This window comes from Scleropages formosus, chromosome 6, assembly GCF_900964775.1.
Source record: "Scleropages formosus chromosome 6, fSclFor1.1, whole genome shotgun sequence".
NCBI lineage: Eukaryota > Metazoa > Chordata > Actinopteri > Osteoglossiformes > Osteoglossidae > Scleropages > Scleropages formosus.
In genome coordinates, this window is record NC_041811.1 from 37,421,828 (window position 1) to 37,493,916 (window position 72,089).

The following is a 72,089-nucleotide window of genomic DNA, read 5'->3' on the forward strand; positions in this document are numbered from 1 at the left end:
ACCACCGTAAAATGGAGAAGCAATGAAAAGTGAGGTTGAAGCTTCATGCTGGAGCACCACTGGAAAAGCTCAGGAAAACATCCACTGGCTTTGCACAAACTGTCTCCCTCAAACTCAGGAAATATGTTTCAGCGGCACAGCAGGACTCCTCCACCGAGCGCTGACTCTACCCCACCTGTGAGAATCCAGTCAGACTGTCATGGAGGTCTTTATGAAAGGGGGCTGATGCTGTGAACCTTTGCAAAATCTTGCCACCAGAACTCCTCTGATCTGCTTAATGAGCTCCCTGACCACCTTAGTCTGTCCCAGTGTATATGTGTGTATTCCCTGATCGGAACCCTAGTCTGCGTATCACCTATCACCGTAAATCAGTTCCGCGCCCGTGTTCACCCTGCACTTGTTCCCACGCGATTGCATGACTGAAGATTCTGCAGAAACGTGGACCCAGCTGCCTCCAAATCTGCCAACACTGCCATCGCTGCCCTGGGAACATTTCTGGGGATTCATGACTTACACCTGCACCTCCTCCGAATCAACTGTGGAGAGCTTTCAAATTCTTAAAGGAGGAACTACACTCCACAGAGGTGCTCAAACACAACCATCTCCCACAGTCACAAACTTGAAGCGATCCACGTATGTGGTGTAATACAACACCTCACCTGATCAGTGCAAAGGCTCCCTCCTCCTCCACACTGATTTTAATGTTTTTTTTTTGTACCAGCCAGATTCCCTTACCAGTAATTCATTCTAAATGGCTTTTATGATTTCCCTGCAAAGCCTTGGAGTGGTCACTAGCGCTCTAGAACGTACAAATCCTGTCTCCTCTACATGGAACCGCAGAAACTCATGCAATCTGGCAGAGGAAGCTTGATCCTGTAAGAATAGAAAAGACACTTCTGTGAAATCCTTTTCCTGTATTACAGAACAGCGGATTACTTGTATGTTGCTTGTCCATAAATGCTGAATTGTGGGGCCCCAGCAATTTACATTTATTCATTTAGCTGATGCTTTTCTCCAAAGCAACTTACAATTATTTACCCGTTTATATAACTGGGTAAATTTACTGGAGCAATTTTAGGGTAAGTGCCTTGCTCGAGGGTACTACAGCCAGAGGTGGGGATCAAACCTGTAACCTTTGGATCTCAAAGGCAGCAACTCTAACCACTTTCTCTGTAGTCTACCTCACAGTTATTCTTGCTGATTAAACTTTTGTGAGGGGTTCAGTTGTTTGATACTTTTATTGATCTGGGTGCAGCAGGAAATTTTATCAACATTTCTTCAGCTCGGTTCTGTAGAGTACCAGTTGAAAAGTATGTTCACCCTTTAAAGAGTACCACATATAATGAACAAGTAGTAGTGTCTGGGGTTATTGGACAGGTCACCACTCCTATAACCCTGCATATTAGGTTGTTTCATTCCAAATCGGAATAAATGCTGGTCACTCAACTCGAACAATCCCATAGCCTAAAATCCAATGAAAGTACTACCATTCTGCTACCTGACTGGTTTTCTAAGGGTTGCCAGTTGATTTCCTTTAAAGGCTTATCCTGGGCTATTGAACATTGAAAAAGTTTTCAATGCCGTTTTTCACCATTACAGCATTCATGAAGACACTGTGTCAGACAGACCTCAGTTCAAACCTCAGGTTAGATCAAGAAGTTGGGAAGATAGTTCAACTCAACCTCCTCCTGTTATCTGATGAGCCCAACAACAGTGGTACTGTCTAAGAGCTTCTGCACATGACATGATTTGGTGTTGTATCTGAACTGTAAGTTGTATACAGTGAACAGGAAAGGAACCAAGACTTTGCTGAGTGACCCTCATGCTGCTTACAGCCATTTCTGTCACACAGCCCTCTGTGGTCTCATCTGGTCCAGTTAGAAAATCTAACACATTATGGATGTATGAGCCTACATTGATCAAATTTTCTCTTTCAGCAGCCCAAGCTGCCTGGTGTTGATCACTCTGAAGGCAGAAGAACGCAAAGCTCTAGTTTGAAAAGTTTGTAATATGTGGGGATTGATTCTGTCTCCACTTCAGTGTTGTCCTTTTAGACAGTCCAGACCAAATGTTGAAGGTGTGCTAAGACCAACCTTTCAAGGGTCTTTATGATATGAAAACATGAAAACGCACAGCTACTGAACCAGACTGCACCTATGGCATGACAGCATAAACTGAAGCTCCTGTTGAGAAAACTAAGTGTCAGGTACATCAAAGCTCTACACAAAATCAACCCGTTCACCTACCGTCTGCAATTCCCTCCCCTTAACGTATTTGGCCCATGTTTCATGCGTCTCTACTAAAACCTTTCCATTCTTCAGTTCTATAGGACTCCTCAACTGCCCTACTCTCTCCTGTCAACATTGATGGTTTGCCATTATATACCGTTCGCACCCCCACTCACCATTTCTGACAGCGGTACACTTCTACCTTGTCAGCTGGGAGGGGTACAGCCCCAAGGAGCAATCGTAAGTGCCAGTTTTGATGTGCTCCACCCATATCTCATTTCTGATCTACACGATGACCATTCAGATCACCCAGCGCAGCTCCCCAGCGGTTGGCCGCCTTTCCATTGAGGACTCACTGCAGGCGCCACTCGTAGAGGGCCTGGTGATGTCAGGAACTCTGGTAAGCAAATCCCAGCATCACAGCAGGACTGCTCCTCCAGTGAGTTCTGACTCCACCATATTGACTGGAATCCCATCAGGCCAATATGGAGGTCGACAGAAAAAGGGGCTCATGCCGTCTGTCTTCGTGCATTTCTGCACATTGTGCTCGACGTCTTGTTTGTGTATCACATGAATGCAACCCACACAGGAGTTGGTGGATCCAGGTGCAGGTGTTTATTTTCACAAAGCAAAGGGCAAATACTGGAGAAAACAAACTGTGGCAGGAGAAAGCATGACTATATTGAGGAAAAGTGAGAAATGTTCTTTCAGACACTTTCTCTTGGGTTCAGGCTGCAAGACGCCGCAAGTGTCATGTTCAGGTCAGGTCCTCGTTATCTTCTTTCTTCATTGTGGACCTGGGTTTGCAGAAAAGGGTCGGCTACATGAATGAATGTAAATAAACTGTGAACTTGTGTCTCCCATCATTCCATGTTGTTGTATGATATTACCTACTAGAGCAAAGTTAATGAAGATAAATCAGGTAAATGCCTTTTATTAGAGGTTGTAGAAAATAAAGCTGTTCCTGAAAATAAAATTAATGATATAGCTTAGTGCCTACATTTACATTTATTCATTTAGTAGATGCTTTTCTCCAAAGTGACATCATCTCAGAGGTGATTATGCACCCATGCAAGGAGCAGGTCCTCTCATGTCTCTTCATACTCAAAGTTCAGCTGAACTGCTCTAAGCAAACGGGGCTCTACCCGTGTAAGCACTTTATAAACATTTAAGATAAACTTAAAGAAAATGCATTGAGCAGAATTTTAGCTGATTCATTACTTCTGTCAAAGGTGAAAGGACAGTCCTGTGTCTAGACCTTAAAAAATCATCCTTGCTAATACAACAGCCTCGGTACCTCCAGCCCTATGTACTGTATGTCACAGTATATTCCCGGGTAGAAATAAAAATCAAAAGCAGTAACTGGCAGCTGAAAGTCAGAACTTGTATGTTGCATGTGTGTTATTTTTTGTGAATGGTTAATTCCAGGCATGATCCAATCACAATATTTTGAGTACGGGCCTAAATAACTTCCAAAGGAATGCATGTTCAGTGTTTTCCCCGCTTGTAGAAAATGTTTCTCTTTCATTTTATATGTTTGTTCAGCCAGGTGACTAACCCCAGCGCACACCACAGTAAAGAGGGCCTTTCGCTGAGGGTTTGCATGGTGTGCAGAAAACTCTGGCCACCTTGCCTCCAGCTGCTGCAAATACCAGTAGCTGCCATGCCATGGAAGTGCTGTGGTTAGGACCACACACCTATGCGTCTGGGATCCGGGGGAGTCGCCTTGCCAGAATCGCAGACCACCCAGGGAACTGGGCAGATGGAATGCGGGTCCCAAACCAGTCCCTGGGCTGCAAGAGTGTGTGAGAGATTTGCGGTGTTCTACTTGAATTGCCCTAAATCTCCTTGAAAGCTATTCTGTTGCCCTTTGACATTTCTGTCACCAATCGGAGGGAAAAATCACAGGACATTTATTCATTCAACTGATGCTTTTCTCCAGAGTGACTCACACTGTTAAGTTACATGTAATTATTATAGAGCCGGGCAGTTTTAGGGTAAGTACCTTGCTCAAGGGTACTACAGTTTGGGGTGGGATTTCAACCTGTGGGTCCAAAGGCAGCAGCTCAACACTGCACTACCAGCCACCGTTTTCATTTACAATAAATGAGCAAATTATTCTCCACTGTTTAGTAAGTGGTGGGTCTGGGGTTCGAGTCCTGTTTGTGGTGCCTTGCGACGGACTGGCGCCCCGTCTTGGGTGTGTGTCCTCTCCCCCTCTGGCCTTGCACCCTGTGTCTCCAGTTCGCCTTGACCCAACTCGGGACAAGCAGTTGTAGACATTGTGTGTGTGTGTGTGTGTGTGTGTGTGTGTGTGTGTGTGTGTGTGTGTGTGTGTGCGCGCGCGCGTGCGCGCGCGTTTAGTAAACCTGATCTCTTGTACTCTAGTAGTGGTGTAAATGAAAAAAAGCTTTACATAAATGAAATGATCTGAGTTTGAAGCTCCATCTTCAGCACTGTGTTCGACGGCGCTGTACAGTGTGCTTAACTCTGCTTTCTGCTTCACTCTGACTGGACCTACATTGACAGCAGTGATCTGCATATGATAATATTCCATTCCTTTTTGGCTAAATGTGCCACAGTACATTTACATTTATTTATTTAGCAGACGCTTTTCCCCAAAGCGACATACATCTCAGCAAAAGTACATTTTGTGCATTACATTAGGAGAAAGAGACACAGCTGCAGATTGTGATTCTTAAGTAGACTTAGTTTGTTTCTTTCCACTTTATTCACCAATGTTCATCGATTGAGTAGGTGCACAAAACTCAGGACAGATGAATCCTGATCACCTTCCTACAGTTGCCATTTACCAACATTATAATTACTTGTTACACACTGGCTTACAAACTGTTACTTTCTAGAATGCCCACGAGGGGTGGGCAACCACTGGCCCGTGGACCCCCAGAGGTTTTTTTCTCCCTCAAACGTCAGTTGGGAGTTTTTGTTCCTTTCCCCAGTGGCCAGTAGGTATACTTGTAGCTCTATAATAAGTTCTTCATTATGGTAGCCATTAGTTGACTGTCTTCTTTGTTTGTATCAATTTTTCTTACTGTATGCCTGTGTTAAAGCGTTCTGTGTCACTGGGTGAGAACAGCGCTCTATGAAAAATAAAAATAATCATAATAATTTTTTTTTACAGTACACAAACATTCACATCCAATACAGGAGTAGCTGTGTAAAGGTTTATCTGGGTATGACCACGAAGTTAAGGTCCATGAACGTTTACACCATACATGAGCTGGAGAGATCTTGGGCAAAATGGGTCTGGAAAAGGTGAGTTTTCAGACCCTTCTTGAATGTGGACAGAGTTTCAGCAGTTCTGAGTGAGAGGGGGAGGTCATTCCACCACAACGGAGCCAGAACTGAGAACCTCCCCACTTTACTTTTTGTGCGTGGGACCACCAATCGAGCAGAACGAGCGAAGGGGTCTGGCTGAGGTGTAGCAGTTGATCAAGTCTTGTAAATATCTGGGATCAGTTCTAGTGATGCATCTGTAGACAATAACCAAGGTCTTGAATCTGATCCGGGCAGCTATAGGAAGCCAGCGCAGAGAAACGAGTAGAGGAGATACGTGGGAACGCTTCGGCAAGTCAAACACAACTTGTACCGCGGTATTCAGTATCAGCTGCAGAGGTTTGATAGCAGTAGCAGAAAGGCCACATAGTGGAGAGTTGCCAGATAAGAGAGACTCGCAGTTTCCAGACAGGATGTCACCATGGCCTGGACAAGTAGTTGGGCAGAGTCAGACTCAGTATCTGCAAGTTTATTATAGGCAACAGCGTTGAATAAGTAACGGTACATTAACAATAAGTTTGTGCAGCTTTTAGTCAAAGACTGGCTGCCAATCACTACAGTACCTAAACCTCTGGGACTGGAGTTGAAATGCTGTGCAGGTTTCCATCAAAAGGCTATTGAACGATACTCCTGGTAGAGAGGTGTATAGAAACATGGGTGCAGGACAGGGAATGAAGAATAGCTCCGCTACCTTTTGTTTGATACGCTGATCAAAAATATCAAAATATTTCTCATACTTCTATATTATTCCACATATTTTATTTAAAGAAGAGAATAAACAGCTTAAATCACACATTCCCCTGAATGTTAATTCCAAATCAGTCAATTCCCCCTTCGGAAAATTGCATTTGCTTGCACTAGTTGTCCATAATGAACCCATTAAACATGGCCATGCTTGCCATGACAGGAGTCCCACATTTCATGTGATGGCTTCAGCAGAAGAAACCAAACAAGAATGTCTCGAGTACCTTTACTCTCCACACAGCGTGAGGCGCTCTTCAGCGCGACGCTCGGTAAAGAGCATCAACCAGGAGATGGCAGCAGCTCTCAAAGAGCCGAACGGAGGCACCCCAGAGATGTGTGTGTCCACAGAATGACGAGCTCACGCTCCCCCAGTGCGTACCTCCGGCTGCCTCACACCCTACTGCATGGTGTGTGTACTGTGTGTAATGTGACTCTTGGGTAATGGCCCAATAAAATTAAAACTGGTCACACGGATCTTAATGTTCAAGCAAGTATAACACCACTGAATATTGCTGCTAATATCTTGTATCTGTAATGTCTGAAACATTATTTTTACTCTCTGTGTAAATATGCAGCACGCGTGTGTTTATGTGCATCCGCAGCTGTGTATGAACATGGGTGTTCCCAAAGAATATTATTCATGTACATATATAAGAGTAAATGTCAAAAGAAGAAATAAACCAATAAAACTACTAGGTTCTCAAATTGCAGGAAAAACCCCCAATGTAAAAATGATCAGGGAAATATTTTACAACACAGACCTATGAGACCACATATGAACAATATATTCATAACTGCACAACTTGTTTAATAATTTGTTAAATTGTTTGCTTGTCAGCTTTGCCTTTTTACTGAGAACTGAGAAAGAGCAGAGGCGCACTGCATTGTGGGAACTGCGTACCCACGCCCTCCACGGTCTCATTTGCATCCCCACGTGTTTGTTTCCGTCTTCTGATCTGTGACACTGACATACTTTTCTGACCATTGATTTATTTAAATGTTTTTTTTAAATTTTGATTAATTTCTTTTAATTTCGATGTGTCCTCTATCCTTCATCTTCCCCACACGAGTTCAATACAGTCGTTAGGTTTTTTTTTCCTTTATGAAATAATCATTTTAATTTTTTCTTTTGTACTGGATTCTGACGCAGTGGATAGTGCTGTTGCTGCCTCGCAGCACCTGGGCTTTTGGCGTGTAGGCTGCACTTTGGTTCAGTCTGTGTAGTTTAAATGTTTTCCCTGTGGCTGTGTGGGTTCCCCCCCCCCCAGTGCTCTGGTTCCCTCCCAAAATCCAAAGACATGAAGGTGGATTGTTGGCTCTAAGTTGCCTGTACTGTGGGTGGCTACCGTAGGATGGGTTGGTGTCCCATCCAGGGTGCTCCTCAATGAGCCTTGTGCACAGTGATTTTTTTGGGATGTACTCTGAACCATAGTGACAGACAGAAACTTGCTGAAAATGGATGGATATTCATGTTGTCCATGCATGGAAATTAAACTTCTCTGAAGCTTGTATCCAACAGACCCAGAAAGATTAATATTAGTTGTTTTAATAAGCTATCACTTCTGCCCTAAAAGAAGAATTTTACATAAAATAAAGAAGTAAAAACTAAGACTTACATCTATTCCAAATATGGAATGGGGGGATTCTCAGACTGAATGGTGAAGTTCTTAACCTAAGGGGGTGTAACCATGTGTAATTATAAAAAAGCACCGAACACCTACACTGTTTATAAGATATGCTACATATTGTAAATGTGTTTTTTTATTTTTTGGGAATGAATCGCAGAAAAATTAAAAGCACATTTTTGAAAAAAAAAATGCAGACATTAAATGTTTGGGGTATTTAGGTGACTCATTTTTCTTATAGTGGGCATCATTTAGGATATTTTATTTTTCGGGGGGGGGTGAACTTTATTCAAACTGGAAACTGTCCCTGGAAGAACAAAATATAATGGAACGAGTAGTATCGTTATCCGGTTACACTGAGATCAGCCTCTAAATAAGAGGAGAGTAAATGTAACGCGTCTCTTCCCCTCTAGTGGCACCAAGTTCCGCATGATGTAAACGTTAAAAGTGCAGTCAAACCCAAGGAGAACAAAGAGAGAGAAATGAATGTCACAATGTTTATTCTGTTGTCAAAGTGGAGCCGTATACATCATCATGTCAGAGTTGCCAATGTTTCTTTGATGAAATGAGAATTTAAACATCATTTGTAGACTATTATTAACTTTTTTTTTCGTGGATATGTGGAGTGCGCACTCGCACTCTGGACATGTGCACGTATTTTTATTCCGAAATTCTTTTGCTTTGGTTCTCTTAATAATTGCGCTTCACTACGAACTAAAATGGACATCTTTCAGCATGAAAGCTTCTCATTTGTACGTGAAACAGTGTGAATCAGTACGCGAGTGAAACGAATATACAAATGATTTTTTTACTCTGTGTCTGTATGTGCGGTAAATGAGGATTAAGCATATTCTGTATGTATCTTTCAGAGAAAAACAATAGTTTTAATTAATTTCTCGATTTGTTTCTCGCGGTATAGATTCGTTTCTTAACGTTAATCCCTTAATAAAGAAATAAATTCATTCATTCATTCATTCATTCATTCATCCTGAACTCATGACGCCTCTTGACCACTAGAGGTCGCGCCTGCATTTACTGTAATTAATGTTCACTTTAATGTAAAAATTGGAGAAGGAAAATCATTTGCATGCATTCATTTCGAAGACTTTTCTAAAAAGTGACTGATCACAGAGAACAACACAAAAATGTTATTACACCAACGCAGGTGAGCGTTGCACGCAGACACGTGATACTAGAGTACAATTTGGCACATAGTACCACGGTATAAAGCAGCGTACATACGGGTAGCTGCAAAAAACAGCAGCAGTCAGTCACGTTACCTTCATAAATACTCATACTGTCTGTGTAAGTGAAAAAAGACAAGTTCTCGTGGGGCTACAGCAGCAATGTTCTGCTAATGATATTATTATGTTGTACACAATACTGACGATGGGGTTTGATTTACATGGAAAAGAACAGGTAAAAATGTGTAGGTAACCGTCAGGGTGTGTAGGTGCACAGAGCTCCAAAGTACACTAGAGTAACTTGGAATTAAGCAAGGAAACGTCTCTGTTATTTATGTGGCGAATTAAATTATATCCGTGAGGAAGTTTACGTGTCGCGCGAATGAGCCCGTGAGGCGTGACCCTCAGGTAGAATCAAGTAAAAGTAAAAGTAAAAGACTGGCTTTTTTTCACCCCTGTTTACCTTATTAATAGTATTAATAATAGGGACAGTACATTTCCTAGGAATTTTCCATCCGAATATTACTTTTTGAAAGGCCCACATGAAGAGTTTCCCTGCCTGCGCACTGACCCTCGATTTATTACAGGTGAAACCGTGTAAACATGATTTATATTATTCTCCGGAACAACATTAATTAAGAATAATTTCCACAAGAGAAATTATTGGAAAGTGTGAATCGCAGCGAGTGAGTGGGGTCGGTCGCCCTTTTCTTTCTTTCTGTGCAGGATCTCTTCTCCACGTGGGGCCGTTGGGATTGTGCTTCCTCACCTGCTCGTCCATTTACATTTATAATAAATAATAGCGTGTACAGTGTTTATATTATTCGCACACCGAGTTGCTGAAGGCGGGGAACGAACCTGCGGAACGAGACGAGGCGCGCGCTCGACAACTTGCACGCGCGCTGCACATTTTGGTCGCAAACATTTTTCCTCGCGAATAAATGTTAACAAACGCACCGTATAATAATATTCGGGAAAGTGAACGTATGTTGGGTACAGCGAAGTAAAGTGCGGTGAAATAAACACTGAAGCGCCGCAGTAGTTTGTGTGTGTGTGTGTGTGTGTGTGTGTGAGTGTGAGAGTGTGTGTGTGTGTGTCTGTTGTGCAGAAATAATATTATACTGTACGAGCAAAGTATTTCAGCGACTCCGTGCTTTCCTTTTATTCACCGTGTTTCACCACATGATTACCGGGGAATATAAGCAAATACTCTATCTATAAGCACTGCACTGCGAAGGTAAACAGCAGTGAATCGGTACACTACTTTACACAGCAAGCAGGCAAATACTGTACGTAGAGAAAAACACAGTGATATGTCTGATAGAATTAAGAAATAGTGTATGAACAGTAAGTGCGCGCAGAGTGGACTGACAGAGGAACCGAAGTGCGGTGTCGGGTGTCTATTCGACATCATCAATTTGCCCATGATAAAAAGAGCTATTTAAATAAAATATGTATACGTTGTGTTTTATGTAGATCTCGAATGGACAGATTACCGCGGAAAAACACGACATGATTTTAAAGTTTATTTTGTGACAACAAAATATGATGATATGCTGATGTTTCTGGTGTTTTCTAGTCTTGTCAAAAAATGACTGACCTTGGCTCAGTCAACACATAGTGCATTTTTCAGCCTTTCATGAAATATTTTTTAAAGGCATATCGTAAATGATTCTTTAAAAATGTGTCAAATATACACGACGTTACACTTGATTTTGCTCTAGCCTATAATTTTTATGTAACGATTTAGTCCTATTTCAAGCTAAAACGATTTCGGTTTACGAAAAATATATAGACCAGTAGGTATTAACGCTGCCACATAAATACAATGAATGAATGAATGAATGAATGGTAACTCATATTATTTCCAAAATAAAAATATGAAGCAAGAGCCTTGTACCGGGTGTAACGGATAGCAGACAATAAAAGGTAAAATGCAGTTCCATGGCAATGGAAATGCATTTACTCACACACGTGTTGTGAAAACAAGAAAAAAAAAATGTATTGGAATTCGATATTTTGTATAATACGATTTATGGGTTTGATTTCTCTGTGCTCTTTCAAACTGAACAGATCATGTAACCAGGCGGTTTCCTTCTCCTCACTGTTTTAAGACCCGACCTCCTGATCCACTTGTCCCCAGCGGATCCCTTCCGCCCTAATGGAAAAACTCCTGATGTTCATGTAAAGCACACTTAAGGTTTCTCTCACATGTCCGTCTGCTGGACGAACACATGTAAACGTGGAAGCCGCCAAATCCGTGGCAGCGACGCCCACGGACCGCGCGTGTTCGCTACTCGCGCTACTTCGACTCTCCAGCAGGTGTCGCAACTGCGCAGAACGCGGTTCACTATGATGAACCGTTTAAAGGAGACAAGGAAACGCAGCATTTTCTTCTCAGTAGTAACATAACAAAGTAATAACATTTGAATTAACCTGAATAGTCAGTTAAGCGTAAAATAATTTAAAGCGGTGTCAATTTTTCATTAAAATGTTTATTACACATTTAAAAGAGTACAGTTGAGAAAAGCGTAAGCGCTAATTAATGTTATAAGCATGTTATAATGTTATAATGTTACTTGGACTCATTGATGCCACAGACAAGCGGTCCGGTCGAGATGTGGAAACGCTCCCGAAATATGAAAGGTGGTAATCTGTGTGTAAAAAATTAACACTCACAGTGTTGGTACGTGTGTAAGTAGTGAAGGGTGAACATGAATTAACTTAACTGGGTTAGATTTTAGAGAAAAAAATAAGCGAGTTGATTTTTTTCCCCCTATTTAATTTCGTCTCATGATACATTCTGGAAGGTGATGAATATGGACAAACTGCTCATATTTAGCTTCTGTGTACACTTTCCTTGCGTTTAGGTAATTTTACCAAAAAAGGATTGAAGGACTTTTAAATGCCAGATATTCTCCGTTTTGACTTTTCACCGAGAACAAAACAACGAGGAAAAAAACAATTTTTAGCTCACATCACAGTGCGCCACACACAAGTGTAGCATTTGTTCCCACAACAATTATTATTCAATTGCACGTTAAAAAGTGTATTCTCAAAAACGGAGTTAGCTAATATCAAATGTATCTTTTTCAATCGTTTTTCTCTCTCTCTCTCTCTCGGGTTCTGTGCTCGTTACTCGGGCTCCTTATTTCTGTACTGTGAACATGTGTGGCTGGATGTGCTGCCACGGGGACACCGAACAACTGGGACATAAAAGCGCGCGAAGGTCCATCTGCCGTCGGTCACACAGCCGTTCGCTTCACGTCCTGTTCCATGTCAAACATGTATCATAATATGTATGAACCCCTCTCCTTAATCACGTGCCCCAGTGCAGGGTGGTGACGGTGCGGAGCCTATCCTGTCTAGGGTGCTGGGCTAAGTAGGGCACACCCTAAAGAGGATACACACACACACACACACACACACACACACACACACACACACACACACACACACACTAAGGCTACGTGCGGGCACTAGTTCACCCGAAACACATGTCTTTGGACTGTGGTACAAAACAAAAAGAGTAAGAAAGCTGTCCGCACGCTGGAACTCGAGTCGAGTGCTGGACGAACCTACGTCCGAGAGCGCAGCGACGTGCGTTCTCTTATGAACGGAACCACTCGTGTCTTATTTATGACACTACATACATGTAGCCTGGCCAGTTGGGAAGGTGAGGTTCACACCCGCGTGTGAGAAGAATCGGCCAAACAACCGAGGTACTGAGCAGCTGCACTTGGTCTCAGAAGATGTGAACATTTAAATGGAAAAGGTGAGTTTAAACTGTGACATTCACTCTTAAGTGATTTGAAAAAAAAAAAAACAGCAGTTGTGTAAACGGTTGAAAAGACTGTGGGCTACAACGTGTAAGTTGGTCATGAAGTAAATACACACACACATATACACAAATTGTAAAAGCTACATTTCAAAAGTGGAGATGCTTTTCCGTTTGACAAGTAGAATAAATATTAAGTAAACTTATACTCACCGTACTTGTATTATAGACTCTGTGTGTGTGTGTGTGTGTGTGTGTGAAAGTTGCTCGTACATTCCAGTCCCTTACTACAGCATCTGTTCGGTGTGTGTCCGTTGCTGCTACTTCGTGCATAATAATTAATACAGCAGAGCAACGTAAAGGTGTCTTTGTTTCTAATTCTGTTTCTCACCCAGATAAAAATTATTTCCTCAACTGAAAAATCCTCCTCGTGCATAATCAGAAGAGAACGAAACCGTACGATTATTGCACGTGCAGCAATGCATTTATTCAACAACAGCAAATAATGAACATCATCAATAATAATAATAATAATAATAATAATAATAATAATAAAGGCCTGGCTTCTCCACGCGCCAATAATTATCATTATAGCCGAGTACAGGAAAATGAATCTAGTTGCACAAGTGAGCGAGGGAAGGAAACGAAGCTGTACCTCCCAAAAGCACGAGCACAAAAACAGCAAAAACAGAAGAAGCGGAGCTGCAACGGCGAGCAGCGACTTCGCGGACCGACCGTCGTTACGCAGGAAGCGTTTTGCCGACGCTCCGCTCCTCGGGTTGGCGCGCGCGGCTCGGACCCGCACCCGCACCCGCACGTCACGGCGGGGGACTCGAGACGAATATAAAAAGAAGCAGAATGCAGAACGAACAGACTAGTGAGTTGGGGGAGAAAAGCCCCTTTCGGACACCTCCAGCTCGGATGTTAAGGAAGAAGGAAGAAGGAAGAAGGAAGCGAGCGGTCGGGAAACCAGCAGCAGCAGTCCGTCGGAGTGCTGGGAGAGGGGCTGCGCGCGCGGGATTTGCATATTATTTGGGAGCTCTAATTTGCTTTATGAATCTAAATATGGACGCATACACATTCCCTGCTACGTCATTTAGACGTGACCCCCCGTGAAAGCAGCGCGGATGTGCGCGAGTCACTCGGATTATGGAGCCGGCGTTGTTGTCGCGACTGTTCTCTCCGACACACGATGGATGGATACATTGATTTATCTCTCCGATCAATGGATACATTGATTGATTTATCCCTCCGATCAATGGAAGAGCAACCTGGGCGGGAAACTGGGCGCTTTTTTCCCTCTGGAATTATACTTCGCCGGAGTGGGAGTTTTTCATTAAAGCATATGAACGTACAGTTAGTAAGAAGTGAAGTTAATGTTACTGAATCAATGTTCTCCTGCATCCCGGGACACGAGAGTTATTTATTAATATGGTCATTTACGGGGAAAGGTCTGCGTGCGATATACGTTAAATGTGAAAATACATTATGCACACACTTTATTAACTTGCTAAATTAAATTATTTCGCCTTCGTCTATTCCGTGGAACTGTTGCCCCTTATATTTGCTCCTGCTAATTTTACCATAGTATAAATTACCTGAGAAAGCTGTTCGTAGGTCAGCGTCAAATCCCAAATGTTTCAGAATTATTTATGATACAATTAGAATATTGTGATAAACGTGTCCAAAGGAAGTGCACGTTTTTAAGGAAATACTAATGAAGAAAAACCGTGTAGTACATGTGCGGTGAAACGTAGGTTTTCCTCTCAAATGCGTCACCCCCCGCATTAAAGCGCGCGGTGCGAGTCAACATGTTTCGGTAACTTACATTATAGAAATGTGTTTTATTTTTTATTTTTTTTTTTTTTCTCTCTGTCTCCCCCTCCCCAATGTCAGAAGAGTGGGCCCAGCTGCTGGGAAGGACACAAAGTGCAGGAGAGAGAAGGCCAACAATGAGCTTTCCCTTCACATCCGACAAAAGAAGCGAAGAACTTGTTTGAATTTCTGGGCACGCGCGGAGGGACGGACTCCAGGGCGACCGGCCCCCCAGAACGGGCTCGTTCCCATCCTGAGCTCCGCTCCACTCCACTCTATTCCACTCCACTCCACTCCGCTGTTCGGTGCTGAACACAAACGTGCCGTGACAAGTTTGCAAGTTTTTTTTTTTTTTTTTTCCTCTCTCTCTTCCCACCTTCTTTCTCCATCTCTTCTCTTTGACTCGCTCCCTTCCTCCTCCTCTTCCTCCTCCTCCTCCTCGTCGCCTCTTCTGGTTGGAATATCTTCTGCACAAGTTCTCCGCGCATTAGCGGCACTTTGGAAACGGCGGCGAGACCGTGGATCACTGGATATGTGACAGGCGCCCTGAAAACACACCTTGCACTTTTTCGAAGAACTGCCGTCTTGGATGATTTGGGACGTGACTTAGGACGTCTGGGCTCCGGCACCTTCGCTCCGACTGTGTAAGTGTCCCTTTACCTGTGCGCTCTGCGCGCTGTTCCTTAACCACGTCCGGTAAAGAGTCCCGCGCTTCCCCGAACTGTCAGGCGTCGAGGATTGTGCAGCAATAACAGCGCGAATGTTGTGCTCAGGTCTCCCAGTCCGGCGCTGTTTTGCGAGCGCAGACTCACCTGGTAACTGTGTTACGCCACCGACCCCCCAGGGTCACTGAGAGATGCTCAGCAGGCCACGGCACCAATTGTCACTCGGTCATTTAAGGTGGGCGGCTGCAGTACTACCTGAAACTTACCCCAGTACATTTTGACATTACCGATGATAACAAGGAGCGTTGTTTCGCATTTGCTCTGCGGACAGAGAATAATACGAGCCGAAACACGGGCAAACATGGGAAAGCATGGGAAAACACGGGCAAACGGTGACACGGGGACTAACGCAGCTGTTCGCGATGCCACGCGAGCGGTCAGTCATTTACTTGCGACGCGCGCTTTCCAACCTCCCCAAGTGTCCGTTTCTAACGCTCCGTTACCCGCACGTAACTTTCCGCCACCTCGGTGACGTCACAGCCGCCCGTGATTGACAGTTAACCTGATGCCTTGAATCACTGTGACGGAGAATGAGTCCCAGTCAGTGTCACTTTGTCACAGCCGTATCAGACACAAAAAGAGCGGCTCACACATGATAGTGTACAGAAATATAGAAATAGTTCATTTCAATGAAATCATATGAGCTCGGTGACAGAAAAATAGAAAGAGCTCAAGTTGGATGCGCAGATAAACAGACATTTTTAGTTCAGTGTAATACAGTATATAGCGAAGAAACGCACTGCGCGCGCAGTCGTGAGTGTTGTGCGCGAGAGGTACAAATGACTGGCACGAGGCGTCCCGTGGAATCCTGTTCAAAATCACATTAATTAATTTCTCTCATGTTTCTGCATATTCATTCACCACTTGTGTAAAAAGGGATACATTTTCTCGCAGCGTCCAAAAGGTGCACTTACACTTTACACTGCACACTTTAACAACTTTAACTGCCCAGTAAATGTAGGCCCGAGTAAATCAGAGTAAATCACAGTCGCTTTCTAACGTAGGAATTTGAACACAATTTGTTCTTTTTATATTTTGCGCGTAAACATGACACCGAGGTGCGTTTCTGCTGTTTACGCCGTAAGTACTGCAGCGTTCACCCTGTTTTGTGCAGGTGTGAAGAGCTGTGCAGACGCTCCCTAAAGGCGATCCTATCGCACACACTCTTTGTAACAGAGTGTACCGTGTTTTACCGTTTCCTGGGGGCTTCGAGGTTTATTTACTTAGTTGGTACGCAGTTAGTGGTTGTTACATTGCACAGACTATAATCATAACTAGAATCATAACATCGATACTGTGGTTTTATACACACACACACACACACACACACACACACAGCGGGCGCACAGGCTACAGGACAACGCCGGGAATCCTTGTATCTTTTTGTTACTGAATGTATGAATTGCTGCCATACGAAATGACCAAATACCACAGTACAAGGTACAATATCGAGGCTACCAGCAGCTGTCAGCGAGCACGGACCGCGCGCGCTCGCGTGTGTGTGTGTCCAAGGCAGGATCCACGGCCATTGTTATTCTTCCGACGGCGCGTATGGAGCCTCCATCATCAGTGTCTCTGAGGAATAAATAAATAAATGCGCCTCTTCTCCACAGAACGAGAATACTGAATGTTGTCCCACTGTGCGCTACGAGGCTTTACTACCGCCGTCACCCGAGCTTGTGGCACAAACAATGACAAGAACAACAACAACACCGGCAGCGCAGCAGCAGCAGCGCGCGCGCACACACACACACACACACACACACACACACACACACACCACGCCGTCAAGTGGATGCGACGAGGAATTGAGGCAAAGCGGAGCGAAACGTGTGTAAAACCCAAGTGTGACACATGAACACACGATGATTGTTGTTTTATTTCAATCAAACATCGCCTGTACGATATGCATACACATACACACGCAGTGTTACCGCGCAGCGCGAGCGGCAGCGCGAGCGTCACACCGGGAACGGTCGCGTCCCGCTGTTAACGCGCACAAAGCCCTACCGTAGCCACGGCCGCGGCCACGGCACCGCGCGCCGGTCCCTCTCCGACCCCCCCACCGGAGCCGCTCCCGGGCTGCGCTCGGCCATGGCGCCCCGGAAGGAAGGCGCGCGCTCGTGAATACGGCTGCACGTCGCGGTTCCTCGCGCGGCTCTCGTGACGCCGGTGCCGCGGTTTCCTTCTGTCTGCGCGAGACCTTTGACCTTGCCGGGACGCTCCGCATCCCCGCGGCGACGACGGCCCCCGCGTTGTCCGTCTTGCAGACGCCTGGAAGGACACGCGCGCGGAGCGGAACTCGTGTCCGTGGGAGAACGCTGGCGCGCTGCGTGGGGTCCGAGGCGCGTCGTTTGCTGCGCGAAATGCCAGATCTGTGCGCGAGCAGAGAGGAGGGCGCGACGCTGCTGCGAAACCATCTCGACACTCTGTTCCGGAACCGGATTTATTCATTATTGTGCGGCGCAATAAGTTGAGGGTCGCGCGACGCGCGGGCGTCTTGCGGGGAGCAGAAGGAGCCCCGACAGTGAAGCCTTTCGTGATGCAAATTGTAGGCCGCTGCAGCAGGGACGGACGCAGCTCGTCATCCTCCTCATCATCTTTCTCATCATTATCCTCATCACCTCGGTCCAGATTTTGCCGTTGCGCGCACCGCTCTTCGCGCTGAATCATGTCTCGCCTCTTCCTCGCGCTGTTGCTCCGAAGATCATATTGAAAGTTGGACGCAAACTTCGCAGGAGGAGAGTGCCGGGGCCACACTTTGGGGGGGGGGGGGGGGGACAGACACGAAGACCAGCTGTGTAACGGAAGGAAGCAAACGGAGCAGGAGATTCACGTGTTTCCCGGGAACTTGTTGTGAACTGCTGTAGCGACGCAGAGCTCGCGGGGGCCGCGCGCGCAAGGACGGGAAGTGTGTTGTTATCTTTGGTTATCTAGCTGTATGAGTGTGCTGGCCGTCATAAAGCTAGATAACCGAAAGTAAAAACCACCTCCAGGATCACCAAGAGCATCGCAACATCGTGGGGGGTTGGGGGGGGGTTGGTACATGTAAGGAGAACAAGAATAGTGACCTGATGGTCTCCGCAGGTGGTCCCACTCTAATTATATATGCAGCGGCTGTTCGGGGTCGAAAGGAGCAGAAGGATCATTATGACACTGGAGGAAAAGTGTTACAGTGGAGAAGGAAGAGCGCGAAGAGGCGCCTCCATCTTTTCTTGGCGAATCCTATTTGTAATTAATTGTTCCTTTAATATATGCATAGCGTAGGAAATGAGGTGTTCTTAATAACACACACGTCACGCATATATATACACACATGAACGCCATCCGGACTTGTCACTTGTGTGTGTGTGTGTGTCTGCTTGTGTACTTGTACTTGATCGGCTCTTGGCCCCCCCGAAGGAACATAACTGGGACGCGCGCGGGAAGTGGGCCGTTGGTGCGTTGCAGCGCGCGCCTCTTCCTTAATTGATTCCGTGAAACGGAGCGCGCGAGATGTGAACGGCTCCAGTCACCCTTTCCCACGCTCGAGGGCAAGTGGCAGCGTGGTGTCGTGTCGCGCAGGGTCCGAATATGCGCCACAGAACCGGGCGACCGAGGTCACGCGAAAAACTCCCAAGTGCAGCCACTCATCTGCATTTTACTGTAGAAGGCGGCGCCCTAACCTAGCAGGTGGAGCCGGAAGAGCCGCGCGCCAGCGTTGCGGTGTCGGTGTTGGAAGTTTCGGTGTTGCGGAGCAGGACTGTCCGCACTTCGAACGCGCGTCGCTCCACGGTCTCCAGCAGCTCCGCGGCTCCTCGCCCGATTCGATTGTTACGTTGTGATCGGGACCGAATTCGGGAGGTTTAGCGCCTCTTTCCGAGCTCGTTTTCTTTGTCTTATTTGGGGAAGAAACGTTTTGTGCCTAAAGCAGAAGCAGAAGTAAAGTAACCCGAGTTGCGCTGCACTTCAACTTGCGATCGATCGCGGCGAGTTTCGCGCGAAGACAGTGATACTTTTTCTTTCTTCTTTCGCACGTGTCACTGACAGTGTGGAGTGTAAGAAAAGCCGGTAATAATGTTCACAGAAAAAAATGATTGCGTTTTATTTCGGCTCTTCGCGCGCACACGGGTCGAGAGCTCGCGCTGCCTTGCACTTGACCGTGAGAGCACGTGTGTGTGTGTGTGTGTGTGTGTGTGTGTGTGTGTGTGTATGTGTGCGGTCACTCTTCAGCAGTGCACGTGATGCAAAGTTGAGACAATTGTAATACTTTAGTTTATCTTTCCCCCAGATTTATTCGCGCAATGGAAACATAAATTTACCAGCATAATATTGCAGGGTAACGTTGTCGGACCACCCACGATCTCCCACTGTACTCACTGCGCTTTTACTCTACTCTCTTTGTTGTTGTTGACCGTGATGTTCAGAGTAACCGAGGCAGTCCGTTAATTTCAGTTTTATTGCTGATTTAGTTTTGTTACTGGATTACTTTTAAACCAGTTTATTTGTCTTCACATCTGTTGTGGGTTTGGCTGCTCTGCCAAGTTCTCCGCACATCTGTAGACTCGAGTCGACTAACTCATCCTGGAGGCTTCAGAAGTAGAACAATAAATATCAGGAAGGTGTGAGTCCAATTATTTAACACTGAGGGGAACACCGGGCCACAGTCTGTGTTTTGTAAAAAGTTTCTCCTTCCTCTTTCACAGGAATAATAAGGAGCAGTAACATCCAGCAGAGCAAGCTTGGTTTCATACTTTTATTTGTTACCACATTACAGCATCACAGGTGTGGCCCTTCATTCTGTTGCTGTAGGATTTTGAAATTGTCTTCTAGTCTATAGATATAAAGCGTTAACCTATAGTATGAATTCGGGATTTTGGTCAGTGAAATTACAGGCAGTGTAAACGGATGAATAATGAAACATGTTTGAGTGTCTGTGTGCTTTAATAAGGACTTTGAACACGACAGTTAGTGGAGGCCATATAATAGATTTCATTTCTATTTAGGAAATATTAAATGTAAGAGTTTCTCTTGTTTTGGGGCAGGTGGTTGAGTGGCTCCTCAGTTTACACAACTCCATTTCTTCATAAACCCAGTCGCTACATGACAATCAGTACAAGTTTAACGATGCAGATATCCTTCCATTTATTCACAGACTGGGCTCTGTACCAACCTCACATTAAGCTTCGGTGAATTAGAAACGTGTTTATTCCATTTGCACCAAACGCTTCTGTGTTTCGTAGTGTTTCCTGGAGGCAGAGGGCTTGATGTGGGGAACACTGGAGAGGTTTATTTATTTTACCTGCAGTATTATCTTTATTAACTTGAAACAACATGCGCAACTTTTGCCACCATCTGGCGAAATTTAGTGTTTTATTATCTTTTTGTTGAATACAAGTATAATAATAGGGCCGTACCTCAATTTACTTGCTGGGTAGGTTCTGTAAAAGTAGTGCATTTTAGAAAGTATTGCATTTTTAAAAAGAAAAGTAGAAAATTGTATTCTCTGTGAGATGTATGTCACTTGGGAGAAAAGCGTCTGCTAAATGAATAAATGTAAATGTAAAAGTCTCAGATACAGCTATGATAAATAGACACTAAGCCGCAATATTTTTATTTAACATTTTTTATTAGCTCTGAGCTGTATTGAAGTAAAAACTTGTTTAAATTTATTGGGGGGAAAAATCACTTTCTCTACAGATTCCTATTTATTTTTTGACCGACTTATAAATGTGCAATGTCTTCCATCGTCTTATTGACCACCAGAAGTGCTAAATAAAAATAAATGAGCAGTAAAAATGTTTGTTTCTTTAAAAATGTGTAACTAGATCATTGGTCAAAAGAGGACAACATGTAGGTGGTCTGCAGCAGTGCTTTAGCTACAGCCCTAACAATTAGCCGACACGGAGGGCCGCTCTTCCGGGACAAACGCTTGCGGTGCCCTGGAGAATTTCCAGTGTCCTCTTTACGGTAGATGCAGATTTTTCGTTAGTCAGCATTAAGCAGCACGTTCGTTACAGAATTATTTCAGCGCATCCGTCATCATTAGCGAATCCTATCCGGGTGCTTTGGTTCAGATAGGACTTAGGTTTGGTTTAACTGTGCTGCTCGACTTCACCCTGCAGGTCTTAACCTCTCCGGGTTCAACATTTTACGTGTGACGATGACGTACGTCTTCCACTTGTGTAACGGCCGACATTTGGAGACAGACATTTTATTTCCAGCTCATGCGAGGCATTTGAAAACAGCGCAGGTGTGAAGAATGCGTGAATATATGCAAGCGCCTCCTCGAGTTGCACTTGTGTCGTGCGGCAGGTCTTCCTGCGGATTGGTGTCGCCGTGGAAACGGCGAGTTGGGCCCGTGGAGAACATGGTGCCGGTGGAAGCAGACCAGAAGGTTGACCAGCGAGCGAGTGTGCGTGGTGCACAAGTGGGACGTGTAAATTGTGCTGCGTCTCTTCACTTTTACTCATATTCTTTATGTTTTTAATGAACGCGTGAAGCCTCGGTTAAACCACGTTTGATGATGATGATGCAGAAATGATACAAAGTGCCGTCTTCTGAACACACACGTTGTCCTTAATGCTGCTTGTGTGTCTTTCAGTGTTTAATGTGAGAACTTCACTAGCGAATACACACCTTTGCCCCTGAGACACACACAAACGTATGGACTGCTGTTTGAGTGCGCAATGTACAGCGATTACAGTGACGACGTCAGTGAAAGGAAGCAGTGACCCATCCCTTATTTCCAACTGTGTCAAAGTGCAGCCCTTCATTTCACGTTGTCGGCGACTTCACCGACGCGAGACGGTCGATAACGGGGCCACAGTGATGCCAGCCACATGGAGCAGGCAGGTGCCAGTCGTGTCCAACTTTGCACGGGAGCCGTTCATTTCAGCAGGTTGTGGCACAAGTTTGGTCGGCATCTGCTGGCATTTCATGGCAAAGGCTTCTTCACCTCTTGTCTGGGTCTGGTGTTCTCGTGTTCACCGCTGGCGACTCACTTATTGTCGCTACGGTTGATCACTATGTTTTTGGCTTTTGTTAATTCACTTTACCGACACTTTGTGGTTAATCTTTTGCATGTTTACATCTACGATTGAACTGCTGAGCATTGCATTGCACCGGGGGGTGCATTTCTCAGGTCTGAAGAGTAAAAGAGCTGGGGGAGGGGGTGCAAGTCACAGAATACCGATATGTTGCGGAGGAGAAAATTGCGTAAGAAGGAGAGTTTTCTGTTCGTCTCAGACAATATGTTCGTAACTTGATTTGTTCATAAATCCAGTCGCTACGTCACATAAAATAGAATGCTCGGCAATAACCTCAGAGAAAGCCTTAAATGAACTAAAAACTTGCTGTAAGACATTATATATCCGTTTGGATCATGAGATGTTCTCTGTTGGCTATTCTGTAAATCTAAGTGTCCAGTAATTCTGCTACACATTCCTCTCATCGATGCTAGTAGTGCGTACTGACAGTAACTTGCTGTTTTCGGACTTGCGATGAAGGAGCGGTACAGGAGTACAGCAGCAGCCAGTATAGCGCCGAATTTGGGTACCGGGATGCCAGTTGTGGTCACAGTCAGCGGAAACGGAAGTGCCGTTGGAATCTGGACAAGTTCTGCCCGTGTTTTCGTCACACAACAGTAAGACACATTTGACAGAACGACCATCCATCTGGTCAGTGACTTGACTGCATTTCCAACACCCTTAGACCGCAAAGATGGAGGCCTATAAATAATCCATCGACAGCAATTAATTATTAATTCAGGCCTCAAACATACTTTCTACTTAAAACGCATTTATGGTCATAGCACCGTTTTTCACAAATTCACGTACTTCCAGTACTGTTGCAGGTATAGAGTAACTTACCAGTGCGACGGAGCTTAGGGAGTGTTAACGCAGAAAGTGCGGTGCAAAGGAACGAAATAAAATGTTTTAATTAATATTATTACTAGACTGTATATATTATGAAGTACATAATGACTCTTTGAAGGTACTAAGGATGAAGATGAATGCAGAAAGGTGAACTTGTGTGATTTTTATCATGTTTGTCATTATGTGTTGATTGTCTGAACGAACCACGTTTATATGGTTTCAGGACGTCATGTACAAACATTTTTAGCGGTGACACGTGGACACGGAATCACACGGATGACGCGATGGCCTCTTTCCCACCCTGCACATTGGCACATCAGGCCATCTAGATGCAGCTGAGCTATACAAATGAAGATCTAGTGTATAATCAGCATGTAGCGGCTCTGATTTCTGGGCACCGTCTGGTCGCCGTCGTGTCCCTTTTACCGCGGTGTTTTACCCTGGAAGAGCATCTCCGACCAGGCGCCACCATCTTGAGCGTCGGCAGTGCCGAGCGAAGAGGTTATACCTAAAATGTCTGCTGGCAACACCGGGCTGCCTTGCGAGCGACGGAGCAGTGCTGCGAATACCAATTTTTAATTAAGGCCGTGACACCCGCACCCCCCGCCCCACGACCACCACTGCTATATTGCATGGCCCATTTGCATGCATAATTTCTACAATTAGGATCGTGCGGCGCTCCACTTATGGGGTCCCCTTGTCGCCTTGCTGCGTGGCAAGAGGTCTTCAACGCGTCTCCCTTTGATGGTGGAAGGCAGAGAAAGCGACACGACGAGTAATTACGTTCCGCACGTTGTGCATCTGCACGAAGCCACGGCAGGTTGCAGCGCATTGCACGCGAAGCGTTTGGCGGCGGCGCAGGCGCACGTGGCTCACGCTCATCTCCGGTCGACTTCTCTTTCATGCAAATGTCAAGCGGCGCTATTTTGTGTCTTTTGTTTTGGGACCTGTTCGCTGGGTCCGTTGCGAACGGCACGGCCCCAATGAGACTTGGCGCGAAGGTACGTGTGCCGGCCGAACGGTGGCGTAGTGAACGAGCGCAGGCCCTGTCGGCGCGGTGGATCGGGGCCGTTGTCGTCGCTTAGGGTGTCGGCGGAACGCGCAGCACACCAAGAGACCAAAGACACATCTTCTTTATGAAAAGGCAACACTGGTGCTGCGGTAAAATTGGTGCGGCAGCGCTGCTGTTTGGTGGGATTTTCTCTGGATTAATTTTTGCTTGTAGCTGTGAAAAGGTGCTCGGCTCACTTGTACGGTGTGCTTCAAAATCAAACACAGCGAGTAAAGTATGAAGAGCCTGCGTTTGAGGAGCTACTCAAAGGCCAACGGGCCTTTCATGACCAATAATGTCAGTTACCGTAAATTGTCTCTTATTTACACTTATGTACCAATTTCTACAGCTGGGTAATTTTCCTGGAGCCATTCAGGGAACGTACATCGCTCAAGGCTACTACAGCAGGAAGGTGATTCAAACCTGTGACTTTTGTGACCAAAGGAAACAGCACTAACCGCTACCAGCGAACTCGCCATTTTTTCACGATTTGCACTTTTTTTAACGCGCGCACACACACAAAGGCAGCGGCGCGGGTGCGATAAGCGGTGTCGCTGAGCACGAAACACACCTACCTGTGTACATAAGGTACATTCCGATGTACCGCGTTCTGCGGCTGTTGGTACTGATCGGGCACGGAATTGCTTTGAGTCTCGTGGTTCTCGGCTCTTTGCGGCGAGGGAGAAGCGAGGATTGTTTTCCACTGGGTGTTTCTTCATGCTCAACCTTCAATGTTCGAAACACAAACAGTTCACACTCAGAAGGGTGGAGAAATGCAGTGTGGAAATTTTTTTACAAGATCTAAACTTTTAACTGCGCTCGGGATCGAGAATTCGTTTATTAACCACAGTAATTCCACTTGTACACATGCGTTACCTAACCTCATAAGAGCTCAACTGGACCTGTGTTCATTTCTAATGTGGAAATTCGTGCTGAAGAAGAGGTCGTATGCCGGTGGAGCCGGGAATTATGGGCTCCGTGCGAACACGGATTGAATTGTAAAACACAAACAAATAAACAAACGATGTAGATCACAATCCTTTTCTGATACGGTCTTCTGATGACCTTGTGCGTTTAATTATGTGTTTGTTGGTTTCCTCTCCTCCTCGTGATTTATTTAGCCCTTATTTGGCCCTGCGGCCCTTCACAGGGAACCCGTGGAGAAAGAACAAAATGTTCAAATTCCTTCATATTTACGCTACGTACAAAGAGTGAGGCGGGCAGGTAAATAAGAGCAATAAACAGAGGAAATCACACTTGTGTGGGTGGATATCTGTTTTTGAGGAAAGACCCAAACGTTATTTTTGATGGTCACTCAAACAGTCCATGATTTTGTAGCGCTTCAGAATAAACCGTTTTGCGTCTTCAGGTTGTGCAGCCAGTCGGTCAGTCAGTATGTCGAGAGCAATATAGATTATTATAGTCAATCGCGTACCTCAATGGACTGAATGAGCCTCCCTCTACTCTATATAGTCGTATAAAGAGTCTAGTCCTATGTTCAGTGCAACGACACAAATTTACATGCACATGTATGCTTTTATGAGACACTTTTCTCCAAAGCGACAAACATCTCATAGAAGATGCAATGTGTTCATTACATGAGCAGGAAGAGACACTTAGATACAGACGCATGATTCTTAAGTACAGTTAGTTTCTTCCCACCATATGAACCAATGATCATCACACGAGTAGCTGCGTAAAACTCAGAATATCAACGATTCCTGATCACCTTCCTAGGCATTTTTTTTGACATACATATAAACATTTATGTTACAAATGAGACATATTGTTAGTGAGGCTTAAAAAAACAATGTGTTTAACGATGTGTTTTCCCTGGTGAAAAGAGTGTGTAAGACATCAAAGAAAAAAACATACAGTATATATATAATATATATAAAAAGCTGAACATGAGCCCCCCCCCCCGACGGCCCCTCCTCCAAGCAGAGTATAAATTGAATCAGTGTACGTCCTGAGCTCCTCTCCCCTTCTTCCTCGCGGCGCTATTGCGGTGCCATCTCTCCTAGTGGCCCCGCGCACTGAGGGCCGCTTTCAATTTCAGCTACTTGTGTTGTCAGAGAAGTGCGACGATATGTCATGAGCACATAAATTGATGCGGCAGTTTGTTGAAGTCCCCTCTGCGTGCCGCACGGCGCCGCAATATTGAATTTGGTATAATATGGCTGTTTGGAGCGTGCACGAGGCTGCCGATGAGTGTGTGCGGAATGTTCTCTCGTGACAAAGTGCCTCAAGGGCAAGAGGCGTAAATAAAACAAACAACAGAGCAGACCTGGCGGAACGACGGCAGGAAATGTTTTTTCCCTCTTTATCTTCCCTGTTGCGTCACGTTCTCAGATCTTTCTTCTAAAGTGCTCCCTTTAATCCTGATACCTCCTTAGTACTTTGCCTCCGAAACAGACGTATGAACATAATGACGTGCAGGGAGCCCATGGATTACGGACAAGTTAAATTCCTCAGTTTGTCTTTAAGTCGAATTTGTACATAAGTCGGAACAGTTCGGTATGGTGGGTGTCTAACGTCAGTTAGTCAAACGTTTGTCTTAGTATATTGTATATCGTGTACCTTTCTATGCGTAAAAATATGAAAGAAACACTTCCAGATACAATAAAACATCTTAAATATAACAATACAATGTAATGATGATAATAACAATAATAATAAATGTAACTACAGTATTTATAATAGCAAGAGAGGAGGAGAGGGAGAATGTGTGTGTGTGTAGGTATAAAAAAACATTAAAGAGAGTTTAATGTTCGCTTTTCCAATGTTCGTTTCACCTTTTCCCGATCGCTTTATTATTTACATTTTAGTTTCAGTCCTGATTGTTTTTCTTTTCTTTGACGCATCACCATCACTTGCATCACATTTGCACTTTGGTGTCATGGCTACGTGGGTAAAAGCAAAAAAATTAAAGGCAAATACAGTAACACGAGACACTGTTAACAGCAACGCGGTCCGACTGAAAAGAACAAAGTGTGACGGACCTCGGGCTCACGAGCCGACGAACCGCCGTCGACGCACGATGTTTTGATGTGTATCGCAAAGTAGCACCGTTTGTCATTACGAACCGTTGTATTCAACGCAAATTTTTAACGTAATAGGCCTTGTTCGTAACTACTGGCTGCACGTAAGCTGGACGTTCGTAACCCGGGGACTGCCTGTCTTAAAGTGATTGTAGAGGGAGGGCGTTCCTGGTAAGAGGCGCTCGGAGTTACCGCGTTTCCTTAACGCTCAGCTGGACAGCAACTCCGAATCTGCAAGAGAGATGAGCAGAATTTTGAGCTGGGTGTAAGTGTGCTATTGCAGCGTATCGGTGTGGTACACAGACGGCATGATGGACTCAGGGTTAAAGGGACCTCGGAGGAGCGTCCTTCACCTCCGCAGCTCCACTCAAAGCGACACAGATTGTAAGTTGCTTTGGAGAAAAGTCCACAAAATTCGTTCTGACTTGTCATTCCTGCTCTCCGCACCATATTAAATGTGTGTGTGTGTGTGTGTGCTGTCGGAGACATTCGTGTGCCTTCTTTATAATCAAGAGAAGATTATCCTTCCTTTCGCATGTCATGTGCGAAGAACGATTTGGAGACGCCGCGGCCTCCGGTTGAGGCGCGTGTTTGCTCTACGCTGTGCGCTCGGCTCCCACGTCGTCCTCTTCACGCACCCGCTCATTGAGTCACAGCGAGCGTTTCGTTCGACAGGGGTGCGATGCGAGGCGCTTCCGCCCTCCTCATTCCGCTCGGGGAGGCACGATTATTACCTGCCCGCTTGTTAGATGAGACGCGTTTCGGCAGCAGCGGCTCCGGCGGTGGCCTCCGCGTAAACTCTCACCTCCATTTGCCCTGGGTTTTTACCCTCTTTACCACACCAGCTGTGTAACTTCACAGCGTCAACAGCGCTTCAACCGGGACCCGTTCTTTGGATTTGCCCCGCAATGAAGCTTCGAATGTGTAGAAACAGGTGAAAAAGCCCTTTAGCGCCAAGGATGCGAGCAAACAGGCGAAACACGTTTCTACACATCGCATGTTCTTCATGTTTTCATTGCAACATGAGCTGAATAATCGCTGTGGAACCTTGATCACCTGAGTCAGTTGAGCGCTTTTTCGAAATGTGCAGAACATTTCGTGGATGAATTGATGAGGCCTCCGATGCTTTCTGCTGCCTGGCAGTTCGAGGACTTCAACATTGTTGTGTTTATTTTTATTTTTATTTATTTTTTTTAATATACCAGAGACATAATCAATTAACCAGTAAACATTTTTAATAAGAGCAGAAAAGTAACTCTTAACTGATCACTCTTTACACCAGTAAACACTATTTACTGCTCTGACTGCCTTCTTTGAAGTCTTTTTTGAGAAACCATCTATTCCTTACGTGATGAGGTTGATTCGTTCGGTGAATCCCATCATTCGGGCAAATTCCTGCCGTGAGGCTCTCAGGTTACCATCATTTCTCAGAGAAAAAATCACCAATTTCTCAATGAAATAAATGTAAACTCCAAAATAAGAGGAATTTGTAGCCATGACAGTGAAAACACCAACATGTGCGATTACACATTTCATAATGTTTCTACAAAAAACATTATTTCTCGCTTGTGTTTAATGTTGCATTTTCATTCCTCCATTCGTTCATTCATTCACTCACTCATGATGAGTAAAGGCGTGAGCGGTGCAGGGTCACGGAGCTCCAGCCACAGTCTGTCCGGAAGGCATAAGGTGTAAAATACCACAGATATTTTTGATGCAAAAAATAACAGTAATAAAGTGAAGAAGATCACTGGCCTGGTGTTTCACTGTGGTAAAATGTGGGCGCTCGCTGTTTCAGTACCATCAGTTGCTCTGGTACAGATTACCCTGCTGTGAAAATGGTTAAATTATTTTACGTAGTTGAACATTGTAAGCAAATAATAATAATAATAATAATAATAATAATAATAATAATAATAATAGTCGTGCTGAATGTGCTGTTTCAGTCATCATATTACATTTACTGTAATCGAGGGATATGATTGGCTGAGACTGCCAGTGCGTACAGTTGGTTCAGTTACGGAAAAAAGTACAACGTTCATATGTTCATATGTGTCGCGGAGTGAAAGACGCAGCAGGAAGTGAACAGAGTGTCAGTTGTGGAATTAAAATGATGGCATAAGTGGAGGGGGGGGGGGGGGGTCTCTCCCTGGGGTTTGGCTCTCTCTCGCTGAAACTTGCAAATTCAGCGCATCTAAAGCAACACTTTAGACCTGCTGGAAAATTTTAAATATCAAACCACGAGGAATGTCCAGAATCGCAAAACACAAACTAAAAATGTGTTTTTTCCTATTTTTCAGTCAATCAGCTTGAAGGAACACGGGCAGAATTTTCAGTGACATGCAGTCAAATATCAATCACCTGATCAATTAGAAATTTATAAATAGCAAAAATAAAACCTGGAAAACCTGCATTTATTTTAAATAATTAATTACCAGGACTATGTGTGGTAAAGATATTTAATAACAGTTTGTTCTAATTTCTGTGCATTTGCATATTTTTTTCATTGATCGAAACGACTCCCAGTGAACACTGTGTAGTGTCATCAGCCCGGGGTCACTTACGCTGCTGGATATACCGTAGTACAGTACACTACTTACAGTGCAGTGAGTCACTCACTCATACACCAGCGGAACACTCGCGCTCTCTCTCTCTCTCTCTCTCTTTCTCTCTCTCTCTCACACACACAAACACACACACACACACTGAAGGAATTGTTTTTGTTGTTTTTATATTTGTTCAGTTTTTTTAAACAAATTAATAAATGCGGATTTTGTCCAGCACTGCTTCTTGAATATCAGTGCAGTCTGTGTGTGTGTGTGTGTGTGTGAGAGAGAGAGACCTGCCAATCATTGTTTCTGTGATATTTGTTTTTTTTTTTTGCCCCCCCCATTCCTGTGACACTCTTCTCTCACTGCAGATGTGTGTTCTTGTGCGGGCTGCAGACGTGTTTGCCGGACTCTCGTAACGTAGGGGGAAGAACGTATGGCGACTGCACTTCGGACGAGACGCAAAAAATGAGCCGTGTGAAAATTCTCTGTGATCTGAGCCAACATGAGGTCATTCGGGGTCAAAGAGCAAAAGGACAGAAAAATGATGGGAAAACAAATAAGTGGATAAAATGGGATCGACATCCTTTTGACATGAACGTGTTTAGTGGTTACAGCTACCGCTTTTGGATCCAAAGGTTGCAGGTTCACTTCCCGCCTCCAGCTGTAGTCCCGCTGAGCAAGGTACTTTACCCTATATTGCTCCGGTAAAATTACCCAGCTGTGAAAATGGGTAAATAGTTGTAACCTAAACATCGTAAGTCACTTTGGAGAAAAGTGTCAGCTGTGTGTGCGTGTGAGACTACAGGTGCCTGAAGAGGCTTTCGGTTCATGTGCAGCGAACATGTAGCGGCACGGTTTGCGGCGGACTTCGGTCAAACAGCTCGTAGGCAGCGCTGGAACCCCTGACCCTTTTCTCCTCTTCGTGTCCCATGAAATGGGGCGAGGGGACAAGAGCGAGCCGAGGGGGCTCGGCGGCGGGTTCACACGTCCGCCGGGCAGCGGGAGGCTGACGGTTCCGGTCCTCGGCAGGCCTCCTTGTGCCGAGCGCACCGCAGCACGCGTGAGCGTGGAAGAGTCGAACCCCGAGACGCGGCCGTTCGGGTTACGAGAACTCGGCTTCGCGAGGGGCTTCGTTTAACACCGCTGCTGGAACTCACAAGACTTTTCGAGAACCGTGTTTGGATGTCGCGCGTCTCCCGACAGCCGAGCGCCGCCAATCGCTGCCGTTGACTGCATTTAGTGCTCCGGCGACGGACGGTGATTATTAACGAGCGTTTAGCCGACACCGCGGTCCACGTGCATTGCAGTGAACTCCCTACAATCGTCCAAGCTGTAGTGTAAGGTTATGTTTTCGTAACTGAAGTCAACTGTTGAAGTGATTCTCGGTTTCTACGGGAATTCGTGATATTTTAGCAGAAATGGCTTTTCTGTTTTTTTTTTTTTTTTGCTATTCATTCTAATGTAAAGACATCTTCTAGTGGCGAGAACTGACCTGACGAAGGGAATTTTGGAAACGCTACACCTTTTGAACGAGGGGGGGGCTGTACCCTCTTGTATGAATGGGGAAAAGTGTAAGTGACTTTTCATAGGAGTCCCAGGAAAAAGGGCAAAGTGAAAGTAATGAAAACTGTGACGCATAATGTGTACTTAGAGTACATGGAGTGAATGACGCACCTGGGGAGGCAGGTATGAACGCGGCACAAATCTTTTCAAAGTTACTCCTTTGCTGTTTAACGTTTGTTCAAATGGCTGCATAAACGAAACGTAAGAGTTCCTTCGGCCACGTTCGCGGGGAAAGTACCGCGTTTTCTCTACAGTGCCGTGTGGTACGGTCCAACGTGTCGTGGCCCGTGTCCCTTCGGTGCTCCGTGTGGAATTCGTCGCTGGACCGGCGATGCTCTGCAGACTGTCCCGAAATCAAGAAGCTCCCGGGTACAAAAAGGACAGTTTACAGTGAAAGTTCGGATCCGGTGTGTGGGGCTTTTTTGTTTTTTTTCCTCTGAAATTCCACCATTTTTAATGAATGCATCAGTGGATGAACGGATGAGTGATGATTGTCCGCTTTAACAAAGTGAACAAACAGCACTTGACTGTGATTTCCATAGAAATGTCCGAGATTTAAAGCTTGTTTCTGCTGCAGTGGGACTGTACACAGTGTTTACCTGCCATCTGTCATGAAATATGAGTTTTGTAGGAAAGGAAAAAGGGCCCATAGTGACGGTGCACTTCTGACTTCAGCCCTGTTGGTATTAAAGCTGATGAAACAATTAAAGAAAGTTCCGGAATGCTGCCTTCAGACAACATCTCTGTTCAAACAAAACTCAACGTAAGTTTACATTTATCGCACATTTCTGTCCAAAGTGACATAATGCTGCACTCACAGTTATTTACCCATTTGTACAGCTGGGTAATTTTACTGGAGAAATTCGGGGTAAGTTCCTTGCTCAAGGACACTACAGCTGGAGGTGGGATTCAAACCTGTGGGTCCAAAGGCAGCAGCTCTAACCACTACGCTACCAGCTAATTACAGAGCCTGCTTTTTTGTCTTTTTGTTTTTTAATTACTGGATACTGTTACGAAGGGACAAACGTAGTACTACGCGTAAAATCTTTGAGCGTATTCTGCAAAGACGGCTTCATTGTGCACATTCCTGTCAAAAGCTAGTGTGTAAAAGAGTATAATGGGGCTCTAAAGCGTTATGCAAATTTTATGCAAGCTACACGCATTTCATATGAGCTCTAGAAAAAGCATAATGTGTATTATGGAAATACGGCCACGCGGTCGGCAAAGGCAGGAAATGTATTCGGCGCAGCTGAGAATTCTGCACGGACACAGTATGTTTCGATATTGAGGAATTTGCTAAATTCTGCACTTGCCCTCTTCTTCAAAGCTCTGTTTTTCATTAAAAGTGGAAGAAGCCGAAGCGAAGAGCAAACCATCGCTATGTAGTACAGATGGCCCGAGCGCCGTCGTCTTTTCGCAGGCTTTTTCCTCCCGAGAACAAAGGCCGCGCATAAAGAAATAGTGGAAATTGCTGACGGCTGGGGGGGGTGGGGGGGGGGGGCGGTGTCCCACACTTCATTATGAGGCCCGAGTAACTATTCACTGAAATTCTTCAGTCGCTGCGTAAGACATGTCGGGAAAGCCCGGAGACTGTGTGTTTCTGCTGCCGCCTTCCGCCATGTGCTCCTCTCCACCTCCTGTGAGACGCAAAACCTGTTTTCACGTGTCTTCCAGCCAAAGTGGATTTGTGTAAAACCGTGCCGAGCTCCATGGTAATACGGTAATACGGTAATACGGTGATATGAATTGCAAATGGATGCACGCTCTACCCTTTTCGGGTTTCCATCTTCTTCTCCACGACTGCGTGTTCACGTACGCACGTGTGTGTGTGTGTGTGTGTGTGTGTGTGTGTGTGTGTGAACAAAGGGTCACAATTATGGGGCTCAAAAACTGCACTTGTGTTCCTGCAGCTGGTGCTCAAGACGCCTCCTCGCAACTGACGTGTGCTTTTATTTCGATGTTTCTTACACGTACGAGCAAGAAGCTCGCCGGAAAACGGCACGAAAAGTGTCCACCGCAGGAAATGAACCTCCGTCCCTCTTGTTGTAACTTATACTTCACACATGAACCTTATCGCCTTTCAGCAGCCTCTGCTGTCATGGGTGTTTTTTACTCTCTCTGACTCTTCTTACTTACAAGACATTATTGGTCCATACAAACATCAACATTTCTTTTTCTCTTTTTCTCTTTTTCTCCTTTTCCTGTGGAATCTCTTAAAGACCAGCGTGTGCATTTGGTCCACAAACGAAATGCTGCATCAGGGATTGTTTCTACTGGTTGTGTTCACAGCGCAGGGTAAAAACAGAGTACAAATAGACAGCACACTGAGAAAATTCAAATATGTCCACATGCAAAAAAACCCAATAAATAAATAAATATGTACATACAGTATATATGTAAAATTTCAATGAGGGATAATTTCTCTTAAGGTGCTCTCTCTCTCTCTCTCTCTCTGCATCAGCCACTCCATGTAGTACCAGTGTGTTTTTACCTGCTCTTTCCTTTTCTCCTAAATAAAAACTGTTTCCTTCCGCACTTTACTTCATTTTCGCATGACAGTAATAATAGGAGACAAGAAAATAAATATGAAACTGTTCAAGTGACATTCGGTACACATATAATAATGGGTTCAGACCTTTAAATCACAGAAAAATGTAAACAGTTGCACGTATGATGATTGTCACAGCCTGATGTTTTTTAAAACCTTTCTGTGTGTGTGTGTGTGTGTGTGCGGATGCTATCCCCCGGGCAACTCGCTCCTTTTGGAAAAGCTGCCGGTAAGAATTGCTCCTGAAAGCCAAGCGCTTTTATTTAAAAGAGCGCTGAGTGTGTGTGGGGCGCCACCCGAGCCGCCATTAAGGCAGGATGTCGCCGCTCTCCTTGCGACAGCGCGTGACGTTCTTAGCGCGAAGCCCCTCGGCCGGGCCGCCTCGTCACACACGCCCGGTACGGCCAACGTGGATGGGGCCATATTTAATATGCCATAACGATGTCGGCGCTCCGGAATGTGTAAGAAGGGGCAGCGAAGGCTACGGGAGGCCTTTCCATCCGCGTGTGCCCCCCGTTCCACCCCCCGGGAAAAACACGCGCCGCGCAATAATGTCGCACTCGGGCCTTGATGGTTTATTAATCCGGCGTTGCTTTAACAGAATATTCCGGGTACTTCCGGAATACTGCACGTTCGCCATGTGGACTGAGGGCAACCGCACCTCTTGGCTGCAGTTTCGGGAGGGGGGGGGGGGGGGGGCTGGTGTAGCGATGAGGGCAGAACAAAAATCGTATTGGGTTTACGAGAGTGTGCGTTTAGCGCCGTTCTAATGAGCACTTGCATTCCAACGAGGTCCCCGCCGCTCCTTAATGATGACTTAGAGCAGATATTTCATTTTTTTCCCTCCTTTTTCGAGGAGCTATTTTTGCTTTCCAGGGAGGCTTTCATTTGTATCAGAAAATGGAGGAGGGAAACACATTTGTGGGAACAAATGACACAAAAACGTCTCTTGAGAATTAGGTGTGAAGAATTTGCTTCGGGCACCCGCGTATGGTCGCCGTATCCGGAATGTTCTGCGTGCGATCTGCGAGTCTCGAGTAGCTTTTTGTTATCGCCGTCTTTTATGCCATCCATTTTTTTTCTGCATCAAATGTCAAGTTAATTTTCGGAGCACTATCTGTGATTTTTTTTTTTTTTTTTTTTTTTTTAAATCCAGGGTATGAGCTTTGGTTGGTAACCAGGAGCCAGCTGATACACGAGGGTTGGGGTTGGGGGGCCAAGGGAGGGGGTGGCACGGCAAGAGCCTCTGCTGTAATGCCAGCGTGTCAGAGATTGGCTGCTGGTGCTGTGCTGGTGGAGATGGGATGCATTGGGGTGGGGTTGGGGGGGCGGGTAGTCCATTCCACTCTCATTTGTACGTGGCACAAAATCAGGGTTTGGGCTTTAAGTGATTTTCAAAGACGATTTACTGGCGAATGCTATGAAGTTATTGGAAACCTTCGTGAACAAAGTTCATTTTCCACTCAGAGATAAAAAATAATATGTTTATTGTGACGTTTGTGTGCCGTGTTCTGCTAACGTTACACCTTCATGTGACAATAAATATCTGCTCTTTTTCCTCGATAAGATGCATGTTGCTCCTCGAAGCACAAAGCCTTTGTAAACTTTATTTTTGTTAGAGACTTTTTTTCAACATGATTTGAAATTTCACTCATATCTAGTCTTTTCTATTTTGTATTTTATTGAACACTCATAATGGTCAGCACTAGTGTGAGGGAAAGCTAATATCAAACAATTCATTGTTCACTTTTTGATTATTTTTGCTGTTTAATTGAAATTAATTTTATTGCTGCTTTACCATGGTCATTTAAAATGTAGACCGCTCAGAAAAATGCAAAACTTTAGTAAAAAATAAAATATGTAGGAGTCACACATGAAAAGGTGACATGAAAGTGTCCCTGTGTCCAACAGACAGGTTTTACTTATCGCTCCTTTCTATTTTATTTGTTTTTCTTTTCTATTCCTTTGTATCACAGTAAAGAATGAGAATTTAAATGTCCTGAAATTTCATGACCTGAAATGACTTGACGAGTTCTAGTTCTTGGCCCGGACGTGCATCCGAGCGCCGTACGGCACAGGGTGACGCAGCAGATATTGTCTGCGAGCCCTGCGGTGACAATACATCCGCAGTGTGAACGTTGGCCTCGTAGAGCAGTGGCTTTCGAGTACCGTACGGTGTCGGGTGTAACAAAGTCGACATGCGAAAGGCCTCAGCTCCGCTCCTCGTGCTGGATTTTTCATCACAACACAAAGCGAATCTCTGCTTTTCCTAATACGGTGTTTTTTTTTTCCCTTTTTTCTTTTTCCTTTCCTTGGTTTGGAGCACAACTTCATTGTAGTGAACGTCATTCATGGGCTGGAATGTCCTGAAATCTCTGGCACATTTTCTTCAGCAGCAGTTCGATACTTTTAAAAATATTCCCATTCACTTCCCTGTTTAAGGAGAGGAGCTTATGGTTTGGTAAAGAAAGGTGACAATATCGCTCTTTTGGAGCGTTGCTGGAAACAGCAAAGGCGTGAGTTCGTGTTTCCGCGCGTCGCTTTGTACGTTCGGATTATTATAATGTTTTACCTTTAAACGCGCATTTTTGTGTTCCTAGTCCCAGGATTAAAAGTTACCTTCCTTAATGTGTTCATCAATATACATGCATTCTGTCGACGGCGAATTTAATTTCAAGACGCTGTTAAGAGGCTTTAGGCGAATGCAAGATATCTTGTCCAAGTGCTTGAGGTCCCTGGCAGATAGGAAGAGCTGACTAACCATCCAGGAAATGAGGCGTTTATCCCTGGGACTCGTTTGCATGAATAACAAAATATCCACGTCCACATTTATGTTGTTCATGCAAACGAATGTGCGTGAAGAGACCGTCTAGAATGAACGAGCGTTTGGTGACCGGCGTCACTGCTGCGAGACACACGTGCGGTGTGTGTGTGTGTGTGTGTGTGTGTGTGTGTGTGTGTGTGTGTGTGTGTGTGTGTGTGTGTCCTATTCCTGCATTCACATGAGCTGTGTGTTTCCCACAGAGGAGCGCCTTCATTCCCCACAGTCCACCAATCGCGCTCTGCGTGTGCGTGTGTGTGTGTGTGTGTGTGTGTCAACATGTTAACTGGCGCCACGTGTCTCACATGTGCTCCTGTACCACGTTGCGGTGCACAGCGAGTGTGTGTGCTTGTGCATCAGTCCCGTTCGCTCACACCCATGTGCGCCCTTCTCCTACGAACAGCACGTCACATGACCTAGAAACACGTCCAGGGTGTCGCTGGGAGAAGCACGGGCGGCGTTCATCACGGAGCCCAGCAATCCCAGCAACGCGAGCCTGAGACAAAAGAAAGCGCTCGCTGTTTTCGTCCAGCCGGAACAGGCCTTCCCTGGGTTTGCTTTGTGTGGAGCGACGGCGACGGTGACGGTGACGGTGACGGCGCCGCAGGACCCCCCTCGAGCCGTTGTCCCGAGAGCGCGTGCCAACGAAGGGAAATAGGGACGCAGATCAGCTTTGTCTGGACCCGACCGGGTCATTTACAAAGGGAGAAAAGGGCTGCGGTGCGTGGGCTTGCGCCTCCTCCCATCCTGTGGCAAACCTGCCATCCCCAGAACAAGTCCCACCACCACCCAGCCATTACTGCCCTGGATAAGTTCTCTTTCTCGAGGGGGCATTTTTCCGTGTTATGACCCGGACACGTGACGCAAGGACTTTGTGGAAGCCGTCGATGGACTGCGCCTGAGCCTGACCTGCTCGACGTACAGTGGGGGAAAAGGAGGGGGTCAGTGCAGCGTTACACTCCTCACAGCTCCCTCAACGGCCCCTTTGTGCTATTAATCCTTAATCAGGACCCCCTGAGAATAATTAACCACCGAGTCTGGTGCCGTGCATAAACTTGGGTAAACCATGGCACCCCCCCACTTCACCGATTGTTCTCTGGACACGGTTCCGAACGGGGCTGAGGTGGTGGGGGTGCCGAAGAGGGCAACAATGCCAGCATTGTCCCCGCTCTCTTCATTAAGGCCGGGGAGGGGGTGGCTTCAGCAGCACCGAAAGCGGCTGGGAAGCAGGCGGATGCCCCCGTGCCCACGTTGGGGGCCCCCGCCTTCAAGAGGCAGCTTTTAACACGCGCCGTACGAGCTGCGTCCGAAGAGTCCGGGCCTGTCATAGCGTCTTGGCATCAAACGCCCATGAATAGCGAAGGGCGGATAAATCGGCCAAACTGTAGCGTCATTGAGGCCCAAGAAGCGACGCACAATAGGTACATTATGCCCTCTTAACAGATGCAATCAATGAGCAATCCGGGAAGGAGCCTCGCGGAGCCCGAAGCCCCCGACAGCGTCCCCGACAGGCCGTCGCTCTCTGCTCCTCTTCTACGCGTTCGTGCGAAGTCGTCCTCCAGGCTTCCGGGACGCCGGCGAACGCGTCTCGCTGCTGGAAACGCAATGCCGCTGAACCGGAATGGCCTCGGCGCACCTTTACTCACTCTCTCTCCGGAGACTGTGAGTAGGGAGCTGTGAGTGAAGGGCTGTGAGTAGGAGTCAGATTCGTCTCTGCGTGAGTTTCAGGTGCACCGATGACTCTAAACTCTGTGTGTGTTCGGTTACCTTCCGATGGAGCGGTCAGTCGTTGCTCATTCTGGGGAGGGTCACGGTGGTCCAGGCCCCATCCCGGAATCACTGGGCACCAGGCTAGGAGGGGTCCGCCACCCCCCACCCAGTGGTCCGCCAGAAAGAGAAATCCATAGAGTCCACAGTGAGTCGTAGCTACTTATACTGGGTTTTACACAGTATGATCATAATATCACTTGACGTATTGATGTTCTTACTTCATATTCCTGCATTTTCATCGGAACAATAATGCATCATTAAGGCGGTGCTACTTTATTAAGCTGCTGGTAACATTAAGGCACAACTTACAATTGTTTCGCCCTTTATGCAGCTGGGTCATTTTATACAATGTGTCAGAGGGTTACTGTAGAGATGGTGGAAAAGTGTACAAGAAGTAAAACGACTGAGTAAATATTCATGAGCGAAAACTGGACTTGCTGTTATAACAGGTATTTGTTTTAACTGTGTCATGGGGCTAAGTGATGAAATGATGAATGAAATGATGTCCAAGCCTTACTGTTGACATTGTTGCGTTTCCATGGTGTCAGACTGATGTAGAAAAAGCAGTCAAGGTTTGATTTCAGATGAATGAACGTGTGTTTGAATCCACAGAGCACTTCACACGATCGATACCTGAGAAATACAGCACGCGGTCTCCTCGAAAGCACAAGAACAGCATCGCTGGTGGGATACAATAAATCTCTTTAGGGTGCTTCATTCCGGACCGTGTAATAATGTTATGGCATTACCATGGTATTTAGGGCCATGACAACGTTTCAGGGGTTGCGGGGGCAAAAATTACAACCAACAGTTGTCACAGGAACTAAACAAACAGGGGGGTCAGATGATCCTTCCATAAACAGCTTGAAGACACGTCCACCTCCTTGTTACACCTTTATTCGTAAAAGAGCGCATCCAGAATCAGTGACGTCTTCCTTACAGCATTCAGTCCATCATTATTTAGCAATTGAACCAAAATCCAGTAAAATGATTTATTCTCTACACTACAATGTATATGTAATGCATTCGACTTGTACCTCTGTCTCCCTCTGTACATCTCCATACATAATTACATATAAAATATCCCTCCGTCTTCATGGTCCATTCGAATCGCCCTTTGTGAGACACAGCGTTGCCTGTCCATGTGCTGTAGTGTACGTTGCAGTACCTGTTCTGGTGTCAGTATGTGGTAAGAACACGGGAAAACAGTCCTGCCCATCTGCTAGTCACAGACTGAAGTGACAAATTCGGTACCACACTCCACTACACTCCACTCCATTACACTACACTCTGCTCCACTCCACTCCACTCCACTCTGCTACATTCCACTCTACTACACTACACTACACTACACTACACTCCAATCCAAACAGCAATGGGGATCTTAAAGCACACATTTTATACCAGGTTTTACCAGGTGATCACCTGCAATGTAAAGAAATGGCGTGACAATAATGTGACGTTAGTAAGAGACATGAAAGGAGTAGGTAAATGTTGGCTGTAGGGGGTGCTTGAAACACACGCTCCTTTTACTCTTTTAAACTCTCTATTTAGTGCTGAATATTAGACTTGTGGCACATTTTTATTCCAAAGTCAAATTCCAAATTTTTGTATTTGCGGAGATACCAAATGGCTCATTTATGATTTTTGTTTCAAGTGTATTTAGCTTGACTCGATGGAAATTGTCCAACTGATGTTCTGATATTTTCATGTTGTCCTAGCTTTGGTTGGATTTATGCATGCTTAAGACATGATATTTTCATTTTCTGAGATCCAAATTATTATTTTGTCTGTGTCACCCTTGTCAAAGAACCAGCAATACTACAGCAAACTGTTTCGCTATAAAAATATATGCAGTCTGACTGCATTTCCATATCTCTGTGCGTTTATACATTTACTTGTGAAATTCAGGAAAAACATTTCATTTGCATTATGACTGTCTTTTTATGGATAGGATCTCGGTTTTTACACTTGTACACTAGACCTTCTTGGGACATATATATGTTTGATACAAATGATTTGTCTTAGTAAATGAAGTATTTCCAAAAACCCTGAACCAAGTTTCCCAAATGTGACTGAAGTACTGTAAAATACCTGTATAGCTATCAACCCATGATTTTAGCACAATAGAAAACACTGATTCAGTCATTTATTTAGCAGGTGCTTCATCACATGAAACAATACAAAAGTTCATCACATCTGTTACCCTGGTCTCTTGTTTCTAGACTGTGCTCGGAAGATGCAAGGCAGTTTTCTGGAGTTACTACTTTGGAGTAATTCCCACTTTTTAAGAAAAAACTGATCAGTTCTTTGCTGAAGGAGTAATCTGGCACAGTGGCACAGCGAGTAGTGCTGATGTCTTGCATCACTTGGGTGGTGCGACAGGATGTGGCTTTGATCCCCACTCAGTTTGTGTGGAGTTTGCATGTTTTCCCTGTGTCTGTGTGGGTTTCCTTTGGGTGCTCTGGTTTTCTCCCACACTCTGAAGACATACTGTTCAGGTTCCCCCATAGTGTGTGAGTGACAGAGTGTGTGTTTCACTGATGTATGGATGAGTGACCCAGTGTAAGTCACCTTGGTGAATAAGGAGTGTGAGCTGATAACACTACATAGAGTTCATTGGAAGTTGCCTTAGACAAAAGTGTCTGCTAAATAAATGTAATCAACTAAGCAGAGATCCAATGAGTATGTTTTGCTTTTTGTGAACAACTTTCTAAAACTGTACATTGCTGCTAAAATGAGCATACATCCCTGACAGTTGCTCAACCATTTTCGCAAACATTCAGTTCAATAACACACCCAATATGGCCAACAGACACTCCTTTGGAATTTCATACATCTCCCATAATGCCCCACTGTCTTGAAAGAACAGTGGAGGCTTATGGATCATCACATGGATGCTGAAGTAGGGAGGTGATTGAGATCTCACACAAACAATGTACAGTCCCTTGTCCCGAGTGGGGTCACGGTGAACCGAAACCTAACCTAGTAGCACAGGGTGCAGGGGGAGGGGACAAATCCAGGATAGGATGCCAGTCTTCCGCAAGGCACCCCAAACAGGACTCGAACCCCAGACCCACCACGCAACAGGGGCAGGACAAACCCACTATACCACCACACCCTTGTGAGCTCATCCACTCTTCTTCTATTTCTCTGTCATAAAGGGGTGTAGTTTTGGTGGTTAGTTTTTTTTTGCTTGTAAGTTAAAAATGCTCATAAATTCTATTTAATGTAACAATTCTATTTTGTCAAAAAAGCTGCAGCTAGATGTGTCCTTTGCTTTTAACCCACCCTGGGCATCACTGCCGAGCACACATCAGAGAAGATGAGTTGTTTTCCCCATTTCTTTATTTTCCATTACCATTTTACATAGCTGTCATAAGATGTGTGGCACACTGCACACCCCTCCAAGACACACACATGCACAATCTGTTCCCCGACTTCTTTAATAATACACCATTCACTGATGCTCATTAGCAAAAAGGTGGGAGTGGGGGGAGCGGGAGGGGGAGTGGGGGGGTGAATGGACATTGTCTGGAAACCAAGGGAGAATAGTTTGCTGTTGCGATGGCTGCTGATGCAGAAGGCCCAGCTGCAGGAGCTTGCGTCTAAGGTTGTCTGGAGTCATGGGAAAGAAGACCGACCAGGGGTTCAAGGTCATCCTGAAGCACTCAGCTGCCATGGGGTTGGGGAGCAGAGGAGGGGGGGCATTGTCTACGGGGCTCCATCTCCCTTCACTCTCATGAGGGTCCATTCTGGCAGCTAGAATGGAGGCAGTTCATTGATACCATTGCACTTGAACTCATTCATCTGGCTTTCCTAGCAGTGGCGTCTGCAGGCCAGGCAGCTCAGTGTAGCTGTGGACACCGCAGCCCCACAGCGAACGCTGCTTGTGTCTCTACTCCGCACTTGCCCTTCCGTTATGTTGGTTTCTGTGTTGCCGCAGCTCGGCGGCACTTGCACGCCGTGGCGGCGGCGATTCAGCCTGAGGTGCAACGAACGGAGCGGAGGGCCCGGAAGGATGTCGGGGACAGGCCACACGACAGCAGCACGCAGTTTCTCGGTTCGGCACGTCACGGTCCGGGCGGGTCGGTGGTTCGCCGATTTTACAGAGTCCACGTTGAGGTTCTGAGGAGCGTCCTTGCTGCGGGTCTTCGCGAGCTCGGCTCGGCCCACAGAACGACGCTTCCGACTAAACGGTCCAAGATCGGCGGCTGTGCAGAAGACAGCTCTCCCCTCTGAAAGGCAGTCATATGGGACGCTTGGACATATACAGGCTTTCTTCACTTTGCGCCCAGCCATCCCTGTGTGGGGACCAAACTCGAACCCTTCTTCCTGCACTCATCTTTGGAATGTCAGCGATCCTGGTCCTTTCCTTGGGCCTTTCATTTCAGTTGTGTTTTTAGTTTTTATTATTTTGTTGCTTAGTCAACAGCTGGTGCAAACATATATTTATAATAATTTCTTATATTTTTTCACAAATTTAACACATTGTTAAAATAATACTAAAATGGAATAAGAATAATATAAATGTAGTACAGTGTTGTAATTATGTTTTTGTGTTGCGCTGTTATTTTCACTTCAATTTCCTCTTCTGTTTTTTTTTTTTCACTTTTTCTTTTCTGCACCACCACTCATAGTTTTGCTTGCTAGAAATTGTTCAAAAAAAGCAGCTTGGATGGAATCACAGAGTAAACATTCTGTTAAGGAAACAACACTTTCGTAAATAAAATGCAGTCACTGACAGACGCACTGAGTGGGGCGGTGAGAACACGGTCCCCTGCGACAGCATCACCAACCCCTGTTACTGGTGAGCAGATGGGACGGTCGGTGTTAGACGTTACGACCAAACGTCGCGACTCAGAAATAATACAATGAGGTTGATGGGACGTCCGTCGTAAATTGAGGATTGGCTGCAGTAGCCCCGACAGTAGGATGTGAAGAGCAGCAAACCCACACAGATTACTAATGTATGTTTTCTGCCACAGGGGGTGCGGTGGCGCGGTGGTGCAGTGGGTTGGACCGCAGTCTTCCTCTCCGGTGGGTCTGGGGTTCGAGTCCCACTTGGGGTGCCTTGCGATGGACTGGTGTCCCGTCCTGGGTGTGTCCCCTCCCCTTCCGGCCTTACGCCCTGCGTTGCTGGGTAGGCTCTGGTTCCCCGTGACCCTGTATGGGATGAGCGGTTCTGAAAGTGTGTGTGTTTTCTGCCACTTAGAAGAGTCTTGTTCACACTTTTTACTGGCCTGTTTTGTACACCATTTTTTACTGTGTTGGTTGGTACAGTACTGTGCAAAAGTTTTAGGTACTTGGGGAGAAAAAGCTGTAACGTGAATGCTTCCAAAAATAATGCTCTTAATTAATAAACGTCCCCCCAAGCTTAGTAACCATCCATCGTCAACAACAGTTTGGGGCGACGGTCTTGGACGGGTCCTGCTCCCTGGTGGGTCTGTGGTTCGAATCCCGCTTGGGGTGCCTTGCGACAGAGTGGCGTCCTGTCCTGGGTGTGTCCCCTCCCCCTCCAGCCTTGTGCCCTGTGTTGCCGAGTTAAGCTCTGGTTTGCCGCAACCCCACTTGGGTCAAGCGGCCTCAGGCAGTGTGTGTATGTGTGTACTTTCTTTAACGACATACAAAACCCTTACTGTAATACCTTTTTGCAAAAGGAATGCTTGGAAATCTAAAATACCCTCTTTCCCACTGACACCAATGCAGAAGACATTAGGTAACAGCCTAAAAAAATATTTTTGTGAAACATCTACGTGCCTAAGACTTTTGCACAGTTCAGTATGCCCAAATAAGTTTTTAACAGTTTTCTTTTTTCTCAAGTGTGCGTGAGAATAGTTCTCTCCCTCTGTGTGTCCTTCAGCTGGGATGATTCCCATTTGAAGACACGTCTCCCTGTCCAGGGGGAATGAACTCTGCCATCTCAGCTCCTCTTCACTCTGACGTCCCCAATAATGAGCAAACTAGAACATGCATAAAAAATAAATAAACATCAGTCTAAATTCCAACAAGGCGTTTTGCATGAGAAGTAACTTGGATTTCTCCGACACGCCTTCGTAACACTGCAGACGGGGGTCTGGCAGTCCTAGGTAAACACACACACATTTTCAGAACCGCTTGTCCCATACAGGGTCGCGGGGAACCAGAGCCTACCCGGCAACACAGGGCGTAAGGCCGGAGGGGGAGGGGACACACCCAGGACGGGACACCAGTCCATCACAAGGCACCCCAAGTGGGACTCGAACCCCAGACCCACCGGAGAGGAAGACTGCGGTCCAACCCACTGCACCACCGCCCCCCCTAGGTAAACATCACTGGAATAATTTTTTGTGGCATCGCAGTCCAAGCTTTGCATGGTTGTGGGATCTAGAGGTGAAGGATGAGCAATCGGGGCTGAGGAGGGGACCCCGTGCGGTTTGAAGCCAATTGCGTTCGTCACGGATGGGAACATCTGAAGCTCCACGGCCACTTCCTGGCGGCGGGACCGAGGTAACTGAGCCGGCCTGTGGGCCACCGGCTCGCTTTGTAGCCGCTCAGCAGGTTTCCGGCACTCAGTAGGTTTCCTACTCCGTGGCCTCAACTGTCAGGCACAACAACTTTATTGTGCCAAATTGAACCTGAAAGCGACCGAAGGCTGCGGGGACAGAGTGGCTACGAGAGCAGCGCTGCTCTGTCGGGAGGAAAAGCAAAGCCACGAGACGGAAGAATAAAAGCCCAGGTCTAGCGTACCGAACGCAGTGTAGTATTGTTTCATTTTGACCAATGAAAGAAAATGCGAAATTAAGTGTAAATTTACTGAAATGGATTAATTTCCCTCCAAAAAAAGTTTTCTTTGCCATTTTGCCCTTTGGGGGACACCCCTTTATGATTTACTTCCCACTGTCGTGTGGAAACGAAATGTTGGCATTTTTGAATCCCGTGCCAATCCGCTCCTCCCTCTTGCCTTTAAATTCGTTGGAAATGTTTTGTATTTAAACATCTGCCTGTTACTTTGCGTGTGCATATAAGCGCATACTGTATATGTCATGTGTGTTTGTTGTACATTTTACACTACTGCAAGCAGAGTGAATTTCCATCTGGGGTTAATGAAGTCTCGTTCCATTCATTCATTCATTCATTCATTCAGTCACTGCATTTGTCCAGGTCCAACTCAGTTCCAGTCCTACTGAGCGTCGAGCTTTGCGTGCCGAGTAGACTCCCGTCAGTTCCCCCTCTAAAAAGGATTTGTTTTCATTTTTCATGTAACCAACACAACGCAGCATCCCCTCCGTGAACCGCCACCGTACTGTGGTGGAGGGGTTTGAGTGCCTGAATGAGTCCAGGAGCTATGTTGCCTGGGGCTATATGCCCCTGGTAGGGTCTCCCATGGCAAACCCTTATGAAGAAGAAAAAATCAAGGCTTTCGTTTACCCCACCTGGTATGGGGTCACCGGGGCCCCACCCTGGAGCCAGGCCTCGGGGGGGGGAGGCTCGCATGCGAGCGCCTGGTGGCCAGGTCTATGCCCACGGGGCCTGGCCGGGCTCAGCCCAAAGCCACGACGTGGAGCCGCTCTTCGGTGGGCTCACCACCCGCCGGAGAGACCGTAAGGGGCCAGTGCATTGTGATTTGGGCAGTGGTCAGGGCCGAGTGCCTGGCCGACCCAAACCTCGGGCGCCAGCTCTGGTTTTTAGGACTTGGAATGTCACCTCACTGGCGGGGAAGGAGCCTGAGCTGGTGCGGGAAGTTGAGAGATACCGTCTAGATATAGTTGGGCTCACTTCCACTCACAGCTTGGGTTCTGGAACCACTCTTCTCGACCAAGGGTGGACTCTCCACTATTCTGGCATTGCCCAGGGTGAGAGGCGGCGGGCGGGTGTAGGCTTATTAATAGCCCCCCAGTTCAGCCGCCATGTGTTGGAGTCTACCCCGGTGAATGAGAGGGTCATCTCCCTGCGCCTTCGGGTCAGGGAATGGTCTCTCACTGTCGTCTGTGCTTATGCGCCTAGTGGCAGTGTAGAGTACCCGGCCTTCTTGGAGTCCCTGGAGGGCATACTGGAAAGCGCTCCCACTGGGGACTCTGTCGTTCTACTGGGGGACTTTAATGCCCACGTGGGTAGCGACAGTGACACCTGGAGGGGCGTGACTGGGAGGAACGGCCTCCCTGATCTGAACCTGAGCGGTGAGTTGTTATTGGATTTCTGTGCTAGTCACGGTCTATCCATAACGAACACCATGTTCATGCATAAGGGTGTCCATCAGTGCACTTGGCACCAGGACACCCTAAGTCGGAGGTCAATGATCGACTTTGTAGTCGTTTCTTCTGACCTTCGGCCATATGTCTTGGACACTCGGGTGAAGAGAGGGGCTGAGCTGTCAACTGATCACCACCTGGTGGTGAGTTGGATTCGATGACGGGGGAAAAAGCAGGACAGACCTGGCAGGCCCAAACGCATAGTGAGGGTCTGTTGGGAATGTTTGGCGGAGGCCCCTGTCAGAGAGGTCTTCAACTCCCACCTCTGACAGAGCTTCAACCAGATACCGAGGGAGACCGGGGACATTGAGTTCGAATGGATTGTGTTCCGCTCCTCCATTGTCGGTGCGGCGGTTCGGAGCTGCGGCCATAAGGTCTCCGGTGCCTGTCGCGGCAGCAATCCCCGAACACGGTGGTGGACACCGGAGGTAAGGGATGCCGTCAAGCTGAAAAAGGAGTTCTATCAGGCCTGGCTGGCTCATGGGACTCCTGAAGCAGCTGACGGGTACCGACGGGCCAAACGGAGCGCGGCTCTGGCAGTCGCCGCGGCAAAAACTCGGGCTTGGGAGGAGTTCGGTGAGGCCATGGAGGAAGACTTTCGGTCGGCCTCAAAGAGATTCTGGCAACCGTCCGGTGACTCAGAGGGGGGAAGCGGTGTTCCACAAACACTATTTACAGTGGAAGTGGTGCGTTGCTGACCTCAGCTGAGGATGTCCTCGGGCGGTGGAAGGAGTACTTTGAGGATCTCCTCAATCCCTCCGACACGCCTTCTGTAGAGGAAGCTGAGGCTGGGGACTTGGTTGGGGACTCGTCCATTACCCTGGCTGAAGTTGCTGAGCTAGTCAAAAAACTTCTCGGTGGCAAGGCTCCAGGGGGTGGATGAGATCCGCACCGAGTTTCTCAAGTCTCTGGATGTTGTGGGGCTGTCTTGGCTGACACGCCTCTGCAGCATCACGTGGAGTTCGGGAACGGTGCCTCTGGACTGGCAGACCGGGGTGGTGGTCCCTCTTTTTAAGAAGGGGGGACCGGAGATTGTGTTCCAACTACAGGGGGATCACACTCCTTAGCCTCCCTGGGAAAGTCTATGCCAGGGTACTGGAGAGGAGAATCCAACTGATAGTCGAACCTCGGATTCAGGAGGAGCAATGCGGTTTTCGCCCTGGCCGTGGAACACTGGACCAGCTCTATACCCTCACTAGGGTGCTGGAGGGTTCATGGGAGTTTGCCCAACCAGTCCATATGTGTTTTGTGGACCTGGAAAAGGCATTCGACCGTGTCCCTCGTGGCATCCTGTGGGAGGTACTGTGGGATTATGGGGTTCGAGGCTCGCTGCTACGGGCTGTTCGTTCCCTGTATGACCGGAGCAGGAGCTTGGTTCGCACTGCCGGCAGTAAGTCAAACCTGCTCCCGGTGCATGTTGGACTCCGCCAGGGCTGCCCTTTGTCACCGATTCTGTTCATTATCTTCATGGACAGAATTTCTAGGCGCAGCCAGGGAACGGAGGGTGTCTGTTTTGGTGGCCGCGAGATCTCGTCTCTGCTTTTTGCAGACAATGTGGTCCTGTTGGCTTCATCAGGTCAAGACTTGCAGCGTGCACTGGGGAGGTTTGCAGCCGAGTGCGAAGCGGCGGGGATGAGAATCAGCACCTCGAAATCCGAGGCCATGGTTCTCAGTCGGAAAAAGGTGGATTGCCCCCTCCGGGTTAGGGGGGAGTTGCTCCCTCAAGTGGAGGAGTTTAAGTATCTCGGGGTCTTGTTCACGAGTGAGGGAAAAATGGAGCGGCAGGTTGACAGACGGATCGGTGCGGCGTCCGCAGTAATGCGGTCATTGTACCGGTCTGTTGTGGTGAAGAAGGAGCTGAGTCGTAAGGCGAAGCTCTCAATTTACCGGTCGATCTACGTTCCTACCCTCACCTATGGTCATGAACGCTGGATCATGACCGAAAGAATGAGATTGCGGATACAAGCGGCAGAAATGAGTTTCCTCCGCAGAGTGGCTGGACGCACCGTTAGGGACAGGGTGAGGAGCTCAATCACCCGGGAGGAGCTCGGAGTAGAGCCGCTGCTCCTCCGCATCGAGAGGAGCCAATTGAGGTGGCTCGGGCATCTGTTCCGGATGCCTCCTGGACGCCTCCCTGGGGAGGTGTTCCGGGCTTGTCCCACTGGGAGGAGGCCTCGGGGCAGACCCAGGACACGTTGGAGAGACTACGTCTCCCGGCTGGCCTGGGAACGCCTTGGGGTTTCCCCAGAGGAACTGGAGGAGGTGTGCGGGGAGAGGGAAGTCTGGAGGACTCTGCTCGGACTGCTGCCCCCGCGACCCGGCCCCGGATAGCGGAGGAAGATGAGATGAGATGAGACAACGCAGCATCACAAAAACGGCCGAGACGATCGAGCGCCACTGTGGTCGTCGACTCCACGCACAACTTTAGCTGTTACACCGTCTAATCCTACAAAATGCGGAAAGTGAAGTCGTTTCTGTGGAAACCATGAAAATGAAGCTCATTCTCTTTTTTCCTCTCTGAACATAACGACAGAAAGCATCAGTTAAAAGTGTGAGCCTGTCGGGGCTCAGCGTCGCGGTGTTGTTCCCAGACGCCTCCGCATGACGCCTGATACTGTGCCGAAGCTGAAAACCTTTTCTCTACAACAAAAGACCAGTTGTGGCGAGGAGCAGAGACCAAAACTCTAGGAGTGTGCGAGTGCGGTATCAGGCAGCACGGTGAGGTCTGAAAATAAAGTCGGGTTCGCATGGATGCTGGAGTCATCGCTCGAGTCATAACCGGCATCGACATGTAGAGGAAAGTAGATGCGGCTATGAGCCGAGGTCTCGCGTGAACAATTGGATTAGTGTGGTGTTCAGCAAAGTGATCTTCTGTTTTATTGCTGTGTGTGTGTGTGTGTGTGTGTGTGTGTGGGGGGGGGGGGGGGGCACTGAGTGCGTCAAGGTGTGGACATTTTGAGGTCCTGCAACCGGGTCAACTGGGTCAGCCTGCTCTGCAGAAGCTGTGGCGGTCAATGAGGACCTGAGATGGGTGAGCGTCTTGCAGAAGGGCGAACTCACCGAGATGTCCGAGCGCTGGAGGGAGAGCACTGTACAGCCTCACGTGATGCGCTGAATTAGCGCTCGCACACAAAAGGATGCTAATGTTCTCAGCACATCATGCAGGCTTTTTGTGTGGCTTAAATGGTTTTTCTGCTCCACGCACAAAAAAGGCATCGGGGACGGGGGGGGACAGTATGTGGCAGATTTGCGAACGACCGTCTGTGTCCCAAAACACCTTCTGGAGACGTGAGAAAGTGTGGCCTCATTAGCATGTCAATGATTGATGCATCAGATTAGCCGCGCGGTACCTCAAGTGTCTCGGCGCCGTTAGCGTTGCGTGTTGTCGAGCAGAAAAAGCTCCCACCGTAGGGAAAAAATTAAGTAGCATTATCAAAGTTATGGTAGAGAAGCAAATACTTCAGCGCTTTAGTTTCTTCTCTTCAGCAGCCTGTGAAGAATCTGCTTTTTCATTAGGTACAAAACATTTCCATTCCATAAACAGTTCAGTTAAAACAGTGTAAGTGAAGCAACTGAGCAGATATTACAATCAAATCAAGAGGCAAAGGAATGGAAGTAGACGCTGATAGACAGACAGATAGATTAAAACTTTATTAATCCCACAGGAAATGGCACAGGGCAATAGCAGTATAAATACATGAGAAATACTGCAATGGCACTGGAATCGATAAATGAATATCATATTTAGGCAGGTGTGAAGGAGTGCGAATAAATGTATGTGAAGAATAACTGAAAAGTGCTGCCAGTACAGTAAGAGTCGGGACCGCCCCAAAAGCACCGCTATTTATACTATTAATTATAGTAGTTATAATACTTATGCAATTCATTATAGAGCCTAATTATATATTATGGAGATTACATAAAAAGGAACAGGTTTCAGTGACAAACTTAGTCTTTGATACGTGCAGCCTGTTCATGCGGTTAAGGAACATACAGCCATCTAACCACGTCAAAGTGATCGTCCCTGTCTCTGTTACTGTTACTGATGTCAAATTGACCGTCCCTGTTGCTGTTACTGACTGTAAAATTTACCGTCTCTGTTACTTTCATCTCTGGACTAGACTCTAGTACCACTGAATTAATAACTGTCACTGTCATTGATCCGTTTGAAGCAGTTTTTACGAAAGCTGAAAAAAGGTGATATTTAGCACAAGAAACTAAGAACTATGTGAGCTGTGGGTTCAGCTATAATATTAATGTAGAAGCTCACAATCCCTCACCTGAAACCCTTGGGCCCAGATGTGTTTCGGAATTCAGAATTTTTTAGTTTTTAGAAAGGGAACACGGTGCATCTACTGTATGTTACTGTATATAAAACCCTTCGGTGGGGTCTGGGGCGGCATCCCGTCATCAAACACATAACGTTTCTGCAGTGAAACGTGTGAAAACTCACTCTAACCGGGATAAGTAAAGAACATAAATAGTATTACAGCTTATTTACGCTTTATTTACATAGTGAGAAACTGGCAAAAGAAATAGTGGGATTCATATAGACCAAAAATATTCTACCACTTCTTATTTCCAAGGAAAATGTCCAGTAAAACTTCAGACAGATACAGGTTGAAACTAAGCTAAATACCCGTACATGAAGATACAAGAAAAGTTGAGCACATCAGTGCCGCCATCGTTTCGGCACCAAACAGACGAAGGAAAATTCACTTTTCGAAGCTTCTCGGTTTTTCTCATTGCCGTTCGGGGGATGCGGACCTCCGTAAGGAAGGGCTCGTCTCCTGCGCTCCATGTAAAAGTTGAGTATTTGCCATTTACAGTAAATGTCCGCTCGTTTGACGAGGCTCTTGTTGACGCTTATCCGTCTGCTTTTTATCCACACCTTCTTTTTTTCTCTGTCTGCCTGTAACGGTTGGTTTGCACAGATCAGCACCAAGCAGTTTTAGGCGCTTCTCTCTTGTAAGTGTAAAAACGTTCTTAGCTTCATTCGTGGGCAGTGTAACCGACACGGTTATACAAGTCCTGCTGTTGACCTAGAGGTGACCTAGAGGTGACCTAGAGGTGAACAGACACAAGGGAAGGATGAGCACGTGCACCTTGCGCTCCCCGTTCGCAGAAAGCAGAGCATCACGGTCATGTCTGTGGACTCACGAGATGGGATAACAGTTTCCAATTAGTCCTCCTAAACAGGGCAGAATTCTTTCTCGACATGTGCGTCATCTCCATATTCGTATTTCAGAATCTCCTCTCATATTTTAACTCAATCAGGAAGTGAGAGATGGTGTCTAAGAGGTCAAGGAGCAACGTAAGAGCTGACCAATCACCTGTAGCAGCTGATCGTACTTTTCTCTCGAGGAGAATAGAACAACATCAGGGAGAAGCAAAAATTCTACTGTTTGGATCATGTGTGGACAGACCAGTGGTGTAGCTCTTCTACGTTTTCCCACCTTATTTACCAGGTTTTTGGGGGGGAATAATAACCAGGCCAAGCGATTTGCTCACGGTCAGATGGAGAGACTAATCATTCAAGTTGTCACACAGAAGCTGCTCCATCAGACTCTTTTTTTCGGTCCGATCGTTTCTGTTCTCTTCCCCCTGCAGGACTGAAGTGTGGAAGGAGAAACGGTCGACGTCCAAACTCTCCTGTGAGTAGCAGACACTTGAAGGTGAGCGAAGTCCTACCAAGACCCTCAAGAAATAACATGTGGAACTCGGCACTTTGCGGAGGATGCCGTAGGCGCCCGAGGCGTCCGTCACCTCCCCAGGTTCCTAGTCACGGGACGCTTCTGTCCCCCGGTAAGAAAAAACACGTAATCCAGACCGCATTTTGTGTCCGTCTCAGAAATGTTGTCAATATAACAACCGTCGCCCATTCGTTCAACCCCAAACTCTTCATTCATACATTTTTAATCCCGAACTTCTGCTCATAACAGCAAGAAGAACTTAAACAAGTACAGTCTGTGGTTTTAACGTTTTTTTTTCCTTTTCCTGCTACCAAAATGTATTATTTACTCGACCGACCGAGTGCCGCATCGCAACGGAGGCGATTTGACAGGACTTGAGAGGTAAATACATGTGCTGGATTCACAGCGTGAGTCACCTTTTCGGTTCGGGGTGGTTGTGCATATTTTCTCCTATCAGGTCAAAAAGAGGCCACAAGAGAGTCATTTCTCAAAAAAGAGACGAGGCTTGGAAGGAGACACCTGTAAAGTACTTTATTGTATCTGGAGAGCCTTTATCTTCTCGGCTGTGTTCTAAACGAGTTCTGCAAACAGGCCCCGTGAACACTCCGCCGATGTGCCGTACGTCGAGACTCGCGGCGCTACGAACGGCGGCAGATACACGCCTTATAATACGTAGCCGTGTTCTGGGGTAATAACGCACGTGTCGGGTTTGTCCTTCAGTTCTTTCAAACGACCAACTGTTGTTCCCTTCAGTGCCTCGCGTTCAACACGTTCCTCCCGTTTCCAGAACATTCTCGGAGGGTAATGAGCAGAGCACTTAACCAGCGCACGCTGAGACTGCAGGGACGGAGGGTCAGAGAGGCAGAAGGTGTCGCTCGCCGCCGCGGTCCGGCGGTCTCTGGGAGAGCTGTGGTCCAATTATAGAGGTAGAGCTACCTTAATGCTCTCGGGCTGCTTCTGGTGCCGACGCAGAACTAATCGGAAGAGTCTGAAAGGCCATTTCCAGAGTGCAGTCGGTAATAATTGCATTTAGGAAAAGAGAGAAAGCCTTAATTTTGCTTATTTGCCATCCAGATTAACTTTGCTACATTACGCCCTGTTGTTCCCGCTCGCCGAAGCGAAGCGCTGCTCAGGAAGCAGACGTGTACGGGAGCGAGTCAAACGGGAGGCAGCGTCGCGTCGTGTAATGTCCGTGTCGGGGCCTCGCTCTTGGTTCTCAGAACTTAACACTGATGATGATGATGATGATGATAAGAAGAAGACAACGATAGAATCTCTCCATACTGTATACAACTGCTTTCTTTCCTCTCCACATAAGCGGGGCAGCTGCTAGTGTAGTGGTTAATGCTACTGCCTTCAGACCCAGAGGTTGTAGGTTTGAATCCCACCTCCAGCTGTAGCACCCTTAAACAAGGTACTTCTCCTAAATTGCTGCAGTAAAATGATCCTGCTTTACGAACAGGTAAATAATTGTCAGCAGCTTTAGAGAAAAGTATGCTAAATGCAAGGAATTTGTTACATTCCTGAGAAACTCATAGAAATAATTTAAGTGATTTGAAATCTTTTAGAAAACGCCCATATAAAAAACATCATTTCCAAACCACTACTTCACCGCACATAAAGATGTTTTAAATGTTTCCAAACTCTGCAGCTAAATTGATGCCAGCAAAAATGTCCATTCTGCAAATCTCCATCAAGCAGAAACTCAATTTCCATTCATTTAAAATGGGAACATTACTGTGCATTCCCAGAATGCCAGCGCATCGCCACATTTTTCATCCAAGATGCGCAAAAATACGAAATGTGACAAAATACAAGAGCAGACAAAGTGACAAGAGTGGCTGCAGTACAGACAAGTGATTGTGCAGGGAGGATGATGAAGATGATGATGATGATGATTGTCAGTACCGTTACTGGTGTGAGAGAAATGTTTTTTCCCCACTTTTAAAGCATGTAAAAAATGTTAATCCAAAAAGACAGTAACAGCTCACCGCCGGAAAGAGTATAAGTCTATGTAACGGGATGCTGGGAGCTGGGAGGCCGAGGAGACGGTCTGCGTGCGATGGCAAAAGGATGAGCGGAACTCATGTTCCACCGTGGTCGGATCATCTTGAGCTTCTTTGTCCGGGTCTCACCCTCCCGCTCCTGGTCCCGGTCGTGCATTTTCATTCGGCCGTGTTACAGCCCCAAGGCTGCCCGGGGATCCAAGTCTTCCATTTGTGCGTCACATGTTTGCGTGAAAGAAAGACGATCCAAGTACATAAAAAGGGAGCATAGAAAGAAACATTAGAAACATTACGAAAGGTGCCGGAAAACCGAGGAGAAGTCATATCACATCACGTACCGAAAGAGAAAGGCTCTCCACAGTCGTCCAGGAAGAGCACTTCAAGTTGCAGGAAATGCCACCTTTCTGGTTCTCCAGCGAATCACAGCCGTTGTCCTGGATTAGTGCTCATGGACAGCAGGCGTAGATGGAAAAGGAAAAGAGGAAACAGTCAACCCCCCCCCCCCAACGGACCGGTGCGCGTTCATTAGCGTGAGCTGCTACCTGCCCACGTCACCACAAATACCGTGGTACGCATCAATTCCCGTCCTGTACTGCGGGGTCCACTAAAGTGGATGTCCCGTAAATGGACGTTGAGCGTAAACGTAGACAATTAGCTGCATTTTTCTGCTCATTTTATTTCTTCTCGATAGAAACACGATCCGACCGAGAATCTGCTCACCGCCTTGCTGCGGCACTTCGCTTCCAGCGCACGGATTACCGTCCGGTACCGTGCTCGAAGGAAATGTCTCGTTAGGTCTGATGAAACACTGTCTCTGCCCTCCAGTCCATGCAAATGGAGCGATTTGATGCGCAAACACTTTCGACCGAGAGGAGCTCCGCTCCTTCAGCGTCGGAGAACTCGTCCAGGGTTCTGTACTGTGTTTACCGCGGACGGAGGCGGGAACTTGCAGGAGAACAGGCTGCAGTGCCGTTCAGGGGACTCATGGCGTCTTCATGAATGTTCACACAAGTGCTTTTCATCACCACGTACTGTGCGTACATGCGATCGTTGACACATTAGAGCCTCATACACACTTTGCTCTCTCTTTCTCTCTCTTTTTGGCTGGAACGGTTCTTCTCTACCCTCAGCGTGGGGCTGCTTGCTTTTGTGTTTTAAAAGCTAATGGGGAATTTTCATATTTAAGCAGATGGCCGATGAAGCGTTCCGAGTACGACGTCTTATCGGAACGCTCAATACGACGGGGGATCGACAGCATACCCGAAGCTCCGTTGAGAACCGCAGGTGAACATAGGAACAAAGGGTGATTCGGTGAACGTTTCCGGATCACAGGCCCAACAAAACGCCCTGGTAGATGCTCTGTCAGTTCAGGCTTTGCGATGTTTTTCTCCGATCACCGAAGGCGACCGACGGGAACGTGTGAATGAGCGGAATAATAAATTAAGTCTGCGGACTGCAGGGGCAACGGAGCACCGGAGTTGTGTCCCTCCGGGCCCCCGTCTTAACGCTCACCTGTCATCGTTTCAGGCGATGGTCCCCTGCGGCCGCCACCCCGGCGGAGTCGCCCATGACAACGATGGATCTCCATGGCTCCACGCTTGTTGTTTCAAGTTTCCTGCTGGAGGAAAACACACGTTTGTATCTCTCACACATTCATCTTCTGTTTAAACCTCAGTAGATTTCACTGTGATGTTTGCAAATACAAACATGCTCATTTCCTTGTATGTGCCTGCGAAACGTAATAAAGACTCTTCCTCCAAACTCGGAACTGATGTTTGTAACCGAGGTTCTGCGGAGCTGATCTGACATCCTTCCTGTCTGAAGAAATCGCCGTAAAAGGAGCTCTACGTTTTCCAGGGTTTATTCGGAAAAACACAAAGTTATCTGAGCTTTCAGGGGCGTGGTGGCGCAGCGGGTTAGACTGGGTCCTGCTCTCCGGTGGGTCTGGGGTTCGAGTCCCGCTTGGAGTGCCTTGCGGCGGACTGGCATCCCGTCCTGGTTGTGTCCCCTCCCCTTACGCCCTGTGTTGCTGGGTTAGGCTCCGGTTCCCTGCAACCCCGTATGGGACAAGAGATTCTGAAAATGTGTGTGTATCTGAGCTTTCTAGTTGGCGTCGCAGGTCTCGGCGAGGACGTAGCTTTTCCATCCTCGCGAAGTGACTCGAGGAGGGAATTCGGCCGTTTCCATCTATACGGTCGCACCTTCGCTCTTGAAGTTTCTCTGGGCGCTCATTTCGTAACTTCTGTGTATGGATCTGGAAAGCACTTGTGTACCTCTGCTCTGGCAAACAGTGATATTCTGGACTCTACTCTGTTACTCGTGTATTTTTGCTAACAGCTGCACGGCAACGCACGCGTTCTGTATGCTTCAAAGGCCTAACTTTGTGACCCATGTCCTTCATATGGGCTGATGAAAGATTCTTGAGCGGTTTTTATTCTTCATTTCTCTGTCTTTCAGGTTCTTGGTAGAACTATCCGTCACTTCAGAACTCTCACATGTATGTGATGGATTTTAGATTTCTCAGAAATTGTTCCCAACATCAAGGGGGTGCGGTGGCCCAGCGGGTTTGGCCAGGCCCTGCTCTCTAGTGGGTCTGGGGTTCGAGTCCCGCTTGGGGTGCCTTGTGATGGCCTGGCATCCCGTCCTGGGTGTGTCCTCTCCCCCTCCAGCCTTACGCCCTGAGTTGCTGGGTTGGGCTCCGGCTCGCCGCAACCCTGCTTGGGACAAGTGGTTTCAGGCAGTGTGTGTGCTCCTGGTGTCAATATGATTCCAGTCTCCATAGCCAACATAAAACACACCTTAAAAGTCACAATAACTTTATAAATTACCCAATGTGGCATTGTTTACAAAAACAAGCAAAGAAAATCATGAATATTACTAAGTCAGCATGTAGCCACAATCGTGTGATCAGTTGTGCTCCGTTCTCTCGGCTACATTTCTATCCTGGTTGCGAAACAGGTATTGCGCAACAGCGCATCGTATACTGTACTGTGTTTCCCACCACATGAGCCGGCGTGGACCAGACCTGTGTGTTTCTCAGCCGTGCATCATGCACACTTGCCAGCCGGTTTATTTATCAGGTAACGGTTCATTTCCATCACATCCCCTCCCTCGTTCCAATAAAGCAAACTCTTGCCCACACTTTGCACCGTTTCCAAATTTTCTCGCCATCTCTCCTGCCCGACCGGCTGCTCCGCAAACTCTGAATATGTACTTCGTCCACCCTCTCCATCGCGTCTTTCATTCCCACCATCGTTCCACCCAGCGTAAGTGTCCGTTCGCTGGCCAGAATCGCGTAGAGTATCTAATGCGCCGCTCCTTGTTCACCCGCCTTCGCCCCCTCGCTATTCCAGCTGTCGGCTCATGTCAGTTTGTCCAGTTTGTCCAGTTTACCCGGTGCGCTGTGCATTGATTACAGGGATGGAGAAGAGCAGGGTACAATGGATGGGTGTGGGGGTGCATTGTTTCTCTGACCGTTTCAGTTTCACGTACTGTATGTATCTGAGTAGGAAACACTTTTGCACCTCTTGAGCCGCACAACACACTGAAACTTGGAACCTTTGACAAGGAAAATGAGGTCCATTAATATAATGTTATGAATTAGAACAGACACAAAACAGATGTGAAACAGTCTAAACTATGTGAAAACAATTAATTAACGCTTTATACGCATATAAGGCTTGAAAAGGTTTCAGTGTCAATGAAGGAGAAGTGCACAGATGATCGAAATGTATTTTCATTATTATTATTCATTTTTTGACTGTTCAGTGAAGCAGGACATCCTTGCTGTTCTGCGTTGTGCAGGGACCCAAATCAGTGAGACGCGTAGCAGATTTACACTGAAATTTACACTGCTGAAGGAGTGAGGACTCAAGGTTAGGGACCAGACCTGCCGCTGAACCCTTCCTTGTTATCCCCGTTCCCTCTGAGGGAGGGGTGGAAGGGGGGCTTGGTGGGGGCCAAGCACAGGTCAGGCTCACGCAATTCAGATGGGGGGCGGGGCGGGGGGGTCCAAGCTAGAAAGAAAAAAAACAGAGACCCTGTCTAGACAGCGCCCTTTCACTGGGCCCAAGTCTGGATTCCGCTTTCCCAAAGGCCCTGAAATATTATTGTCCCGATGTCTGGGGCTACTCCATCATTACCCTTTCATCACCATGGTAAACATACCTACTTCATATCTGCTTCATCATTACACAATATCCATTGTATTGTGTTGCTTTGTCTGAAGAAAATAAAATATGACATACAATTTCCACATAATATTCACCGTTTAAGTGTATTTATACTTTACAAGTTTCTATTAATACTTTTCATTCCTTTGAACAAGGAATTTTCATCGAAAAATTTTACCTAGTTCATACATTTTTCTGGATTTTATTTCACGAGCGGTCTTGGTCTGAGGAGGTGTAACTGTAAAAAATAAATAAATAAATAAACAAGCTGTTGTCCTAAAGGCTGAACGTGTGGGAAAAAAAAAAACAACACAAGCGTTTCAAGGGACAAATGCAATGACTGGAACGCGGTGCTCGGAGCACGATGGCCTGGAACCCCTATGGAAGGAAACAGACGTACGGATGCAAAAACGGAGAAGGACCTTTGAATGGAAGAGACAATAAGGCAGCAATAAGCGCAGAACGTGAACGTGACTGACCGTCCGGTGACACCTCAGCGCCTTTTAATGAGCGCCGCTCCTTTATTGTGTTCCACCACACATCAGTTGTGGCTGGAGACGCGCGACACAGGAGCTCCACAGCCAGAGTCACACATGTCCATCTAATAAGACCGTCTAGGACATTAGCAGTCGAGACGGGGAAGTAATAGTCGTGCTCAATGACCCACATGGGAGGCGCGTACCACGGTGTCTTGTGTAGCCAAGGATTACTTTGTACCCCGAGTGTCCCACCCATCCCTCATATGGCTAACTTGTATGCAAATCCAAGGCAGAAGCGTGGTACATACTGCAGTAGGCTTTTTACTGCCTCCTCCCAGCAAGCAGACCCCCGTTCGCAAATGAAGGCAATGATGGCTGGACTTTCATTTCAGAGGAAAAAAAGCCATTCTGACACCTTTTCGTTATCGACGTCTTATTAGTCACTTGCCCTTTACGTTTCAATGTGTTACGCAGAAGAAACCCCCAAAAGAGCAAAATAATTGTAATAAAAATTGATGAAACTGATGTTGAGAGTCATTTACAGTCAGCGACTTAAACGGGAGACGAAATAAGAAGGTGCAGCACTGACTGCAGGAGCACAATTATTCTTTAAATAACTTTTGTTCTCCATAGGTTTTGTACAGCTCTGTTTAGCTGCTAATTTTCCACTCTTAGAAAATCTCTCATTTCCACTCATTTGCCCTAAATTACCATGAAACGTACTGTGCTGCGTTACTGCGTTACTGCATTACTGTGGACGTGGGGAAAGAAACCCCACTAGACTGCGTGTGCTGCCCTTTTCCACAAGCAGGAAACGTGGTAAGAAATTACACAGATGCTAGAATATTCTATTAACGTTTGAACAGAAGCGCGTTGGATTTTAGAGGATGAGCACTGAGCGGAGAGGAAGTGGCCCTTGGTGCAAAAGGCCCGTGTCTTTAAAAATGATGGATTTTCGAAGAACTAAGGTGTTTGTGCTGCACTGTACGGTCGCTATGGAATGAGCGGAACGAAAGTCCGACCCACTAATGACTGAAGTCCAGTTCAATGGGCTCAACACCAATATTCTGTTTGCTAGTGTAAAGCGACATCTGCCATTGGTCTTTCTTCTACTGGCTTCGTGACCCTGGAATAAGACCCATTGTTTGCCGAGGCGGTGTAGACGTTCGCCGCAACAGCATTCGCTCACTTTTCCAGAAATCACAGAAACCATTCCATTCGCGTCGTTCACCTCGCAATATTCACATTCGGCACCGAAGATGTCAGCAGCACATCACACACACCATGGCTGGCGGTGTGAATTGCCGGCACAAGGACACATCCTCCAATATTCCCGAGAGCAGTGAAGGCAGAGCTTTACCTTCTGATTTACAGTGGAGATGTTTAAGATCGAAAACGAACTGTTGGGTGTGCAGGATGAAGAGAACATGCTGTCTGGTTTGTTGTGTGTGTGTTGAAGTTCTTCACTGTTTCCGAACAAACATGCACACAAACTCCTTTTTTAATAGAAATACTGTACAATCTAATTCCTATGGCACGGTGGTACAGCGACTCACCCTGGTGCTTCACGGTAACTGAGCCGCACGTTCGGCTGTAGGTTTGAATCGGCTCAGGGTGCGCAGGGACCGCATGTTTTCCCCGTATTCGCAGTCCAAAGAAAGCAGTGGTAAACCATGCACTTTTACACCACCCCTTACCATGAACATCACGACACAAGTCGCCGTTAGTCAAGTTCCATGGCATTTACATCCATACTCCATGTAAAAGTTTGATAAATACTTTTCTCATTAGTCAAAGACAATTTCACTCAATAATTCAACTGTACATTCATTTCATTCCTTTTTTTTTTCTTATGAGAGGTGAGGGTAAGGAGCAGCAGAGAAACAACCAGGTTCCTAAAAGCAGTTAAGCAGCACTAATATAATAATAATAATAACAAGCTGTCGACGGTACAAAACAACAATTCATCTCTGCTGTTCAAAACTTGTACAAAATGTCGATACAACAACAGTATCCGTGTGGACTGAGTGGAGCACACGAATACGTAGGACGTTCACTTGGTTGCCTCCAACCGCCTTCGCTCTTCGTGGAAGAAACGCAAGAACGGTTTTGACGTCTTACAGATACAGCCACGTAGTCAGGGAGCCGCTCCCGTAAAAGCGCAGTGCAAACAGAGGGCGTCGATAGTGCTGCGGCGTCCAACACACCTAAGTGCGGCTCGCTATGGCAGGTATTTCAGATGGACGGTAGCCCTGGATCTCCAGAAGGACCCTCCCAGCCCCTGCCCCCCGCTCCATTCACCAGCCTCCATCTCCTTCCAAGTTGTTCACCGCGGCACATTTCAATTGAGGAGGCCGCGCGCAGCTGTCCGTCTCGCCGGGCTCCGAGGGGGAGGGGCTTTTCTAACGCACCATGAGCCATATTGAAAACTATATTAAATTACCCTGATTAAGAATTTAGCCACGAACACGGGAGCCGCGGAGGAGCTCTATAGTGCGGCCCGGGGCCCATTGAGCCCGGGAACCGCGGGGTCGAAAGGTTTCCCAAGTTCACAGGCTCTGCGCCTTTGTTATGCTAACGTGGCCTGCGCAACGGGCCCGGGAGCGGAATAGAAATGATTCCCTGAGAACTTACAATAAGTTGTCATCGTCTGTCCCCGCAGCACTGTCTCCGATCGCTATTTAAAGCCTCTTTCTTTCCTGAATGGGGGGGACAGGAGCCAAACGCGGTGCGTTCGTTACCCCATTTTTTCCTTCATGCACATACTTTCTATACCTCAGGAATCAATTTGAAATGAATATTCTGAGAGTTTTGACAAATTTCACTATGAAAAAATATGGATTTAAATGATTTAAATTCTAATTTAAATTCAAAACTAAAATCTACAGGGTACATGCTGGAAGAACATGCAGGTGGACAGTCACTTCCGGCGCAACGATTAATATTATTAACTATTATTATTGCATTACATCTTTAATAAGCACATTTTAAGAAGTACAGATGAACTTTTTTACTTTTTTGTGTCCGATTTAACATTCTATTTAATGTTTAGACAATGTTTTCAGAGTCTGGAGCAGATAAAAATGAACATACCACATCCTGCACAATTGTTACAATATGTGTGAGGAACACACATCTGAGACATCTAAACAATTTAAAATAAACAGTATAGAAAGGTCGTTATATTGTTGAAAGGAGCATTTTTACGTATAAATATTGTTTCTTTGAAAACTAAGTGTGAAAAAAACCATTAATGAAAGAAAAAGCAGCGCTAACAAAAACACTCATGAACGTAAATAGTCTCGAAAGAACTGAAATAAGTTTTTTTGTATTTTAGTGATACGTTAAATGACGGATGAGCGTGTCAGTTGCAGCTAAATCATTTAAATAAATATACGTTAACTTTCTAACATCTCGGTCCATCGAAACCGCGGTAAAAAAAAAGTGCAGTAAAAAAATCTGTCTTTCTCCGGGTGGCGCATCCAGCACAAGCAAACCCAGTATATTTTGTTAATGTGTTTTCGTGGCACGATTACAGCTAAACACAACGAGGAACACCGGACAACATCACCCACGCCCCCCCCACCCGAGACTGCAGTTCTGCGCATGTCACGTTTCACACAGCGTGCGCGTGTCGCCAGAGAACAGGTGCCGCGAGGCTCACCCGGTCGTGCGTCGCAGTGCTGGCGGGCGCCGGGCGCCGGGCGCGTTCTCGTCATGCGAACGGGGTGAGCGCGTGCCGCGGCCGCGCGAGGCTTTAGCTGGAAGAAGCCCCTCGCGCCGCTCCAATCTGGTACTTTTCATCATTGTGATCAGTTTCAGTTCTCGGCCGCGAGCGTTAAACCAACAGCAGCAGCAGCAGCAGCAGCAGTTTTAACTTGCGGTGTTGAATGAAAGTAGGAACTTATTCGAGGCTCAGCCGGAAAAGTTGTTTTTAATATTAACGGATTCGATAAAGATACAAAATAAATAACCGCACGCTGTTTGTTCCTTCTTTAACATGACGGTTTCAGTGAGTAAAATAACGTGATCATTCAATTGCTAAGTATTTTTATGTGCCGAGGTCCAACACAGTAACAGTTGCCCAAGACAGCGGTAGAAATTCGTAGTAAAGTTCGTACCTGGTTTCTCATTCATTGGTTTGTAAAAGTAGCTTAGTGAGTTTTTCTGGCAGTTTGATTGAAGTGCAGTGAATTAAATTATGCTGGTTTTGAAAACCTTAAACTCGTGTTCAAGTGGATGTGACGCGTTTGTTGTTGCGACGTGTGTGTGCGCGCGCGCGCTTGTTTGCCCCCCCCGCACAGTACATGGCAAAGACTTTGAATAGAAAAATCAACCCCCCCCCCCCCCCCCACAACACACACACACACACACACACACACACACACACACACACACACACACACACACACACACGCACGCACGCACCAGAGGTGGTGGATGCTGAACCACCGTCATTTCCCTAGATAACCAACATTTTATAAAGAATAAAATATCAAATACCAAGTGGCTCTTAATCAGTGGAGAAAATGAATTTTACACGCAGCACAAAGTGTGAATAACTACACACCCTGAACGAACATCCTCTGCTTCATTTCCACTTGCAGTACTTTTTTACTCACAGAATTTTAGGATTATTTTATGAGCTCAGGGAGCACATGAGCAAACAGACACAGTAAATGACATGAGACTAGAACTGACAGACACGCAAATAAAGCTGTGAGTAACTCTATTTAAATGTCCCTCTGTACTCGAACCCTTCAGCTTCACGCTGTTTGGGTCCCGCTGTCCGAATCTGGGCGCACCGGCACTTTCTGCTCCACGCTTCCCCACAGTGAGTGGTGAGACAAGGTAAGAGGCTCGGGGTGGAGGGAGGTGAACCTTTGTGAAGGACTCGATGGTCGGGGGTGGGGGGTTCGGGGACGTGGTCAGCGGTCCAGGTGTGTGAGTCACCGGGATCCCACTCTGTCTCCATACTATGTATGTTACAGTGGACAGGGGTCTGTGGGGGGTCCACAGCATGTGTGATTGAGGGCTCGGTGGCTGCAGATCTGTTGACGCTCCCCTTCGCTGACACCTTCGGCTGATCGGCTGAACGCACCTGATTTCCGGAGGTGTCCAAGTTCTCTGGAACGAGCCAGTGAGACCGAACCTCGGAACCCCTGGAACTCCTTCTCACACGTGAGCGTCACCTGGCGACGAGCCTTCCGGTGCACACAACAGAAATGTTAAGTGACGCCAGCCATCGGCACACGGAAAATGACGGGTTTTTGTGGCGCTTCCAGGCACCCGGGAGCAAGACAGGTATGTTTATCCGAAAGAATTAAAAGCTAATAAACAGGTTAATATAAACTACAGCAAATCAAAGGAATGGCACTCATTTTGTACTGTACCTGTACTGTACTCCACTTGCTCAAAGGTCCTGTATTACATGGCAATTAACTTTGAACCAAGAGAAGATGTTAAAATGGGATGCGGTAAGATTGACGGCAAAAAGTGTTTAAAAATCATATTCCAAATCATGTCATTGCTTATTATGTAGCAACAAACGTGCTCATATTTTGGCCTGCCAGCAGTACAGTATGACAGTATCGGTACTATGGAGGGCAAAGATGTTTCTCCATAGTCTCTGAGGCACTGCATGTGTAAACTACCGTCACGTCTCAGTGGAAGTTTCTTTAGTCAAACTGAGTCACAGAGCTTCAATTATTCATGTTTTCACTGTCAGTAACCAACCGCTGCTCCAGTGCAGTGACGCAGTGCCCAGGATCCTGTCCTGGACTCACAGAGCACAAGGCATGCTACCCTCTGGATGGGACGCCAGTCACGCGCAACACTCCCTGCAATTCACAGTCACCGCTGCACCTGAAACAGACCTTTGGAGTGTGTGAGGAAACCAGAGCACCAGTATATGAATGCTGAGTGAACACGACTCCACAGTGCAAGGCAAACACACCTTAGTGATTCCAATGCTTTTCACAATACTTCATTGCTTTGTAAATGCAAACAAAATGTAAAATGTTTAAATTGTATACCTAACCCAGGTCTTCACTAAGATCATTTCGACATTTATTAGCTGTGATGTGACGAGAACTGATGGCGCCAGCGTTGCATTTGCATGGGCTGCGACAGGATGGGCCTCGGAGGGGAGCTGTACTCGGCATCCTCCTGTACCCTGTGCGTTCACACACTCACTAATCCTTGGATCCCAGTATCAAGTACTGTGGTATCGAATACTGTGGTGGGGCGGCACGGCGGCACAGCGAATAGTGTTGCTGTCTCATTGTGCCCGAGTGGTGCGAGAGGATGTGGGCGCAATCCCCGCGCAGTCCGTGTGGAGTCTGCATGTTCTCTCCCTGTCTGTGTGCTCTGGTTTCCTCCCACAGTCCAAAGACATGCTGTTCAGGTTCACCCATAGTGTGTGAGTGACAGAGAGAGTGTGTTCCACTGATGTATGGATGAGTGACCCATTAGTGTATCTAGCAGTGTAAGTCACCGCAGGGATTAAGGTGTGTGGGCTGATAACACTACATAGTATCGATTGCAAGTTGCTTTGGAGAAAAGCGTCTGCTAAGTGAATAAATGTAAATGCTACTGCAGCATCAACTCCTGTGGTGTCGAATACTGTGGTACAGTGCGGTACTGCGGTTAGGGTTGGGAGGGTTACGGGTTCAAACACGTCAAGGCCTCTCGCTGTTTGTGAAATGTTTAAAACTCTACAGATATGAAAGCAACGCAAATTGGCTCTAGTCCTTTTTCAGCCAGAGCTCTATTTGTAGCCTCTATGTACCATGTTTTTTTTGCCATATTCCATGCGCTCCTATTGTTGTTTTTGTTGTTTAAACAAAAAAAAAAAGAAAAAAAAAAAGGTGTAGATTCAAAGAGTAATTTCCTACATCATGATGTGACGGAAAAAAAAAACATCATGATCACGTATATAAACACTGAGCCCAGTCCACACATAAAAATTAAACAAACGTTTCGCCTGATTCGTGTTTTCACTGCCGAATGCTGAAACCAGAAAAAGTAGCGAAACAAGTTAAATGCGGTAATACCATGGTAACATCCTTTGTGCCAGTGCCGCCTTCCTTGTTATTATTTATTGACATATTATTACGTTCAGTTCGGTGTCGGAAAACGAACACGCTTGAAAATCATTCTTCTAAACTCGTCTCTACTGAAAATCTGCAATTATTAGGTCGCGTACCAATAACGGGCATTTAAAATGTATACAATCAAAAGTTATTAACTTCCTTCACTTCCAACTATAACTTTTTTTTTTTTTTAAAACATTTCACTACGGAGCCGCAACGCTGCCTTCCGCGCACACTGAACGACCGCCGCAACTACTCAAGTTTTGTTGACCTCTGCGTCGCTCAACGGCGGGGTCCTTCCCTTTCTTAGGTAGTCGCGAGAATTCCCTGATCAAAAAGGCAGCGTTCATAAAAATAAAACCGTTCGTACAACACGAGCTCAGTAATCCTCGGTAATACGGAGAGTCTCAAAGACACGGATAAATGTATCTGGCTAGATGGAAAGTGAAGTTCTTTCTCGTGTTTCTATCCAAAGCAAAACTTCCCCCTTAGTTCAATTGTACACAGGCGAATGCAGAGTCAGCTAAGTTGCCGGAGTCTGAGTGTGACCTCTAGCACTCGGAAACAGTGGGAGACGGATGGACGGGGCGAGTTTTGTACAATTTAGTGCGGAGGTGGCGGAGGGTTTAGTTCATCAAGGTCACAAGTACTGCATCTCAGCAACTTTACAATAACGCTTATGTGCGCCCAGAGGCTGCATTTACGCCTAGTAGTAGGGGTATTCACTGAAGCAGCAGGTCCAGGTTGAGTCTGATTCCCAAATTACAGCGACATCACCGCGATCGTTATGGTGAGTAAATCATCCGCGCAGGACACACACACACACACACCTGTTCATGGACTCAGTATCGCGGCTTTCGGGTTCTGTGTCACTACGGTGCAGCTAACGTCGCATCGGCATCCCCGGCGTCAGCCGCCGGCGCGCGCCGCTTGCCTCGTGGCGTGCTGTAACGGAGTATATGTCTGTTTTTTCCGTCACACACACCGACATGACATGTCTCTGATGTCAGTGTTTGGGGAAACTCCGCAACAAAATATGTTTATTTGCAAAAAGAACAGAAAAAAACGTGTCAGTATTACTTGGTTTAGCTCGCTGGTTCCTGCGTTGAGAGTCGCGCCGGGACGGAACGTGTGCGCGCGCGCAGTAGTGTGTGGCGCCACGCGCCGCGTTGGTCGCGAGACCCTGGCTGTCGCTGGGAGGTTTCCTCGTGTCTGTCCTTGTGACCTTAGTTTGACCCCTAAGAGTCACCTGGAGTTGGACCCTTGAGTTCTTGTCGTTTCTAGTATCTGTGGAACATCAACTAACTAGTTTATATATTCAAGTTTGGGCTATAAAAACCTCTTAATATTTATTGTCATTTTTGTGTTTAAACAACAAAGATTGTAGCCAAACCAACAGAGAGATTCTGCTTCTTTTCTTTCGTATGGTTTGTCATCTTACCTGTTGGGTCAGATGAAAGCCTAGTGCTTAGAGGTGTTGCTGAAGGTCGCAGGTTCGAATCCCACCTCTTGCTAGTACTCTTGCTTCTTACCCTGAATTGCTCCAGTAAAAATTATTCAGCTGTATAAATGAGCAAATAATTGTAAGTAGCTTAACACTATAAATTGCTTTGGAGGAAAGTGTCACTTAAATGATACATTTATTTATTTAGTGACTCTTTTCTCCAAAACGACTTCCAATGAACTCTATGTAGTGTTATCAGCCCACACACCTTATTCACTGCGGTGACTTACACTGCTAGGTACACTACTTACAGTGGGTCACTCATCCCTACATCAGTGGAACACACACACACACACACTCTCTGTCACTCACACACTGTGGGTGACTTCGAGTCACTAGTCCACCCGAAGAGCATGTCTTTGGACTGTGGGAGGAAACCAGAGCATCCAGAGGGAAAACCACACAGACACAGGGAGGACATGCAAACTCCACACTTCCTCTCGCACCCCCCCCCCCCCCCCCCCCCCCCCGGCGCTGTGAGATGGCAACGCTACTCATTATACCGCCCAGTACCAGTGTGACTTTGCTACAACCTCGACAGCTGTTTGGTGTGTGCTTTGAAGAACACAACCTTTGTTGCTCTAACACACAGTTATGTTGTCTAAACAAACCTACTTCATTTGTTTGGATTCTTTACAGCATCCTGTGTATTGCGCAAGATGAGCCTTATTGAATTATGCAGAAATACACAGTTCCCACTGGTTTTGCCCCCCATGTTCTAGTTTTCAGTGCTCTTTTGCAGCTGTTTGAGGTGTATCCCCAGAACTGTGCAGGAGTTCCACATCTGTTCATTTATCTTACACTTGTCTCCAAAGTGACTGACAATTCTTTACCCATGTATACATCTACCAGTTTATTCTAGCACTGATTGAAAAATATCTCAGCATATCTTCAGCTGCGACACCTTACCCAGGTGAAGCCCTGCCATCTCAGGGTAAGTGACGCTGGTGACACCCTCTTTTGAGATGAGCCAGTTGGTGATCCCAGCTGTAGCTGTCAGTAAGCTTCACATGGGGAAACGGTAACAGTGTGCTTCCTAATGGGCTCCTCAACTAATGTGGAAATATTCTTAAAAGGGTTTTCCTTTTAAAAATGTAGAAAAAACACATCCAGCTCGCGTTTCCTTAACTGTATTGTTTACTGGTGTGTACACTTTACATTTCCTTGTATTCCTTCAGCACACGCTTTTATCCAGAGCAACATACACCTCAGAGAAAAATGCAAAAAGTTCATTATCAACAGAGAGAAAGATTTGGATACAGACACACGATTCTAGAGTACAGTCCTTTTGTCACATACCACGGTGTAAACCAGTATACATTACAGAGGTAGCAACGAAAATGCATTTCCATTCCTAAACAAATTATTAAACATAATACACTCGTGCACATTTATCATGCACTTACAAGATCAGGAGAGAAGTAAATCTGAAAGAGGTGTGTTTTGAGACTTTCTTAATGAGGAGAGAGATTCAGCAGTTCTGAGTGAGAGGGGGAGCTCGTTCCATCGCGTTGGTGTCAGAACCGAAAACCTTCGTGCTTTTCATTTTGGACCTGTTTTGTGTGGGACCACCAGGCAGGCAGAGGTGGAGGAGTGTACCAGTCTGGTTTGGGTGTAGCGAGTGATCAGGTTTTGTAGATATTGGGGAGTAGATCCGTTGATGGCTTCGTAGGTCGTAACCAGAGCGTTGAACTTTTTTGCCTATAGGAAGTCAATGTCATTATCTGACCACTTATTTTCAACAGGCCTTCTGGAACAGACTGTGTTTGTATTTTAGGTGTAGATTGTTTGCCATTGGGGTAGGTGGGGTTAGTATAGAGTACCACATGCTTTTGGTTTTGGCTTTTTCAGTCAACATGTGAAGAGGTGATGTGCATGGAGTGATGCATTGTGCACTGCTCATGCATATCCATGTGACCTATGACCTGTGTGCCACGTACTTTTTTGTATTTAATTTCTTGGAGCCCTGCTCACACATAGATGCATCCCATGTTGGGTTTTCATATAAACAGACCTGTGACTTAAAGAGATGGTGATGAATGCCTGTCCATGTTTACTACGGTACAAAACCATCAGCATAGTGGATTTCAGTTCATTGATACTTAAATGATCATTTATGCTTTTGAAATTGTTTTAGCAATAAAGCTGATACATTTGGGATCACCTTGGTGTGACTCCCACAAAAGTATTGACTTTGGACTGAAGACCCTGACAGGTTGGCAGATCGAAGTATCTGAGGCCCCTGCAATGGATCAGCAATTGCAAAGTTACATTTTTTTTTTTTTTTAAGATTATTTTTTCTTGACATCTCCTCCAAAATCCATAAATTGTCAGCGACCTTAACACTGAAAAGTTTTTGTACTTTGAGTTGAGATGTGAATGTTTATGTATCTGAAGAACTGTGTAGCAGCGGCTGTGAAATACAAGGTGTGGCGACGAGAAAAGGCCATATTAGCGGAATAAACACACAACGCATAGTCTGTTTTATTCACTTCTGTTTGTACTGCTTGTGCTGTTGATGCAGGGGAAAGGTGCTTCAGTCCAAGCTAAAATGTAACACGTAGGACTTTCATTGTTTTCAGTTATGAAAAACAAAATGTGTTCACATAGTCTACAGGGAATAGACAATTTCTGTACAGGCCGTCTTTAAATTTTTCTGTCTAAATTGTGCTCAGTATGTACTTTTACATGCACGTGGGCCCAGCTACGTGCTTCACATTTGTTCCAAACCAGTGTCACTTTTTTATTTGTACGTTTTTATCAGTTGTTCCATAAGTAAGAAAGTGCAAATGACTGTTTGTTAAGGACTGGAGAAGTTTACTTACCCTCTGGACTTGAAGGACGAGCGTCAGCTGCTTCTCTAAGAAAGAAATTCGAGGTGTGTTTACATACAACAATATCTTGAGTAAATTTAATAATTCCTGCAACTTGAGCAAAACTGTGTCCAAATGTCCTTTGGGTCATTCATGTCATAGTTCCTTAATTTTTGAAAGTTTTTCTATGATTAAATTCTAGAAGTCAGCTGTGCTTTTTAAATGGAATCGAGATATGCCAAACGTTCCTCGATACGACTGCTTGTCGGACTGCTTGATGGAGACACACCAGCGATGAGCTGAAAACGCTGCGGAAACCAGCAAAACGCAGCAGACGCACACTCTGGTTCCATTCCTTTGAACGCGCGGGGTGTGTTTCACGGACTCGTAAACACAGCTCTCGCTTGTTCTGCCGTGAGAGGGTGAAGAAGATGCTATAAAGATAGAATGAGTGACGGTGCTTGTGATACGAGGAGCTGCTGTGTTGTGTAGTTTTGTAGCAGTTGCTTCTTTTGAAGAGGGTGATGATAGCGTTGCTGGTGTTTCTACAGTGCAGTGCAGTACAGTACAATGCTGTACATACCCCAAGGTACAAGTACAGTACATACCCCTATGGATTACTAGAGTTGGACTTTAGTATGAGGAGTTGCATTTAATACCCTTATTGCGGAATTTCTTTGCATTGACAAGGACTCAATTAGGGTTTTGTTCGCCTCGCGACAGATGACAGGTGTGAGACCAGACCCTCCGTCTGATCGCCTTCTCAGTTTGTTTGACTCCTGCTGCGTTGAGTCCTCAGTTTCCATTAGCCCTTGTTTGCATGTGTCACAAGTCTCCGTAATGTCGGTAATCACGATAATCACATAGTCCCTCGTTTTGCACGTCAGTTTGTTGACATAGTTTTCAGTGTTCTGTCATATTAAGGGTTCGATTAATACAGAAACACTGAGTGTCGTCCTGTAGGTCACCTGGACAGGGTCAGTGACGGGACCTTCGCTTTCAGTTCTAAATGCTCTCTTGAGTAGCACTAATTGAATAGCTGGTGGCCTCCTTTTTCAATCCCCTGCCCCTACCAGGGAGTTGTTCCTTTTCTCGGTCAATCCAATGTTCCTGCCAATATGCAGATGGGTTCGGTGACTGTTCTTACATAGAAGAAGTGGTGTGATGCTCCTCTTCCTCACTTCTGCTGCATTCCTTCTACATCTGCTTGCCCTCTCTGAATACAGTAAACCTAATGCATGTGCAGTAAAAGAGCGTTGTCCTTTTTACAGTGCTCTTTGTGCATTGCAACGTAGTGGCCGTAATTCTCTTTGGACATTTACTGTGTCAGCTGCCCGCTCTTCCTTGGGCACGTTCACTGCTGCGCCGCTCATCGTTTTCCTTAAGATCTACAAAGGATGTTTTGTCATCCAAGCAGTGACTCGTGCCATGTGCCAAGCCGGACCGCGTTCGCTCACGATCACTCTGTGATCAGTTTAGCAATGTTAAGGAACTCTCTT

The 72,089-nt window shown here is 46.4% G+C and overlaps 1 protein-coding gene and 1 long non-coding RNA gene across 2 annotated transcripts in view; both read left to right on the forward strand.

Annotated features, from left to right (window-relative positions):
• The first annotated feature begins 13,421 nt into the window (after nt 1-13,421).
• Nucleotides 13,422-56,280, forward strand: LOC114910761 (uncharacterized). Its single transcript, XR_003797773.1, has 3 exons — nt 13,422-15,315; nt 52,440-52,903; nt 56,056-56,280. It is a non-coding gene; the product is annotated as an uncharacterized LOC114910761 (long non-coding RNA).
• Nucleotides 56,281-64,044: 7,764 nt separating this feature from the next.
• tmem161b (transmembrane protein 161B) overlaps nt 64,045-72,089 on the forward strand; it is a 19,604-nt gene continuing 11,559 nt past the window's right edge. The window contains exon 1 of the mRNA XM_018745037.2: nt 64,045-64,483. Coding sequence (XP_018600553.2) covers nt 64,439-64,483 — 45 coding nt within the window. The 5' untranslated portion in view covers nt 64,045-64,438. The remainder of the gene's footprint in view (nt 64,484-72,089) is intronic.